This window comes from Teleopsis dalmanni, chromosome 1 (assembly GCF_002237135.1).
Source record: "Teleopsis dalmanni isolate 2A chromosome 1, ASM223713v2, whole genome shotgun sequence".
NCBI lineage: Eukaryota > Metazoa > Arthropoda > Insecta > Diptera > Diopsidae > Teleopsis > Teleopsis dalmanni.
Genome location: NC_051846.1, coordinates 65,614,066 through 65,667,030, shown reverse-complemented (window position 1 = coordinate 65,667,030; position 52,965 = coordinate 65,614,066). Strand labels below are relative to the sequence as shown.

The following is a 52,965-nucleotide window of genomic DNA, read 5'->3' as shown; positions in this document are numbered from 1 at the left end:
TATAAAAAACAAAAATTATAAAAAAACATAAAAAAAAATAAAAAATATACACAAAAAAATCAAAGGAATATATAAAAAAAGATAAAAACTATATTCAACACATTATTTTATAATTACTGAGCTTAGATCATTAATATTACAATTAAATATTTAACACAAATTTATAAATGTAATTTTTATTTAAAAAACATTTTTAATTTTTATGTTTTAAATTAACGACCTAAGCCCAGTAATAATAAAATCGGATAAAAAAATATACAAAAAAACTGTAAAAAAATTATAAAAATATTTATAAAAATGTATAAAAAATATATGTATAAAAAAATATATATAAAAAAATATATACAAAAAAATATATATAAAAAAATATATATAAAAAAATATATATAAAAAAATATATATAAAAAATATATATATAAAAATATATATAAAAAAATATATATAAAAAAATATATATATAAAAATATATATAAAAAAATATATATAAAAAAAATAAATATATGAAAAGAAGATAACAAAAAAAAAATTTTAAATAAAAATACAAAAAAAATATGAAAAGAAAAATTATAAAAACAAGGAAAATATGAAAATAATCAAAAAAATAAGTTATACAAAGTTATACAGTAATAAATGGATATATTATTTCATAAATATATATAAATAGTTAATAATGTTATCGTATAGTTATGGTTTATGATTTCGTTCTAATATAAGGATGCAAGTACACTGAAAATGATTTTAGACTATAGTCGTATTATCGGTACAAATATAAAAAATATTTTTTAAAAATAATTTAAAAATTTGTGAGTAATTATATATAAGAAAAGAATTGAATTTGTTAGTGAACATTAAGAAGCAAATTAAAAAAAACTTTAAGTAAGAACAACCCAAATGAACTTCAGTCTTGGATTTGTTGGATTATAAACGCAGCTCGACATTACAAATATATGACAAATTACAAATATTTTGTTATTTACAAAAAAAAAATTAATTAAAATAAATTAATCTAAGAAATATTTTTAATGAATACTGATAACGGATATATAGGTAATTGAAATAATTAAAAGAACTATATGTTCAAACAAAAATTTAATAAACAAAAAATAAAAACTTTTCATAGTTTATAGTTTCTATAGTCAACTGTACAAAAACTTGCTAGTATATGCTATTTATTCTTATACAAAGGTAAGTGAAAATCATAGATATGCGAAAGTAATAAAGCACTTAAAAAGTAATAATAATAATAAATTATATGAAACTAATAATTCCATTTGGCATGTAAAATAATAACTTCCCAAGTACAATACTTGTACTATAAAATACGATATGTCATAAAATGAGCAAATTAACATAATATAGCACTCGCTAAAGAATGATATGTAAAATAATATTTGTAGAACAAATACCAGGGTTAGGCTACTGGAAACACCATTTAAGAAGGAAAATGGAGAATAATATTTAAAATGGTAATGTAGGTTATATCTTTATAATTAAATATTCTTACGATAGGAAATAACGTAATAGCATAGGTGTAATTCTTCAATTCAAACCAAACGAATTTAAGTCAACAAGTTTCAGAAACCTATTTCCATTTCCACAGTCAACTATCCTTCATGATTAGGTAAAGTCTCGATATTTTTTGGCAAAGCCTATTCTGCATTACTGCTTAGTTCCAATGAAATTATATGCAACATTTTTTTTATAATCTCTCAGCTCATTCACATATCTTTCTCAAGCAGCTCAACATTAATCCGATATATTATCATGGAATAGCGACTTGATTATGGTTACTTTATATAACTGTGGTAGTTAGTCTATTTGACCAACACACTTAGAGGGGAGTATAAAATCAGTTGTTGTTATTGGTTTCGTACTGACTACAAGTTTGATTCATTAACACACATATTATTACATATCACTCATGTAACCAATATCTGTTAAGTAAATATCCCAGGTAAGCGTGCTAACTTTAGCCAGATTGTCTGCTTTACAGTTGCCTGAGATTTCTTTGTAAATAAAAACCCATATGAGTTGGACACCGACAAACATAGCGAGCCAACTCATCAAACGAAGCTAAGCATTCTCAAACTACAACGGAAGCAACTGTAAAGCCTACCAGAGGTTTGGCTGGCTGTCCAAAAAAAATTCATAACAGAAACCATGTGGTTTAAGATCCATTTATTCGCTTACTGTATTGTTATTATCTCCGACTGAAAGACGCTGCAATGAAAGATTATGAGAACTCACTGCCGAATTTTAGGAAAATTTTAGATCATTTTCAAATGTTTTCGTTTTTTTTCGTACATCAATAACTTATTATTTTACAAACATTTATGTTGAAAAAAAAATATAATTTTATCATGCACCGTTTAGAACTAAAGATTAATTTTTTATTAAAAATCGTGAGTTAAATAAATTCATTATTATTTATTAAGTAAATCGAAAATAAAATAAAAAATTCTAAAAACATAATTAAAATATCATCCCGAAAGATCTATAAAGGTCGAAGTATGAAGGGTTCATTGAGAACTCCCGTGTCTGTTGTTTAAATAACATCGCAAAAAAAAATATGAAATTAAGCAAAATAAATAATTCAACTGAGGTTTAGTATAATAACATAATAAATTAAATTATTAAAACATTTTCATTCATCTATAGCACTAAACATAACATACCCAATCGTAGAGTGTGTAAAGACCCATTGGAAGTTGCTATCTGCTTGAATATTAAATAAAATCCACAAACTGCACAATATTGCAAACGTATTCGAAGGCTTCCTTCATTTCGCAGTGCAAAGCACTCATCTCGATCTTATTTATTCGATCTCTTGAGACTTTGTAGCCCGACGTCTCAATTTATATTTCTTTTCTTTAATAATATGAATAAATGATGCTCGAGGGAAGAGCATTATTAAAACATAAAAACACAAAATTTCAATTTTTATAGACGAAGGATGACACTAATTTTATTTTCAGTTAACGATGAAGAATTTTACGATCATACACTCAACAGTCCGGCAGAGGTTCATGGAGAAATTATGAGTTCCCAATCTTGTAAAATTTTATTTATCTTATATTTTGTATTCTGAGGCGTTCCATTTATGTTTTATGTTGCAAGTTTATTGTTGACAAAGTAAAAATTTAATTTCATTAAAATTATTCTGTGGGATCACTTTTTAGTTTATGATTAGTTTTCATTTTCTATTTAATGATGATTGACAATTTATATTAGTGTGAAATGTCACATAATGTTATGGTTATTACTTAAAATATATATAATAATTTCTTTATAAACGAAAGAGTCAAAAAAAAATCAAAAAATTTATTAATTTCTGAATTAAAAAACTAAAATTAATTTTTCTGAATAAAAACTACTCGTATATTATATAGACTAGAAAATTTAATTAATATTATTTAATACAGCTTATGGATTGATTTCTAGACCATGAGGGTCTAGAATTTAATTTTCGGTCCTTTATACACGCACCGGTATATTGCTCCAATGAACGTCCCATTAGAACTCCGAGGAATTCCGCAGGTACCACTTGAAGTTATGTGTTTGGGCATAACTTCTTCCTTCATTGCTAGTGCATCTCGATGTAACAACATATTTTAATAAAGACAACTATTGCGACTAATCTTTTCCAATACGCCATATATCTATACAACTTAGTTGTAGCCATGTGAAAAGTCTACTTATAGTTACTAGTCTTAGTATAATTAATGTATAACAATTTTTAACCTTCAAATGACGAGAAGGAACGTGTACTACCAAATAACTTAATGGGAGTGTTGCTCAAAATAGGTAGATCTACTCAAATTCATGATCTAATTGGCATTCCTGATTTGCAGGATTGCGTCTAATTTATAAAAAGTGACACTAAAACTTTCAGTCGAAGCAATTAAAAAAATTTTAAGTAGATAGAAGTATGGACCTTTACTAGATATTTATAAAACAATAAAAATAAAAGTGTGGAATATAGGTTTCCAAGAGTATATAACCACTGGACTTCATTAAAATGAATATTTGAACAATTATGTTGAAACCTAAATAAGAATATTGAAAATTGAAAGTTAAGTCAAAACCTTTTAGTTGGGATATAGTCTGAGAACTACATATCAAAAACATTGACAGCAAAACACTCTTTTAAACAAAATTTTTTTATCTATTCAAACAACTGTTTATAATATAATAAATCATTGAACTACAACAACAACGACATTTGTATAAATTGAAATTAAACTATAAATAGAAGAATAAAAGACAACTCAACATTATTTACTAAAGTAATTAAAGTACACATTGAAAGTATCCACAGTGGTGGTCTCACTATTTGTGTAAATTCTAATGCTTAAATGAAAGCATTCAGATCAACTACGAAGTAAACACTCTTACATTATTCAAGCATTAACTCATTACTTAGCTGAAATACACTGGTATAAAATAAAAAACAATGAAAATGTTTAGCACTAAAAACGTGGAAAAAAGGTAATAGCAAAATTACCAGCTAACAGCACCAAAAAGTGGGAAAATGATAAAAAAAATAAAAAATAAAAAAATGGCAGTTAACAGTACTAAAAAATGAGAATGTTTTCTAAAAAATTTTTTGCAAACATATGTCAAAAAACAATAGAAGGCACGGCTCAAATATTGAGAAAGCTTCGGGAATGTTAATGTATTTGAAGGAAATACTGGTAAAGTAGTCATATCGTCTCCCTGATACTTGCAGTTTTTTTTTCAAGCTGAAATATGCGTAATTAAAAAAAAGCAAACACGTTAATACAAGTTGGTACGATTCGGATTTCGAATACTAGTGTTTTTGTAGACAATCTAGCAGTAATAAAAGCACTTGAATCCAAAACGGTTAAATCAATGATTATAATAAAATATCGCGTTGAGCAACACAAGATCTCTTTTTAGTATTTTCTTGGACATAAGCATAACAATAGAAATAAACTAGTAGATGAGATGGTCATAACTGCCTCCGAAACGGCCATTATCGAAACTGACACCTAACGACGATGAAAGAATCCCGATGAGGAACATAGATGAATGCACTATATTTCACTAGATCAATAAGTTAGATGTTATAGCGGTAACGAATAAGTTATAAAATAATCTTGTAGGCAGTGTGGTCGGTAAAACCTTATAAATCCCTAGATTAGATAGTGGAAGAAGAAAAAATTCATTGTATCTCACTTTATGAATGAGTTAGTTGTTAAAGCGGTAACAAATAATTTATAGAATAATCTCGTAGTCTGCGAGGTCAGAAGGCCTAGATTAGATGGTGGAAGAAAAAAAAATTCATTATATCTCACTTCATGAATGAGTTAGTTGTCACAGCGGTAATTTATAGACTAATCTCGTAAACCGTTTGTTAACAGCCTATGTAGGTCTATATAGATATGATGATCTTTTGGGTTTATGCAAGTTTGTAGTTCATGGGTTTACGAACTGCTCTTGCACCAAAGATTAAACGTTGATATCAATTCATTCATTAATATAATTACTCGTATTTAAGACTTTTAATTGAAATTTCAAAAATCTAGAAGAAGGAAGAACCCAAAAATCAATTAATTTAATTTTAACACCTCAATACTAAAGTATTATTTTTTCAATATTTATAAGATTTAGGCTATTTTAGCAAGATACATATAATAGTATATAAGACATAATTACTTATTAAGAAGTCTCATATTAAAAATAAAGTACGTTTTTTATTATTCTGTCGTTTCAAAAATCAGCTAAGAGCTCATATCAGCTAAGAGAACGGTATTTAAAAAAAAATGCTAAATAAATATACTGAGAAGAAAGAATCTTCATTCATAGAATTCAAAATCCAAGAAAAAAACATTTATTTTTTTTTTTGACACAATCCATATTGCACTTCGCTGACCTATTTAGAGATGTAAAATATTACGTTCGGATTTAGTTTATTTTTACACATGTCAGTTCACTTTCTTTAATTTGCCGCTCTTTTTTTGTTTTTTTTTATTTTATTCTTCTTTAGAATGTTATATAAATTGTTTATTTCATTGTGTTATTTAATTTAACATATAATATATTTTACTTCTCAGTTTTAGGTTTGTCAATGATAGACATCGACATTTATAAAAGATTATTAAAAAAACAAAACAAGTCACATAAGCAACAACAAACAATAGACACAATCCACATAATTATATTTATTTATAATTTTTAAGATTTAAACGCGCAATTTAATTAAATTAATTTAGATAAAATTAAATAAATAAAAACAAAATTAAGGAAAAACACTGAACAAAACGAAAATCCGTAGTTGCACACGAAGGCGCCAAGTACAACTAAAACGCAAGGCAAACGCTCGAGAGAAGAGCAAACCAAAACACTATTTTTCTCAGTGCATGATAACTAAAAATAAAACAACTGAAGTGGTCTTCGGTCTACGGTCTACGGAATATTAGATTGATTTCGAATAAAAACAGATACAATCGAATTAAACCAATCATGAAATCTTCAAAGTGCTTCAGACCACAATTCAATGCAATTCGATTGCATCCAAAAGCTACAAGTGCATTTCGGATTGTACTCTGAAAGTGTTAGAAGAGGTTATTGCGCTCACAACTTCCAGATAAACGCCTTCTGAAAATCTAAAAATAAAGTCAGCTGGATAGAAAATACGATAGCAAGATGATACTTAACGGAAATGATCGAATATATCACAAATAGAAAACACTCGTGTAAGTCGGATATGTGGAATATTTTTAAAAATATTTTGGAGCAAAAATGTTTGTTTACGGAAAGATACTAGTAGAGAAAAACAAAAAAAAATATTTATTGTTGGTTTAGATACCTCAAGATTTAAAAATTATTTACAAAAAATAGATTGGCTTTTATTATGTTTGGATAGACCTGTTCATTTGTTTTCAATCTCTTCTGTACTATGTTTTCTTCCTTATAAAAATATTTGTAGTAGAGCAATGTTTATTAGGAACTTCGAATAGAACAACATCTGTTTAATGATTATAACTTTTTGTAACCCTTATAATATCTCGTCACCCATATACAAATGTCATTCGGAATATACCGTATTGAAACTCTATGATTACATCTCTTGATATATGTTACAAATTCAATGCTCAAATGTACTTTGGTGAATAAAGCTGTCACAACAAACTATACGAATACAACTAAGAGCTAGCTATCTTAACTATATAACAGATTTTCTAAAGTAATTTAAGACTTATGTAGCATCGGAATTCTAGAAACTAAATACTTTTATGTTAAATAAGCACAAAGTTCGATTATAATAAAACATTAGATGTTATAATACACCGAGATATCTTATAATCTCTTGTGCAATCCCTGGAGATTGGAGATCCCTTAAATAGATACAAAGTTCGAATATATAGACGCCATGCTTTTCTGTAAATGCTAAATCAATATAAACAAATTATTAGATGTTTTATTACAATTATTAGAATTGATAATGATTTTAGATTTATAAGATCTCTTCTGCAATCCCTGCAGATTGCAGATTCCCAAAGATCTCCAAATTTAGGCTGTTGACAAACCTAATAATGTCTCTCAGTATTAGATTCCTACACTTCGTTCAATTCAGTGACAGTCAAACAAAGATATTGGACTTATTTTCGGACAATGACAGAACACACCCAAAGAGGTTAGGTGGAACTTTCAATATGCATTTTACAGATACTGCAGGAGTCAGTGTGTTTTAATCCCATCTTCAAAAGGTGGTAATTAACAGGAACATGTCGATTTAGGAAACCAATGATTAACTTAAGTTCAGATATATTTCCACTGAGAAACTTATCATTTTTGTTATTGACACGAATAAGCAATTTGTACTGACTTAGGCCTTAAGACATGGATCCGGCTTTCTCCAACAGCTTATCTTTTAAACACTGATTCAATCTGACAAGATGACATTCAACAAAACGCTTCGGGTCCTATGAATGGAGTTAGTACACATACCTTTCCAAGCTTGGCAGCTGTTTCGTTACCATCGAAGCCCTTATGACCAGCTACCCAAACGAGGTTACTTTATTTGTAGTAGATAATTTAGAAATAAGATTTTTGCAGCTTCTGAACATTTTGGATTTGAAGAGATTACAAAGCAAATTGGCTGTTCTAATATATAATAATGCTGGCGTTATTGTATCGCCTTTTTAAGCATTTTATAGCACAGATTTTAATGGCATGCAACTCTGCCTGAAAAACTATTGGAGAAATTTTCATTAGAACATCTATGGTAAATCTGAGTCCATCGCTTGCTTGTGTATAGATCAAATTTGATCCATTAATAAACTGAGCATTAGTTTCTTATAGAAAAAACTGTTTTGAAGTCACAGAAGGAAAAGTTACCTTTACATAGGATATTTAAAATATGGAAGGCAGGATTATTTCTAATGGCTTTTAAAATTTGAAGATGTCCTTTGAGTTAATCCTCATGGTGGCACACAACTAAGTACTTATTTGCTTAGTTGTCTGCCACCGTGAAACATCTTTAGAGGCCATTATTATAGGTTTAATATAAGGTTATTATTCGACATATTTTATCGTAACGACATTACCAAGCTTTGCTTTGTTTATCGTTTTCTTTGTGTTAACTTTATCCGAACTTTTTATCGAGATAGTAAAAAGCGCATGAGTCCATCAAAGAACGTTTTAAAAGACCCTAAAGTAAGATACCTTAAAGATATCAAAATTGTATACAACAATTTTAGTAAGATCCAAGTGGATGCCTCATTTGCAACAACGGCCTAAAAACAAATCACTCGATGAAAACGATTGGTTAAATTGATTTAATTACGCTACCAAACACACTTCTCAGATCTGACTCCCAGTGACTATTGGGATTTTGCAGGTATTAAAAAGAGATAGAAGAAGATATAAGAAGAAGAAACAAGAAGAAGAGATAGGAAGCAGAAACAAAAAGAAGAGATAAGAAGGGATAAGAAGAAGTGAATAATATATAATAATAATATATATAATTTATATGTTATAATATATATAATACATATGTTATAATATATATAATATATATGTTATAATATAAATAATATATATGTTATAATATATATAATATATATGTTATAATATATATAATATATATGTTATAATAAATATAATATATATCTTATAATTCATAAGATATTATTCTGCTAATACTAAACGGATATTTTAAATTTAAAAAACAAAGAATTTTAATTATTAATAATTAGTTTATTAAATAGTATAAAATTGTATATTTAAATAATATATAAATTTATATCAGAAAAAGTATAAAATTTGTATATAATTATAAATATTTATAATTCTTTTCGATTATAAAAACTTTACATTTCAAATGTTTGCTTTTTACTATATTACAAATGTTTTTTTTTTGTGTGAAGTTCATTTTTATTCTTCCTAAATAAATTTAAATTTAACTTTAATATTTACATATGTAAATACAAATAACAATTTTATATATAAAATAACAATTTTGTTTATTTATTGATAATATATCAATTAAATAGGATATTGTCAAAATAACAATTTAATACGAGTATTTGTATTTATAATTGTTTTAATAATTTTTTAAAAAAGATTTTGTCAAAAATTTGAGCATTAATTTCAAGTCTAGTTTTTAATTAATAAAATATTAAAAAATATAATATTAGTCTTGTATATTTTATATGTTAAAAATAATATGTATATATAAATGTATTGTCTTTATTTAATAATTAACTTTTCAGTTTTAAATAAATTTGTTTTCTTAATTATTTTTGATATGCTTCAATTAAATTCAATTAAAATCGATGAATTTTTAAACTTTATGTTTAAATTTAATTTTTTTAATATATATATTTTTACTATATATATATTTATTTATTTACAAAAATATATTTTCACTTATAAACATAATTTAAGGCGGTTAGTCTTTTGTTTAACAACGGAAAGCACTGGTTTTAATATTTTTATGAAATTTACCAAAAAAAAGAAAGAAGAAAATAAAAATTATAGTTGCTTTAATTGTTTTTCTTAGTCATATACTGAAGAAAGAATTTATCTAATAGTTTTAATAAATCAAAAAATAAAAAGTAATTTAAGAAGTAGTTTCAAACGAAAAATTTTTGTTTTCAAAATAAATAATTTAGAAATAGATATAATTTAAAATAAAGTTTTTTTGTTAAAAAGTCAATTGAAGAGAAGAACGGTGAATCCACATATTTATAATTCTCATATGGTATAAAACATTGCTGTCGTTTTTTTTCCAAACTATTGGTATTTTAAAATTGAAGTAAATACAAAATAATAGCGGTACTCATCTAAACAGATAAATGCCTTACAAAACTTATAAACGTATAAATTTATCCACTTGGTAAATGAAGTGTCAAATTTTGTATAAAAAATCGTTTAGGGCCATGTTATGCAGTGTCTCGGGCACGGCATAAGTGAAATTGTTGTTGTTTTCAATGCAAATTTTAAATTTGAGAGTGTGAGAAAAAACAATATGGCCGTTCAAATTCTGGTATGAGAGTCGGCGTATTTGTGCCTCGGCACTAAGGTAAAACAGCGTTATTTAATAATAAATTTCAGTTCGTTTTAAAATGGCAATAAGCAACACAGCCTATTTTATAAACTGCTAATATTTTAATTATTACACTTTCCGATTTTAAGTAAAGGCGTATAATTTTGTAAGTACTGTTAACAATTATTATTAGATAATATAATAATAAATTAACAATCAAAACACTCTGCATAACATGCATTTTCGGCATAGCCCGAATAAGCGAATTTTGCCGTGTACGAGACACTCTGCATAACATGGCCTTTACACAGACTTTATAAATTTACGAGAAAATGTTACCGAATAAATTTATATCGTATAAATTTACTTGTTGTCAATAGAGAATTGCATTCCAACACAAACAAGTCATATACAAAAATATCTTTGTAAATACTTTTAAGTTTGGACTTTTCACTCAATTTAAGTGTTTTCTTTTATAATTTATTGACAACGACATAACTGACGAATAAAGTTTACATAAATATTTAAAATTGCAACGACATTGGTTAAAAAATTGCACTGCTGCGTATTGCATTTTGTGCTGTCATAATTATTGTTGATATAAAAAGTGCTATTATACAGCGGATTGATAAATTTACACAAATATTTCACTAAATCTGTTTATACATTTGATAAATTTATATGCTTAGATGAGTACCCCTAACGTTTGTATTACTAAATATAAAAATATTATAATTTAATTTCAAAAGAGAATATCATTTTTGTTGTTAAAAAAACTAAATAAGCTTTTTGGTAATCCCCACATACCCATGTACATCTTCCAAGTACACTAAAATCCAATCCACAACTAATTTGACTGTTCAGTATTATTGCTAGCTGCCTCTTTCTGCCGAAATTTGGTGGAATATTTGTAAAAGTCAGACATTTCAAATGGCTTTGTAACCTCTTTATATGGTTGATAAGTAGCCTGTTGCACTACTATGACCGTAGTGGGGGAGTCTCTACGTATATCTGGAGACAACGGTGCTGCCGCATTTGCACTAACAACAGCAGCAATAGCTGGCGAAGCTGCCAGTGATTTTTCTGCAGGCGGTGGGCGTGGTGGGGGTGTTGGTTGCTGCACACTATTGTTGCTGTGTGCAGACGGTTTCGGTGGTAGATTTCTAAAATTTGGTATATCAATTTGTATTGCATCCACGTGATATGCAGGCGATATGGACGATGTTTCCACGGAATTCAAATAGGAAGTTGACTGACTTAATTTGGTATAATGACCTTCATTATCCAGCAATAATTTTGTGCTATGCGGATTTTTCGTCGTTGACATTGAATAGTGTCTGCCGCTGGACATTGATTGTGATGACAGTTTTGAGCGTTCACGTGGCAACGCCTGTGGTTTTTGTGGTAGCAGACGCCCAAATGTTGCAGTATTACTTTCTATGTGTTGTGTGGGTTCCGCATTTGACTGTGTGCGTATGACAGGTCCATCTAATGATGATTCAAGCCATTGTTTCGATTTAGATTTCTTTTGTGTTTCACTATTAAACGATGATATAGAAATTTCATCGAGTGGCTTTGCTTTAGGCTGTAGTGGTTGTGCATAGAAATTCGTTATACTAGGATTCATATTGCTGTGACTGTGTGGCGTTGGTGGGGATAATTGTGAGAGCATATCACTGGAATGTGATTTTGCATCATTTGGTGTATTCATTGCGTGTGTTTGTATATTTGTTTGAGAACGCCAACGCATATTGCTTGTGGTGTCAGTATCCATGGAAACATATGACGGCGCTAGTGAAATCGCATCTAAATGCCGTTGATGTTGCAATGCGACTGGTTGTAATTGTTGCAATGGCACTGCAATATGTTGCAGCTGTTGCGGTGAATGATGTATATCGTAATTTGTAGCAACATGCAGTTGTTGTTGTGTAGGTGATGCTAATGGTGATATATATTGCTTAATATTTTGACTTGATTTTATAAAACCACCATCATTGTAGCTGTGATGTGTTGGTGATAAGTAGTATTTATCACATTGCACAACAATTGGTTGCTGTTGTGGTGAAATATGTTGATGGCGCAGTGTAGCAACATTTGCTGAATTGACTGAGTACAAGGAAATAGCATCGGTTTGCAGATGTGATAAATACTGTTGTTGCAGTAAGCGCTGCTGTTGATGTTGTTGATGGAAATGTGGATGTTGTAGCAATTTATGCTGTTGCTGCAACTGTAAATGTTGTTGTAACATTTGTTGCTCTGCATGATGCTGCAACATTTGTTGACGTTGCAATTGTATATAATTCAAATTGGCGGTAGGAATGGGTGTTGTGCGATTTTTTGAATTATTTTTCGCATTTTGTTGTTGCTTTGCTTGTAAAATATTTGCATTGCTTGTTTCACCTGCTACTCCTCCTCCTCCACCACCACTTAGACTAATACTACCACTACCAATACCTGGGTAATTATCATACTCCGAAGAGCGATTGGAAAGCTCAGAATGTCTATTTGTGCTGTTATTATTGTTGTTCTCTTTGCTGGACTTCCGTCTCAATATTGCTGATCCTACACTGCCACTGCTGGCTGACTGTTCTTGCTTGTATTGCTGTGCTAAATTTGCAAAAATTTCATTTAAATTTAAATACTCGAAATTACCGTTCAGGATTTGAGTTTCTTGCTTTTGTATTTGCTGCAAAAGCCAACTTTTTTCGCTTAGCAGCTTTTCCAGTTCACGCTTACGTTGTTCCAGTGTTTGTTTCTTAAGCCTAATTTCGGCATCATCCATTGTCGTGGTTTTACTATTATTCGCATCGTCATTGTTATTAGCTTTCCCGCTGACGTTGTTGTTGTTGTTAGCTGACGTACGACTGGTATTGTCGTCATCATTATAGCTGGCCATCGTCTTGACGCTTATTTGATCCTGTTTTAGGTGCTCTCCTGTCGGTTTAACGTGCATTTGTGCTATTTTTCCTTACCATTTGTTAATTTTTGCTCCCAATCTTTCACTTAATTGGAGGTTGTTGATTTGGCGTGGTGTAGTGTGGAGGAGGAGTAAGAACTTATGTTCCACTTTTAAGCAGGTTTGAGTGGAATCCTAAAAAGAACACAAGCAACACATGTGAAACAACGTGATTTGGTGTTAAGTTTTTTTTAGTTTTATTGTAGTTTTTTATGGTAATTGTTATTAGATTAAATGTAACTTAAAGTTAGAACAACATTGTACTTATTATATACAAAATTGGCACCTTAACCAATAAATAATTCTTAAATATACATACTTTCAGATATAAGTTAAATACAAAATATTAATATGTAGTAATATAGCAATCCGGTCTATATTTAGACTTAACATATGTCATATGAATTGATTAAAGTATTTTGTTGGAAAAATCAGTGCCTTTGAAGACTTTGAAGTTTATGAAACAATTTTTAATTCAACCAGCTTTTAACCGAAACATCCGTAACGTCATTGAACTGAACCAAGAACTAAACAAACTGATGCAGAGGTCAGATAAATAACTTTTTTTCTTCAAATAAACCCTATTGATCTGTGTTTCCATTTCATTAAGTTGGTTAAGTTTCTTTACTTTGACCCAAGCTAATTTCAATTAAATCCGACCCACCCACAACAACATTCTAACCCATGTATTCGTTTTATAATCCATGTAAGATACCTGTTCTACAGATCTATCCATCCGTGATAAGTGGCTTGCTGTCACTAGATGATAATAAAGAGGGCTTTTATATCTTTGGTCGACTGATCCTTTCACCAAAGATACGAATGTGCTCTACCCCACCATGTTTTCCATTATCAAGTACCGAACGAATCTAACTTTCTATTCGCACGATAGCAGGGCTAATAAATTTTTATACTCTAAAATATGTCAATGTCACGATATAACTCATAAGGCTCGCCGCTTCATATAATGCAATACTCATTGTCAACGTATAAGGAAACATAGAAGAATTTTTCTCCTAATGCCTATTGATCACAATTAGTCTCTTGCTGATAATATGATTATTATTAGAAGGAACAATGATAAACCTTGATCTAAAAAATCTTTTGTTTCACATTTAGAGAGATTCTACTGATCCTACTCAGACACAAAATAATTTAATGATAAACCTTAAAATAAACCCTTTGTCAGAATATTAATAATAGATTACACAATGGCGATCTATGAAATCTATTGTGTTATGCCTAAAAAAGTCTTCCCATCTAATTCAGACACAAAGCTAATAATAACTATTAGCAAAAACCTAACAACTCGGATACCGATTAAGACTAATGATAAACATTATAGTGGTCAGTCTACATTTTTAGAATAAAAAATGGCACACCGCAGCAAATGAAATATAATGTATTGCGCATAGAAAAGGTTTACCAATTTTACTCAAATACAGATAAATAAATACAGATGCAATACAATACAATACAGATAATAAATGTAACAATATCTTTGGATGATGACTCCATTCTAATTACAATAAACAATGTTAAACTACGGTTTATGGCTAGCAATAAGTCTGTTGTACTACTCTTTTGATAGTGTTAACCGACGTTTGGTCGTCGGGATGAATATATAGCTTTGAAATGTAACCTACTTGCTTCAGGAATCTTTCGATATAGGCTGATTTCAAATGGCACAAAGCCATACTCTCATATTGCCAATATCCCAAACGACCCTTCTTCCTCTCACTCTATCTTCATTCACTCGCATCTTAACCCATATATATATTTAATTCCTTTCATGGTTTCTTGGTCTATATTATTATCAAATAATAGGCTATGAATGCACCCCGACCTGAAAGATCTATTGTGCGTCTAAAACTCCTACTAAAACAATTCTAGATTATTTATAAATCTCGTAATTGCTGTGGGCTAATAATCCCTCGATTTAGGATTCCAAACCTCTTTCGACTAAATGAAACTGTGACTAATTAATTTCTAATGAATGACAAATATTTTAATAATTTGTTAGAAAAATGTAATATTAAATTTTTTTAAAAATTTCCGTTGGTTGTATATATTTAATAATGTTATTTGAGAGACACATTTATGCATATTTATATAATTATTTAAATATTTAATAAAAAATGAACGTTTAGATTTATGCAGAGTAAATGTTATATGTAAATTTGATCACCAATTTAATTATTGGCATTTTATAAGAGAATTTTTTATACAAAAACAATGCAATATGAAATGTTTTTATTTCTAAAATGCATATTTTAAGTTTATTTACTAGTTTTAATAAAAATAGAAAATGATAGAAAAAAAACCCAAACATCGTGACAGATAAACTTCTTTGGAAACAACAAGTCAAGGCAAACCGTAAAGCCGTAAAGGGAAGCTTGCTATTTCCGTTTATGTGCATATATTTTTTTTTTTTTAAATTAGTTAAATTATTCAAAACTGCTCAACCCAGTATGAAAACATCTTAAGTGAGTGGTTGGATGATTCATGTGCAAAAGTAAACAAGCTCAAGTACAATGACAGAACTAATTTCCATTAGTTACTTTTTTATATAACCCACTTTTAGAATATTAATATTCACTTCACTTAATTAATTAGTTACAAATTAAAAATAATAATTTATAATAAATATTCTCACCTCTTTAAAATCGTATTGAGTTCCTTAGTATTCAAAGCTGAACGTTGACAAATGATGCAATGAAGGCAGCACGGAAGCATCAGTAATCGATGAAGGCATAACAAAATTTAATTTTTATGCAAATGAACTCAAAACACTGACATCATTTAAAGGCCAGAACTCCGTCAATTAAAACTAATTTTTTTTTTAAATCTTGTTAATATATTTTCTTTTTGTTCACTAAAATAATAATAAAATTTTAAATAAAAACATATTGTATAACGAAAATTATGAATATTTACCCGTAGTTCGTCAATTAATAGGGCAATAAACTGCGTTGCAACGCAAACAACAACAAAAATTGACAGCGACTCCGCAAGCCAAGAAGTTCGAAGTTCTTTACGATTTTTTTCTCTTCTCGTTTTTTTCTTAAGCAAACACTTTTATGTGCATTTATTTTTACTACGCGTAATCACAACCAAATATTTTTATATTTATTCTTGAAAAGCACTGTTTATAATATATTTTTTTCTATTCAATAACTTATATTTAAAAATAATACTTTTTATCTTTAAGAAAATTTACTTAATTAAACAAGAAAACGCAACTAAAACGCAACACACGAAGAAGCTCTATGAAAAGTGGAACATAAACAACGCTACTAACCGCAATAAGAATGAGAGATTAAAGGGAAAATCCAAAACAGCTGCATATGACAGCGCGGCGCAGTGTTGTAAAATGTAAAAACGAGAAATGAAGCACAACATTGGTCTAAGGTCGTGTGCGAGTTAGGCTAAGTTGATGCTAAACCAAATGGGAGATTTTTTGGGATTTTTTGCACTGCACACATTTTGCCATTTATCAACACGTATCGACACATCAATACATTATCGACACAACTTAGAATTTCCCTCATTTAGAACGCAACTTAGCCTAACTCGCACACGACCTAAAATAAGCAAAACCTGATGATACGTTTAGGCCGTGTGCGAGTAAATTGAGGTAAACTAAATTGAAATGTTCTAGGAATTTCTTGTAAATATTTATTTATTTATTGCATTTATTTATTATTTTTGATTAAAAGTAACCAAATTTATTTATTTATTTAGTTATTAATAATCTTAAAAAATTTTCACAATAAAACACCTAATTCACCTAATAGTTATCTAATTAACTGTATTCGAAATTCTGGTAAATACCAACATCGCTGTCATACCAATGTAATTTACTATTTCCCTCAATTTACCATCAATTTATTCGAACTCGCACACGGCCTTAAAAGTATCAGCGTTTTCGATTGGTAAATCTAAGCTAAATTTTTTAAACGAGATTAACTTTATGGACGTGTGCGAGTTAGGCTAAATTAATGCTAAACCAAATGGGAGATTTTTTGGAATTGTTTGCACTGCACACATTTAGCCATTTATCAACACGTATCGACACATCACCACATTATCGGCACAACTTAGAATTTCCCTCATTTAGAACGCAACTTAGCCTAACTCGCAGACGACCTAAATGCCATATTCTTTTTTGATTGGTAAATTTGTATAACACTTGAGAATAATGTATAACATTCAATATTAATTTATAACCTCTAGAAATTTTGCCAGAGTAGCAAAATTATACTATGCTTGTCCAAATTTCCTTAATTTCGTTAAAATGAAATTAAGTTTATTTTAGAAAGTGTTCATACTGCTCCAATTTAAGAAAATCATATTTTTTTGTTTACAAATCGAATATTAAAAATTACATGCTCGAAACACTATTTGTACCTGTGAAATTTTAAAAGTTGATTGTCATAACTATAAAAGATGGCATTCGGTAGTTTTATTAGTTTTAGTGAATTTTAGGTGTGTAGATTATTATTTTTCACTCCATTTTAAATTAATAACAGTTACAGTTTTTTCTCTTTATTCAAATTTGAAAACTTGCATTACTTTCATATTTTCTCCGTTTTATTAAAGTCAGCTGTTTTTAAACATAAATGTCACTTTTTTGTTATCTCAACCTATCTTTTGCTTAAAAATAATGCCATTTTCCTTAAATTCGTTCTAACCTTAAATTTTGTATGAAGAAAACAACTTAATTTCGCTGAAACGAAAACGATATGAAAATGTTGCGAAAATAAGTTGTGTCTGAACATAGTATAACACTCGACATATTTTACCACAGTAGAAAAATTACACTGAAATTAACAGCTGTTTTATATGACCACAAATAAAGTGTGGTTTAACGTGTGCAAGTTAGGCTAAGTTGAAGCTAAACCCCAAATGGAAGATTTTTTGCGATTTTTTTGCACTGCACACATTTAGCTATTTATCAACAAGTAACGGCACATCACTACATTATCGGCACAACTTAGAAATTCCCTCATTTAGAACGCAACTTAGCCTAACTCGCACACGACCTAAATAGTAAGTCTGAAGACACATCTTAACCAGAATTAAGGCTTATTAAAAATATTATTAATTCTTTTGTGAAAAATTATAAAATGGATAATATATAATTTTAAATTTAAAAAGTGTCTTTTGAGATATTAACTTATTATTTTTCACTTACTGCAATAAATAGAAATAGAAATTGTGACATAAAAAAGCGATGCAAAAAGAAATATACAGTAAGCAATTATTTAAATGCTTTTTGAAATGTGTTCCAAATATATTTTGTCACTGTTCTTTTCATTATTTAAACAAAAGAACAAAATAACCGAAAAAGTAAAACATCTTATATCACGTTTTCACTGGCTTCGTTAGACAAGTAACTTACTTGAGATTCGAGTAATTCAAACAATTTCAAGTAAATTAACTGGTCTAACGAAGCCAATGGAAACATACTATCTAAACCTCTTTATATATTTCATATATTATAAAAACATCGTAATGTTTATTATTTTTTTTTTTTTCATTTTATTATAATAAACTTACAGGAAAATTTAAAGCGTTATAACACGATATTCAGAAATATGTAAATGTACTTGCAAATTTACATACAAATATTTATATTAATATATAATGATAAGATAATAATCATGAAATTGTTTCTAGTATCGCTAATGAATGTCTTTTATATATTATGCATAATAAATGAAATAATAAACAATTTATACCAAATTCTAATGGAAATAAATTTTGTTTACATTTATTTGTTTATTTACCAACACTGTTTATAATGTCTGCTATGAAAATTTCATCAGCCGCATTCGCTGACGAAACTGCAACGTCGACTTTTACTCGTGGTTCTGTTGGTTAATTGTAAAAAAGGTACATTCACTTATTTCATTATTTTTATGTATGAATTAACAATATTTGAAGTTTAAGTAAAGATTATTTATGTCATTTCAGGTGATTAAAGCGCTTTTAAAATTACGCGCTACAACTTTAACGGCTAGAAAATTCAAACAAAATTGGCTACTAGAAGCTTCCAGTTGGAACGGACTTCATTACACTCACATTCCCTATAAATCATTTAGTGGTTCACATAATCCGTTACTAACAAAATCAGCTGTTAAAAAGTCAGATACATCACCTGCACCGCAAAGTGTTTGGGGTTCAAAGAAAACTAAACGTAAAGTGAGGTTACAAACGTTTAATCCAATGAGTAATCCAGAAATAGAAGTGCAATTGGCACCATTGCGTCAAAAGGTGCTCGAACAAGGTAATCTGGTACGCGAACTGAAAGCGAAAGGTGCACCTGAATTAGATGTAAAAAAAGCCGTTGCTGAACTTAAAATACGTAAGAAAACTTTGGAAGATCGTGAATTGGAACTAACACCAAATGTAGTTACTTTTGATCGTTCGAAAATGGAAGATTTACTGAAGCGGCGCTTCTTTTATGATCAAAGTTTTGCAATTTACGGTGGCATAACTGGTCAATATGATTTTGGTCCTATGGGTTGTGCTTTAAAATCCAATATATTAAGTTTATGGAGACAATTTTTCAGTTTAGAAGAGCAAATGCTTGAAGTTGATTGCTCAATTCTCACACCTGAACCTGTTCTAAAAGCATCTGGACATGTTGATCGTTTTGCAGATTTAATGGTGAAGGATACTAAAACCGGAGAATGCTTTCGTCTAGATCATTTAATTAAGAATGCACTGGAGAAGTTATCAAAAGAGAAGAACGCGACTGCGGAACTGAAAGCTGAATGTGAAGATAGCGTCATAAAATTAGATGGCATGAACAAGGAGGAAATGGCTGCAGTGCTACAAAAATACAACATGAAATCACCGCTCACTGGAAATGATTTGACAGAACCAATTGAGTTTAACTTAATGTTTGCCACACAAATTGGTCCTACAGGTTTAGTTAAAGGTTTCTTAAGACCAGAAACGGCGCAAGGTATTTTTGTGAACTTCAAACGACTACTGGAATTCAACCAAGGCAAATTGCCTTTTGCTGTGGCACAAATAGGTAATTCATTCCGTAATGAAATTTCCCCACGTTCCGGTTTAATACGTGTACGTGAATTTACCATGGCTGAAATCGAACATTTCTGTGATCCAACACAAAAGGATCATCCTAAATTTGAGAATGTAAGCTCGACGCTAATGACGCTTTACTCTGCCTGCAATCAAATGGACGGCAAATCTGCGCAGCAGTTAACAATAGGCGAAGCCGTGAAAAGTGGACTTGTGGCTAACGAAACGCTCGGTTACTACATGGCACGTATACATCAATTTGCTGTAGCGATTGGCATTAAGCAAGAGTGCATGCGATTCCGTCAGCATATGAACAATGAAATGGCGCATTACGCTTGTGACTGCTGGGATGCCGAATTTCTTACAAGTTATGGTTGGGTAGAGTGCGTTGGTTGCGCTGATCGTTCCGCTTACGACTTGAGTCAGCACATGGCCGCCACAGGTGTACGTTTGGTAGCAGAAAAACGCTTGCCTGCACCGAAAACTATTGAAGTTTCCGAAATTGTAGCCAACAAACAAGCGCTAGGCAAAACATTCAAAAAGGATGCCAAGCTAATTACTGACGCCTTAGCTAAGTTAACATTAGATGATATTAAAACTGTCGAACAGGATTTGACCACAAAGAACGAATATGTGCTGAACGTAGCATCAGCGAATGAATTCAAACTTACGCCAGACACAATCAGCGTGAAGCATACCACAAAAACTGTGCACGTTGAGGAAATCATACCTAGTGTGGTGGAACCATCTTTTGGTATTGGACGTATTATGTATGCACTCTTGGAACAAAATTTCCAATGCCGTGAGGGTGATGAACAGCGTTGTTACTTTACACTGCCTTCTGTGATTGCGCCACTGAAATGCTCAATTTTGCCTCTATCGAATAATGCAGAATTCAATCCCTTTATACGACAACTCTCAGCCAGTTTAACAAAAGCAGAGCTTTCACACAAAGTTGATGATTCAAGTGGTTCAATAGGACGTCGGTACGCACGTACTGATGAAATTGCGATACCATTTGGTATCACAATTGATTTCGACACGTTGAAGGCTCCACATACTGTTACTCTAAGAGATCGTAACACGATGAAGCAGGTACGCATCAGTATTGATGAAGTTATAGATGTCGTTAAGGATTTGTCCACTGGTAAAGTGCAGTGGAGCGAAATTTTGGAGAAATTCCCAGTATTCGAACAACAAGAAGCGACCAAATAGGCACATTCTCGAAATTTTTAAAAAAATCTCTTGACACAAAAGCAAGATAGAGGCATAAAAGTTCGATTTTATAAAGAAATTGGTAAAAAGCAACGCAAGACATTTCACCACAAACGTTTAGATATGTTTTTGATATTCGTTATTTTAAATTAAAATTTTTACATTACAATCATGTTATTTATATATTATTGCATTTAAGTAAAGAAACCGCTTACCTAAAAAAACCTGCTTTCAATTAATTCTTTTTTAATTGGCCTTAATAAATTCTGATAAGAACTAGAGGTAAGTCATCGAAAAAAAACGCACTTGCTGCAATTAAGCTGACTACTTAAAAGTTAGTTACTTGCACTAAATTACTTATTTCAAAAATATATTATTTTTTTTTTGTTATAAAACAAAGAGTTCATTAAATTTTCACATAAATTCAAAACAACTTTTTAAATTTCCGTTTAACTTTCAATTTTACTACAATCGCGTACCGGCAAAACTGAGGGATGAAGTTAATTTGTGGAATGTATCACGCAGCTGTGGCGAAGAACAGTGTTGCATTTATATGTAAAACATTAAATTTGTGGATACTGTCTTGCCTACACTTTTCGCGTATGAATAAAAATTAATATTTAAATTTTGCTATGGCGTTTGGTGTTTTTTATTTATTAATGAGTTTAGCTGGTCATTATTATCATTATAACTACGATATCCTTAAAATTGTTTCATTCTAAAAATTCGCATTAAATTAATTTTATACACAATTTAAGTCTTTCCATACAAGAATGAAATAAGTCTCTTAAATAATCTCGCTGAATTCGTTTAAAATAAAATTATTGCATTTTAATCGTAATAAATATAGTTTTATGATTTAAAAATATTAAACAAATTCATATACATATACATTATCATAATTTATATTATAATAACTTTCATTTATTAAAATTAGAGCATTCATTATCCTGTAGATACTGTTGTTCATAAAAAACTTTTTGTATAACTTACGGTATGTATTATATCTTCTGCAAAGATCTATATTTATAAATACTTTTTTTGTGTACAGTATATATATTATTAATACATATATAAATATAATATCAATTTAGATATGTTCTTGAAAAAGCTAAAAAATTATAATATCTAAAAAACTTGCGTTAAAGAAGTAATAAAACTGAAAGAGAATACATAATAACGGTTCCTATAAATTTAAGAAATAAAAGCCATATGTTTGTATAAATATATAATTGTATGAATAATATTACTTTCTAAAAAAATATGCTAGTAAAAAATCATTAATATATAAAAAGTCTTTATAAAAAAGCCTTAAATATATCCCAAATTTGAAGAGTATTCATTTAAGACCTAAGTGGTGTATATTATTAGACTCTATTGCTTAGTATATAAAGCACATATTGAACAAAATTTGAATACTTTTTTAATAATAAAATTTAGAATATCTTAGAAAATTTTTTAAATATATATAAATATGGTTTTCTAATTTTTCGTTCCGTTTAATTGAAATTACGATTTTCAGGTTCCTAAAAACTTTTTGATCACAAACCCACTAGCACTTGTTTAGTCTATCATTATTATGATAACTCATATTTACACATCAATAACGAATTTAATGGAGAGATTCGCACGCAACTGGTACTAAGCTCTACCTAACGAGTATTGGACCTCGGAAATGCTCATTTAAACCAGAAGTCACCAGTTATCCAGTGTACACCGTTCTAAAACAACTTACGCATTGCCATTCGGTCTTGCGCACGGTCGTTCAACACGTAAGATTACGGGAATTGTTAAGTTTCTCTGTCTAGATCCACTGCAGTATGTATTAAGTATATATTATATTATGTTCAGACACACTTTTATTTCGCAAAAATATTAATATCGTCTTCGTTTCAACAAAACTAATCAACTTTTAAGATTTCGCAGTTACAAATGGTGTAACATATTAAGCATATTAAGTAATTTTAAGCATTCGATTTCTGAACAAACAAAAATTATGATTTCCTTAATTTAGGGCAATATGAACACGTTCCAAATTAATTTAATTTCATTTTACGTAATTAAGGATATATGAGTTGATTTATTCATAATGTGGTCATTTATGTAAAAGCTCCTTGTATGGTATATTATCGTTTTTTGCTTATTATTAGCAAAACTACATAAATTATTGAAAACATGGTATAATCGTGCTGTAGACTATTTACATGATATATAATAATATACAAAAAATATTATAGGATAAATAAATATTAAATTAATAAAATATAGCAACAATTATATAGCAAATGTAATATATAATCCATAATAAATTAAATTTTCAAAACATATATTGAAAAAAAATTATCTAAAACCATTACAGAATCAAATTTAATAAATAAATGTTATTTATATAAGGTTATTGAAATTTTTCTGATACATTTTTCTGTTCCACTGTGTCGTATATAAACATACATCATGCGCTACCAACGATATGATTTAGGCCAGGTGCGAGTTTTAATAAATTGATGTGAAGATAAATTAAATTTACTAGGGATTTTTTGCACTGCACTTATGTAAATATATATTTAGGACGTGTGCGAGTTATGCTAAGTTGTGTTCCAAATGAGGAAAATTCTAAGTTGTGCCGATAATGTAGTGATGTGTCGATATGTGTTGATAAATGGCTAAATGTGTGCAGTGCAAAAAATACCAAAAAATCTCCCATTTGGTTTAACATCAACTTAGCCTAACTCGCACACGTCCTTAATTATTTATTGCACTTATTTATTATTTTTTGGCTAAAATTTTTCAAATTTATTTATTTAATTAAAGATCTTATATAATTTTCACAATGGTAACATCTGATTTACCTAATTTTTAACTAATTTACCCTGCTCGAAATGTTGGTAAATACCAACATTCGCTGTCATACCGACATAATTTATTATTTCCCTCAATATACCATCAATTTACTTGAACTCGCACACGGCCATAACTTGCTGCCGCACTATATGCTTTATTTGCTCATTGTATAGACGTTGTTGGTACTTTTGTTGTTACCACCAAATGCAACCGTGTATTTGCGGAAAATGAACATGTGTCGAACAATCGTGCCACTTCGTTGGCAATATCAAAACATTGAGACTTGCTGCTGCTTAGAATCATACTTTGTCTCGTTGAGTTTATATCAGGAAACTAAGTTGTCTCCAAGCACGTGCTCGCGAATATAGCAGTTGTGAAACCTTGCATATTGCGACGCAGTTTGTATATATATCACTCGTTGGGATCGTGTAACTACAAATTGAAAGTGCAAAACATATATTATATCCGTTGAAAAATCATTAGCTCAGAGCAGTGATTTAGTTTAGTGACTTGTGCCGTTTTTAGTTACAAACATTTGAAATTGGTCGTGACGCGTGCTGTGTGTGCAAAAACTAACCCATATCAACGCTTCAATCCATAATCTAGAACGCTAAGCGTGGGCGCGCAAATTAACTTACATAAAATTTCTTTTTTTTTTAGAGTTTTAAGTAAAATTTTGCAGGTGAGTTTGTGTTTATTGTTAAAAGAACATAAAGAGAACAAGATATGTTGCATGAAAAAGGCGCGAAATGTTAAATAAACATAGTATTTATCTTCTGCAGCATGAAGTACATCTTGGTAACAGGTGGCGTCATTAGTGGAGTGGGCAAGGGTGTTATTGCTTCCTCCTTCGGAACGCTACTCAAATCGTGTGGTTTGGATGTTACTTCAATTAAAATTGATCCATACATTAATATAGACGCTGGAACGTTTTCACCCTACGAGCACGGTAAGTTTCCCATAATAATTTCTCTACTTCCGTGTATTTTTTTTTATAAGTGCATAAAATTTACAATTCAAAATAAAATAAAAAATGTTAAAATAGCAAAAACAAAATTGTTGGCTGTTGCCGCATCGTCACCAGTTTCTATTCTAAATAGACATTTTGCATGTGGGCATCTTGCCAAAAATGCGAAATTGTTTTGCATTGTACTTGAGTGTTTATATATTATATTGTTTAAGTGTTTATATAAAAAGTTATTTTTTTTTTATAATAAATTTTATTTGGAAACTAAATTATTAGTAATAATCAAATTATATTATTGTACTTAGTAGTTACAATAAGAACCAATAAGTCTCCAATGAGACCAACTGGAATATGTAACAAAATAATTCTACAGTAGTTTTAACACATCGGCTGATAAATCGATAGAATAACCAAAAAAACAACTTTTTGATAAAATTTGTCTTATTCATCAACGCAGTCTTCTTCGATATTAACACAATCCAACGCTTCTCTAACATTTTTTTACTTCTTTGGTAGTATGATTCATCTTTGCCCTTAAAATATGCTTTAGTTTCGACGATAACTTTTTCATTAGAGCCACAAATATCTTTACCTGTATCTTTTTTTGAGGTCTGCAAGATGATAGTAATCGCAGACGGTCAAATCAGGCTAATATGATGAGCATGAAAGCAATTCAAACTTTAAGTTACGTTAGGTTATACCGGCGATTCCTAGGGGATCTACTTAGGTCTATTGGTCCAATGTGCTATCGTATATAGAGGAAAACTGTGAGTTTAATACCACGTAGAACCTTTGGTGAAGAATTGAAACTATAGTTCGTGCAAAAGTACCCAACGACTTGTGGCGCGTTGTCTGATGAGAGAGAAATTTTATTATTGGGACGTTGTTTCACGATTTCTTAGCGATAGCTTTAGAGGGTCTGGAATTTTTGTAGTCAATGAACAAAATTTCACGCGCATCTCAAAAAACCATTACCTTGCTAGGTGCCTGTTGCGTTTTTGGCCACTAAGGGCGAGATTTGTCCGCTGCTGTTCATTCAGTTGACTGTTGATTCGATTTTGGAGTAAAATGGTCCACATTTTATCTCGCTTCAACAGCTCCAGTTTCATAATAATCGATACGGTGCGTTATTCTACGGACTTATCAACCGATGTGTTAATTAATTTTACAGACAGTCGTTTAAGGTTCGATTTTAAAAAGCTAAATCTTATATATGATATCTTTTTAACATGCTGGTTTCATTTTACTATTGTCTAATAAATAAACTGCGTGTTGATTTGGATGGGTTTCTGGTTTAGCAAAGTACGTGCAAGTGAGCCTACTTATCTAATTTTTATAGAACAAATATCCGTGGATTTATTATCACTGATACATCTGATGGTGTTGATACCCAAACATGTGCCAACACTAATCGGATAATGTAAAACTAACACGTATTTAAAAGGTGATATTTCAGGTAACATTTTTTTTTGTCAAGGCAGTGGTGTAATTTGTCGTTGATGGAGATAGATAAAAATATGTGAAATATCTGAAGAAATTATCTTTGTGATCCTATATTACTAAAATATCATAATTTTGCTACTAAGAAATGTGCAAAGAAATTTGTACGGTTTAAGGTGAGGATGCTGTAAACGTTGGATCCAGAAGTTGTATGCTTGATTCCGTTCTAGAAATTACGATGTCAAAGACACACCGCTCTCTAGTCGACGAATCGGTTAAAAATTGTAAAATTATTTATTGTTTTAAAAAGGAAAAAAATAAATAAATTACATTTATATATATTTTAGCTTGTGTGATATAATTACTAATATTTTATAAAATATTATATTATAAAAAAGCCAATCTGCGTCTAAAATATTTGAGCCATAACAAAACACTTGAAGTCATAAAAATATGATATAATTTATAATAAATATTTTTAAATTAATTACTAATAATTATTATTATTTCAAGTCAGAAAAATTTACTATTAAAAATATCAGAAAAGATTTTATTATAGCTTGAAATCCTATCCAAAAATTATTTTTCTTAATAGATAAAGAGTTAGTTGGTACAGAAAGATTTATATATTTTTATTTATTATATATACACGAGTATTTATGTTATTGTATATAATTAATAAAATAACTTAAAAACAATATTTTTAATTACATATCAAAATTCCAAACCAAAACATTTCGTTATCGACTACTTACTTACACCACTTAATTATTTTTCAACCTATATTTCCATCAGATTACTCTGCTCTACTAAATCACTATCTCAACGAACTATTAAGCGGCCACTTGAAATAACAATTTATTCTTTCCTTCCCTTAAAAAAAACAAAATTTTGCATTGTCCAACGTAGATAATCTACATTTAATAATCTGTTTTCTTTCTTTCAATTAATTTATGAAATGAATGAACTGAACTCTATTATATGTATGTATATAATTACAGTAAATAGTAATTTACTTGATGTAGTAATTCTATAAAAATAGCCATTAATTGATTATATATGTGTAATCATTTTAATATTTAAGTATGTGTAAATATAAATCATATCAATAGATTTAAAACCGCATAACGAATTCAGAAAGTGAAGGTGTTACGACAAACAAAAACAAAAAACAGAGAAGAATGGAAGACTGTTGTTAAGGTCAGGCTTAGGTCCTACATGGACTGTATAGTCACGAATGATGATGATGAGATGTTACGGCAAAAAATCCGAGAGGAATTTATTTTATTTGTTGTTTATAGTAATAACGATGAATGAATAATCATTTTCCGAGGGTCACAACGGATTGATAGGATTCAATATTCTGAGCAACTTTTTTCCCTATATAGCTTAGTTCTAGGAATATAAAACTATCGGATTGTATTCTTTTTTACATAAAAAATAACAACTACAAATAGACTTGTATTTTGGTATATTTCTTGTATATTAAGCCTAGTACTCAATCCATTTCGCTGGAAAAATTCATATAAATCTTCAAAAAAAAAGTTTTCAAAATTTCGTGGGCATTTTATATACCTTCTGCTCAAAAAATATCCGGATTTTGTTGATTGTTAACTACTCCTTAAGTAATAGACCATTTTCAAAAATTGTTTTTTGTTATGTTGGTACATTCTTTCTTGACATATGGTACAAATTTAAGCGCCATGTGAGACTACCTCAAGTGCATTTACCGATTTTTACTATGGAAAATTCTTGTTGTACGCGATTTTTTGACCAAACACGGGACCACTGTCATCGCTAAGGCACCATATTTGCCAGATCTCGTGCCGTGCGACTTTTTCCTGTTCCCGAAACTCAAATTGCCCCTTCGTGGTAAGCGTTTTGAGTCGATTGAATCGGTAAAAGAGAATTCGCCGAAGGAACTAAAAGCCATACCTTCACGGGCTTACGAAAAGTGTATAGCATATGTGATTGCCATACACTTATAATCACTTATAAGATTGGATAAGCGTTGGCATATGTGTATCGCTTCAGAAGGACCATATTTTGAAGGAGATAAAATAAATTTGGAATAAAATTTAAATTTGTGTGTTTTATTTACAAAATCCGAGTACTTTTTGAGCAGACGGTATAGTGTTTGATGGTAATTTTCGTACGAAATGGACCTAAGTACTAGAATTTAGAAGTAACACTTTTCAGCATATTTAATAAACAGTCAAAGACAGAACGTAGGTCCTTATTCTATATATACAAACGTGAAAGTGTATACGCGTATGAAAATATATGGGGATACTGCTTAATTATATATCGGATGTTTTTTTAGCTGCAAAAGAACTTAAAATGATAATAGAAGACATAAATATTGTTGGAATGAAATTTTTTTTATTATAATCTGGTAAAGTGACATTTTTTTTTGTGAGTTGATTTCCGACATATGTCCGACGTGTCTTCGGGTTACATGGTTCATTCGATCATCCAATTTTTGACTATTTTTTGCAATAAATATGGCCGTATGGCAAGTTCTGTCGTCTTGCATCTTGTTGAAACCAAATCTCGTCGATGTTTACCCGATTAATTTTTGGAAATTTCGAAAGAAATAAGGACCGAATATTTTTGTTTTTATTGTAAGCACTATGTCATTCTACCATTCTTGGGGTTCTCAGTTGATTCGCTTTTCGGCCTAACTTAGTTCTCGTAGACAAGTGATGCTGAGCCATTTATTCTGTTGGTAGACTTTATTCTGAAAGACTATAACCAACTTAACCACTGAAACATTTAATTGGCTATAAATAATATCGTTAATACGACTGTAATTAATTTACTTATTAAATTACAACATAATTAAATGATTCTCATTTTTCAAGTTTTATGTTGATTGTTAACGTTTGTAAATCATATCCTTAGAAGTTAACACTCTTCTACCATTTTTGATATATAACTTTACCTAATAACAGGAGTGTTATTACAACATCAATTCTTTATTTATATTTTAGTAAAGTTTATATTACTATAATTTTTTGTATATATTAATTATGTTATATTAATTTGACCTACTATCAGCTGGCGTGTTTAACAATTTTTCGGGTAAGCACAATGAGCTCAAAAGACCTTAACATTTATTTCTAAATAATACCCAAACCAATATGTATCTATCCAGTCTAAACAATGTTAAATCGCGTCAATTGACGCGACTTCATATATTTAAACAATTAATACGTTTGTTATTCTCAGATTATGTTTATTGTCTGCATATTAAAAACGACGTTATTCATGTGTTTGTCTATGTTTTTATGACTCTTGATATTAAAAAGATAACTTTGACTCTTTTTTTTGTATTTATTGCAATATTATTAGTCTTCAATGAGTACAGTTCAGGAATTTACAACTATAACGAGCCCATAAAATAAATTAAGTCGCACTTTTTCTTATAGATAAATATACCATATATTATAATTAATATATACGATATATAATCATCTTTAAACAATCATCATCAATAATAAACATTTAATGCCTTAAGTGGGGCGTACCATAGGTTGAGAAATAGAGATCTAGATGCATTGAAGTATTAATAGATACAAAGTTAAAAAAACCTTTTGAAAGAAAATGGCGTTAAAGTGATTACTGGTTAATCTTAATTTATTACAGTTTTTTACTGTTCTTGATCAGTTTATTTCATAGGATCCAGATGAACTGACTTGTTAGTTGCCACGTATACTATTTAACTATATTAGTTGTGACGCGACTACGAGAGTGATGGTGTCTTCATTCAGCTGAGGTATTGTAATTATACTCCCCGTGTTATCTAGTCTAAATAATACTAATCTAAATAATAGAGATGATTGCCATATTCGATTGAGTTTTTCCTTTTTTGCTTGATGAAACACGAGTTAGTATCTAAAGCAATGTTACTCCATGGTTTAAAATTTTACTCCATAGTCCAAAATTTTACTCTAGATGATTCACTGTAATAAGAGTTCCATTGAATTTTGATAATAAGTTATTAAGCTAATTTAATAAGTTCAGATTTTATGGAAGTATATTTTGATTTCCAACCCAAAAAAAGAAGAAGAGAAGAAAAGAGAAAAACAGAGGAGAGTGAAAAAAATAAAAAATCAAAAGAGAGAAAAGAAAAAATAGAAAGAGAGAAAAAGAAAAAAAAGAGAGAAAAAGAAAAAAAAAGAGAGAAAAAGAAAAAAAAGAGAGAAAAAGAAAAAAAAAAGAGAAAAAGAAAAAATAGCAAGAGAGTTTTTTCAAGAGAAAAGATAGAAAAATGAAAAAAAGAGAAACAAATAAAAAAATAGAAAAAAGGAGATAGACAGAAAGTGGGAGAGAAAAAAAAAAGAAAGGGAAATAGAGAAACACAAAGCGAAAGGAAACAGAATCGTGAAAAAAACTGATAACTGATAATAGAGAAAATGGAGAGAAAATAGAGACAAATAAGAGATAAAGAAAAATGGAGAGAAAGAGAAGTTAAAAATGGAGGAGAAAAAATTTAGAGAAATAAAAAATCGAGAGAGAGAGATAGATACAAAAACAAGAAGGTTTTTTATTAAACGAGTTATATTTAATTATTCTGACCTTGCACTTACGGAATTTTTTCCATCTTTCTGTAGTTTTTTATTACTGAAGGGCCTTTTTGATATTTATGTAACTTACATATTATAATATATACTATATATTTGTTTCATGAGTATATTGTTTTAAATGCAATTCTCTAATTGTAGAAATATTATAGAGTCTATTATAGGATTATGGTAATAACTTGTAAATAATAAACAACAATTTTATATAAACATTTAAACAAGCACGTCACTAAAATAAATATATCGTAGTTGATATATTAGTATAAAGATCTAATTTAATAAATTCAAAAATTTATTCAAAAAATTTTCCCTTTAAATCATTGCATTTTTAATTAAATTTATTGGTCACGTTTTCTGTAATGAATAAATAAATAAATATTTATAATTTTAATTTACGTAGGGTATTCATACAGTTTTAAAGACTGCACGCCAATATATGCAATCGTAGAAAAACGTATGACTGATACTTCAAACCTGATCGTACCCGCTTATTCAATGAAAACTGTTCTAGAGGGCCTAAAACTATTTCCACTGACAAAAACATCTAAAAAGTATATTAAATGGTAATATTTTAATTCGAAACAAAGTTGGAAAACTTACAGATATTCGGAACATTTAGCTTGAGTGCTTTGTTGATCCAATTCGCAAGATCCTTTTAGAACAATGTAACAAAAATAAAGTTGATTTTTTATGCGGATTCATAACAGAGTCACGTTTATGTAATGTGACTTCACTACCTCACTACCTCACTCCGGAAATCAAAAAATCTCATTAAAACAGTAGAGAAGCTCCAAAGAAAAAGAAGAGTGTTATCAGTTGGGGGATGATCAAGGCATAAGGTTAATAACCCGTCATTAGAAATATAGTTATATTATAGTTGGAGCGTACCAGATAGCATTACTGTATTAAATGATCGTCCGATAGTCGAAATTTTCCGATTAGGTTTCGAAATGATGAACTCGTCTTTTTATTCTCCTGATTTGTCCCCAGTGTCTATTTCTGATTTTTGTATTTGAAAAATTTCAATAAAATAAAAAAGTGATACCATCCATATAGGTCTTAAGTGGGATTAAAGAAGTTGAAGCATTAGAGTTGAAGTTGGATGCAAAACTTTTCGAATAATTCATTTCTATTAATTATTTATATTAAACAAAAATATATGTATATATATGTATATAATATATGATTTATTCATTTATACAGGTTTTAATAGTTTCTGCATTTCCGTAAAAATTAATTCGATTCTAATAAAATTATTTAAAGTTTTGGATTTTTGCAATTACTTCAAATAGAAATATTTGTTAATACTCCAAATGCATCTAAAATTAGTATAATTATTTATATAAGTTAAATTTTGTAATTATTTTTAAATCACTATTTTGCACAAGTCTAAATATTATGACATCAAATTAAATCTCTTCATAGAAAGCAACTTATCATCTTAATACAGTTCGGGACCAAAATTGAGAAATACTCGATTGCCTGGTGAAATTGATGTCGGTTGCTTGAAGTGCTCGTACCCGACAATATATTTTGTATTTCACAACCATCGTGCATCATGCCTGAAAGGGGGGTTAAGATAATTGTCAGTGTCAGTGGTTTGAGTACCGGATGTATGTATGTATGCATAATTCTCCATATACTGAAAGGTCGTTAACAAAAAAACGTAAAAGTAACCGTATATGATGTAATTGTGATAGATTTTTTTATTATTTAAATCTTCCGTTATTTATAGGAATTGTGCAATTACAATTGACCGAATATAATGATTACTAAATATTTATAGTCACTATTTTTGGATTTGGTGAAATTTATGTGAATTGGTATTTATATACATACATAATTCATATAAATATATATACTTGATTAATATTATGTAAAGTAGATTGTGTGTAACATTCGCAGAAGAAAGCTACTTATTTCACTCAGACAGAGGTTAAATATATCGAGGAACTAAAAGCGTCGTTTCCAGGCGACATTAGAAAAGTTTTAAAACAAAAAAAATTTACCGAGAAAACAGTCGAAACATTTTCAAAAAAATTAATTTAATAATTTTCAAACCATTTATAGCATGAAAATATATAATATATTAAATCGACTTAAAAATATTAGATCGACTTAAAAATTAATATACATCTAAAGCTATTTGAATAAACTATTTTTGAGATATTGAAAGTCGTTTTCGATGTATCCTGATTTCTGTATTACGCCCATATTTATTTCGGTTAAGATTGAAAATGGTGACTCTTTAATACATTTTGTAAAAACAACTACCTTGTATCTAAAGTGCATTCTATATTTACGTTTTAAAAATATTCAGCAGGCCATGATTAATGATTTTTACATTTATAACGCAAAAATAATAGTTATTTGTGCGTTTTAAAATAAAAAGCAGAATTTTAAGAGTTATTTCTACGCGAAAAAATAAAAGGCACATAAAATAATTATTTTTGATGACTATAATATAAAGCAAATTTACTTATTATTATTTTTTGAGTTTTATTTTAAAATGCGAATGATAATAGTTATAAGGTGATTTTTATTTTTTTTATGATAACTGTTACGGTTCCTGATATCGTGTTATATCGAAACCGTGCTATATTAAACTTTAATATAACATAAAAAAATGCATTTTGAATTGTGTTTAATTGAAATCAAGCTCTGAGGTATATAATTTTTTGATATCTTTAATTTTAAGTTTAGTGATATTGAAATGTATAAAAAATATTCAAAAATCAAATTCGTTATTATAGTGAAATACAAAAACAAAAAAATTTATCAAAATAAAATTCTATAAAAAATAAATTTAATAAAATAAAAATAATAATAATTAATTAAATGTTTTAATTTTTAAAAAATAATAATTGTAATATAAAAGAAAGATTTAAAAAAAAAAATAAATAATTTTACCAAGAAAATATATAAATTCACAAAAAAAGAAATTAATAAAAAAAAATAAATTAATAAAAAAAAAATAAATTTAAAAAGAACAAATTAATAAAAAAAAAATAAATAAATTTAAAAAGAACAAATTAATAAAAAAAAAATAAATAAATTTAAAAAGAACAAATTAATAAAAAACAATATTAAATTCACAAAAAACAATATTAAATTCACAAAAAAAAAAAAAAATTCACACAAAAAAAATAAATTCACCAAAAAATGAATAAATAAATTAAAAAAAAAATAAATTCACTAAAAAGAAATAAAAATTCACCAAAAAAAATTAAAAATAAAAAATAAATTCACTAAAAAGAAATAAAAATTCACTAATAAAAAAAATTAAACAAAAAAAAAAATTCACTAAAGAGAAAAAAATAATAAATTCACTAAAAAGAAAAAAATAATAAATTCACAAAAAAAGTAATAAATAAATTCACCAAAAAAAAAAAAATTCTCAAAAAAAAATATAAATTTTTTAAAAAAAAATATAAATTCTTAAAAAAATAACATAAATTTTAAAAAAAAAATAAATTCTTGAAAAAAATGTAATTAACAAAAAAATATAAATAAATAAATTCACCAAAAAATAAAAATAAATAAGTTGAAAAAAAAAATAATAAAATTTACCAAAAAAATAAAAATAAATAGACAAAAAAAAATAAATAAATTCACCAAAAAATAAAAATAAATAAATTGACAAAAAAAATTCCATCATTGGAAATTGTAACTATCTAATTATCCAACTTGATATAAAATTCTAACCTTTCTACCGTATAATATCGTATCCGTGTAATTATAGCCAAACAATTTTGTATTTTGTAACATCAAAACCATGTTGTGCAAGTACCGTGTTAAACGAGAGACACCTGTAATTACAATTTTTTCAAATATCGATCAAAATTTCGGTTTATCTCCAAGGGATTAACATGATTTCCAAAACTTTTCTAAAAATATTCATATCGAGAGTCGTCTTTATTGCAAAACACAGGCCGCCATCCTATGTTTAATATGTAATCCCTTTCATTGCATTCACAAAAGCATAATAAAAATAAAAGAAGCAAAGGAAACTCTAGAAAACTTTTGCAACGCTCATAGCAATTATTTAGGTTAAAAAATTGAGTGTAGGTGTGATGAAGTTTTTAACTATTTTCCAAAAATAGTTCTGCAGTTATTTTCTGCAGTGGTTTTTCATCAAATAAGAGCACTGAAGTTACGCATATTTCGCCCTACACACTATTTTCCCCCCCTTTTTTCAAAGTTACGATGCAATATTGCTGATGCTAATGGCTGTCAAACTAATTGCATGCTTTTCTGCCGCCTGTTTGCTTACACTATTTTAGTGCACATTTGTTGTTGTCAACTTATTCTTCATTGCATTGCTGCTCAGCTCTGCTAACGTAGCTGCCTGCGTCGACGCTTACTACAAAGCTTTGCTTTGCTTTGTGTAATTAAATGAACGCTTGCTCTGTGTTTTGTTTTTAGCAATTGTTTTGGTTTACATTTATTTTGATTTATTTTACGTTATTCATCATTTTCTCTTCTATTGATTTCATTAACATTGTCATTTTGGTTGGTTTTCCTTATACTTATGCACATTGATTTTATTGCTTTTTTTGATATTATTTTTTTTTTTCCTTGTTGGTTTTTGTTTCACGCAAATCAAAAACAATAACAAAAAATGTGCGCGTTTTACTTTGCCGGCAACGCGCTTTCGGTGCACGTTTTAATGCAAATTAAATTTGTGCAAGTTGTCTGTCTGTGTGTATATGTGTATGTCACTCAGTGAGTCAAGCAGGCAGATTGAAGTCAATTCGTCAGTTTGAACGTTGAAATTTCTGTTTACATATTTTTATTTTTTTTTATTCGCCTCCATGTGTAGTTGTTATTGGTTTCGTTGTTTTTGTTGTATTTGAAGTGAAGCATGTTTTCATTGTATTTTTTCTTCGGCTTTGGTTTCTGTGTTGTACGCTTGCCTTCCTTTTAGACTAAATTCTCTTTACTGCTTCCTTTACGCTTTGCGCTGTATACTTTAGCATTGTTTTTAGCAACTTTGTGTAGTGTTGTTGCTGCTGCTTCCTACTTTTTATTTCACTCATTTTCATTTTATTAGCTGCGCTTTAGTGGGTCCTTCTTGCTTGGTGTGTTGCTAAGCGTTTGCCTTACTTGTCCGGGCTAGAATTTACCAATTTAGCAACAAATACTGTTGATATTGTTATTGCGCTGCGCTGCTCCGCTGTGCTCTGCTCTACTCTGCTGTGTTCATTCTGTACACATTGTTTTGATTTGCTTTTTGTATTGCATTTGTTAGCGAATTTTTGTTGTAATGCTTTTTCTGTTGGTGGGTTACTTCCTTTTTTTTCTGTTATTTTGGTTATATACGCAGTTTGCTTGCTTTGCCTGGTTGCCTACTTGAAAGCGTCACCGCATCATCATCAGCATCCTTATCATGCCACCACACAGACTATTACGACCGAAGCGTTTTGAATTTCAATGTATGTACTTTTTTGTTGCTCCCCTTGTGCCATATTGCTTTACGTTATGTTGTTGTTGCTTTTGTTGTTACTGCTATTGCCGCCGCCGCTACTGTTGTCGGTTGCCAGTTGCCAGTGAGTGCATGACTGCCTATTTTAATTTTTCGTACGAGAATTCAATTCTGCGCCAAAGCTGTGTGTTGTTTTTACATACTGTCATATACATATACTCGCCGCACATTCACATACACACACACACACACACACACGTACACAACGTACGTAAGCATGTTTATTTGTAGGTAGGCTTGCAGAAAATGTATGTACGTACGTACGTATAATTCGACATCATTCGCATTCGTATTCCTGTTGCTATTTTACTGCTTTACTGCTGTTGTGCTTGTGCCTGCCTATGCCTGCTGCTGCTCGTTGCCGTAGCCGTAGCCGTTGGTTGCTATTGCCATTGCCATTGCTATTACGTTTCATTCGCTTTGGCTCCATTTACTGCTTCCATTTCATTCGCTTTTCAAATTGTTTGTCGAATTTCGGGTGGCATTTATGCCTGCTTTTGCCCTCATCCTCATCGTCGTCTTCAAACTCAACATCATCATCGTCATCACGTCACCAACAACAAAATGGTTTTTAGCTTTGTCGGTTGGCTTGCAAATACATCACAGCTGCGGCGACAGCGGCCTCTGCTTTTGTCTTCTCCATCTTCTTCCATTTATACTACATCCATGCACATTCGCCTGCCCGTCCAGGCCATGCTATGCCATGCCAGACCAAGTCAAGCCAAGCCAAGCCAGCAATTTATGCTTCTGCTTCTGCTCCTGCTCATTGTCGTCATCGTCATCATCATCGCGTTTTCGTTTTGTCGTTGCTTTTACTGCTGATATATTTGCTGCTGCTGCTGTTGTTGTTGTTATTCTTACTGCTGGTTCTGGCGTTGTTTTTACTCTTCATTCACCGCTTCAAACCAAAACCTAAACGAAATGCGAAAAAGCAGTAAAAAAAAAATTACAAAAACCAAACAAAAAAAACCCAAAAATTGTATAAAATGCAAAGCCCCCAATTGTATGCCCACAAGCATTAGCACGGCACAGTCATAGTCACAGGCAGACAAGCACAAAAGTTGAAGCATAGCGAGGAGCGTTTGGTTTTTGCATTGCGCTGCGGTGCGGTGCCCGTGCCTGTGCCCTATGCCGCCATGCTGTGCTGTGCTGGGCTGTGTTGAGCTTCACAACTATGCTTTGCTGAATTTTCAATTCGGTTAGTTGTAAGCTGACTGCAATCAGCAGTGGAAGTGTGTAAATTCTTTCCAACACGTGATAACCGTTCGTCCACATATACGCCGTGTCGCCGAGTCCAAGCGTTGCTATTAGTTTATGTGTGTTTTTATTGATTTTATAAAGTTTTTTTTTTCTCACTTTTTTTTTTGCATAATGTGTTGCTTGTTGTTTTTGTTTTTTTGTTTCTTCTGCAGCATTAACTAATTGTAATTTTCTTGCAATTGCCGTTGTTATTGTTATTGTTGTTGTTACAGTTTTTATTCAATTATATTCTTTGGTGACTGCAGTTAAATATTATATTAAAATTTGTTTTTTTGTTTTGCGGGATGAACTTCAATTGCATTTTTTATATAGAAAAAAAATTTTTTTTAACGATGAATGTATGTACATAATTGATGGATCACCTCGGTTTCGCGCAGTGTAGGTGGTAGTAAGTAATTTTGCATAATTTATGGGTTAAAGCAACAAGCTACTGTGGTATAGGTAGGACTTGTGTTTGCTTTGTAGTGAGCCTTTGCTTGAGGTGGTAAGTTTTCGTGTACTAAACGTAGTACTAAAAAAGGGTGCTAAATTTTGTTTAGTCATTTATTTTAAACACTAAATATTTATAGTGTAGTTTAAACTAAAATATATTTTCCTAGTATAATACTATACTTTTTCATTCTTAGCGTTTGTGAGCAATAATGCTTCTAAATTACATAACGCTTACTTTTTCTTTGGAGTAATAGATTTAAGAGAGACTTTTTCACAGTAGGTTGAAAGCATCGAAAACCACAGTATGTTAGACTTGAATCCACTAAAATCACATCTTAGGAATAATTGAAGCAATGTGGAAACTTCCTTCCAGTAATCAGGAGAGAGAGATGAGAACAAATAGGCTTAATATCTAGCGGGCTAGGTTTATCTACGCTAGAAAGAATGAATGTAATTAGGGAGATAGGGTTAGAGGGTAAGGAGTAGGGTTATAACGTGAGCGCAGAAGTAAGACCAGGGGTAAAATCTGTGACTAGGATCGGATCTAAGAGGGCTTACGTTCTAAGATTCAAACATATACAGTCATCTCCTCTGTAAGAGTACCGCGTTATAGGGGGGATTACTGTACTTAAGTGTAAATATACCATAGAAGTTGTTAAGAAAGTGTTTGTAACGTTTTTTAAGCGTTAAACAAATGTTATATAGTAATTTTGCTAAATTTTATGATACATGATATATATTCGTTTTTCAGGAATCTATGAATATTGCAATCATAAGGAGGATTCAAGTGAAATGAAAATTTTGATGTGACACAAATTGCTCTTACTGATGATAATGTTCAAGGGTCTATAAATCACTTAGGCATAAGAAATTTATATATCTGGGAGTAATGTTTTCTGATTAGGGTTCTAGTTTTTTGCATTGTTTGAAAACAAACTAATCTAGTTTTGACGACTTATATATCATCATCATTATCCGTGACTATACAGTCCATATAGGACCTTTGCCTGTTTAACAACAGTCTTCCATTCTTCTCTGTTTTTTTTTTTTGCTTTTGTTTTCCAATGTCTTATGTTCTACTGCTTCTGAGTCCTGCTGCACACTGTCTTTCCATCGTTTTCTTGGTCGCCCTCTACTTTTGCTCGTTTCTACTTCGTTCTCATAAATCTTAAGCGGTACTCTCATATCCGGTATTCTTCTTATCACATATCCAATCATCTGATTCGTTCCTTTTTCATAAATTCGTTGATTTTATCACCTTAAGCTAGCCGTTCTAACTCGTGTTTGTATTTTATACGATACATCCCGTTTTCTTTCACGGGGTCGGAAATTTTTTTTAGTATTTTCCTTTCAAACTCTGCTATTTTGCTTGCTTCAGTTTCTGTTATTCTCCATGTCTCGCAGCCATTAGTTACTATTGGATAAGTAAAATATATTCTACTATATACTCTTTCACTTCAGGTCTTATAAGCTTTCGATATTTATAAATTTTATTTGATGTCTAACTACTTTTAAAATGTGTTTTTTTTTTCTCCTTTTAGTAGCTATTTTATTTTGTTTAAATGTTGTATTTTTACAACATTTTTATTTTTGCCATTTGGTATTCTTCACAGAATTCTTACTTTTATCACCGCTTCACTGATTATTTAATTGGATCTGGCTGACTCCGTCTGCCATTTTCGTGAGCAATTTCGTCGTTCTGAGTTTTATGCTTCATTTTAGCAAAAACTTAGCACAAACGCTGCTGTTTCGCTGCTAAAATTGACTTCGGTTTTATAACTTCAGTTTCATGTTTCCTTTTGTGCTTATAATATATCCCTGAATTTGCGTACAATCTTACGAACACATACACACACACGAACACACATACATGCCATTTGCATTTACTTACGTACGCGAATTTCGTAAATCGTAAATGCTACAACAATTTCGGCAGAGCGCGCGGCTATTTTGAAAACAAAAAAATCTGCTAAGCATTTCCTGTCGCGCTAGTGGTGCTGTGTTTATTGTCTTTTGTTGTTAATATAAATTCGTTGTTATTTTAGGGGTTCGTATCCAATTAATAAAGAGTAAGCCATTTTTGTTTTGTTTATTTTTATGATCATTTTTCTAATATTTATTTCAATGGCCTATAGATTTTTAAAGTCTAAAGTTTTATATTTCATTTAGGTAAAGAGGTTTTTCGAACAGTAGTGAACTACAACAACAACATTTTTATATTATTTTTAATTAATTGAATTTTTGCCTGACCATACAGCTGTTTTGAGTATTGCCAAATACCCATCATCCATCAGTGATCTTGGAATTATTTCTTATATTTGGGCCTTATACGAGTACGAATAAATTGATTTTATTCTGGTATTTACCAGAATTTCGATTAGGGTAAATTAAATAAAAATTGAGTAAATTATGTGTTACCATTGTGAAAATTGTAGAAGATGTTTTAAAAATGAATACATAAATTTGAAAACTTTTAACCAAAAATAATAAATAAGTGCAACAAATAAATAAATAAATATTTACATAAGTGCAGTGCAAAAAATTCCTAACAAATTTCAATTTACTTTACCCTAATTTACTCGAACTCGCACACGGCCTTAATTATTCGTAAATAATTTTTTGAGACTGCAAGTACCAAGAATTGAACTCATGCCCTGCCAAGTTTGAAGCTCAGAGTCAGCGCACTGACTCTGCGCTGATGCAAAGCCGTAGTTGAGTTCTATGTTTGCACATTTTTCAGGAATTTTATTAATTTGCTGTAAAAGTTGTATTAACAAATTCACTTGTTGTATTTATATTAGAAGGAAATCATTGAGTTAAAGAATAATTGAATTAATTAATTAAATTTTTATTTTTAATTGTTAAATTTTAATATTATTCTGTTAATAGAATATTGTATTTCATTAAAAAAAATTAATTTTGTATTAATCAGGAAATTCCAAATTCCAACGGAAATTCTTTTCTGTTAAAGTTTTATCCTGCTGCAAACCAATATTCTGCGAAAGCGCTTTGTGCGGTTAAATAACGTCATTAGCAACCTAAACTGCTTTAATGAAGGCAGTGAGAACATACTATAAACTTTATTTTTAAACTCTAAAGTTTAATAATTCATTTAAAAAATTGAAAAATAAATTGATTTTGTATGAATCAAGAAATTCCAACTGTGATTCTTCTGCCCTATGATTCTGAACGTATTATCCTGCTGCAAACCAATATTCTGCGAAAGCGCTTTTCGCAGTTAATCATTAGCAACATCATTAGCAACCTAAATCAAATAAACTGCTTTAATGAAGGCAATGAGAACATACTATAAACTTTAACGCTCATTTTCACTATCGCCGCTATATGTCATAGTCATAGTCAGATCATTCTGCTAAAACAATTACCCAGATTTTCTTTTTATGTATTTTCTTTCCATTTCATTCGTCAGCGTTGCTTGTAACATGTGCGTGCGACGGCTCATACAAAAATTGCACTTATTTTACACACACACACAAAATACTTTTCTTTACTTATTTTTCCTTGGAACTAAAAACGCAACGAAATATTTACCAAAGCTAAAGTAAAACCCAAAGCAAAAACAAAATGAGACATTACTCAAAGCCCCAAAAAAAAGTAAAAAGAGGTGCGTTCAGTGTGCAAAATTAAAAAAAAAAAAAAATTGGTAATAACAGCTGCACTTTGATATTCTTGAGCATGCCTTATTCTTATTGTTGTTGTCGGCTAAGCGAGGCGATGCTGATGAAGGTAATAAGAAGCAGATAAAATAATGCTGATGATGATGATTATGATTATGGCTACGACGATGAGTCAATCATTATCATTTTGCTGCACTGTGTTTCATTTTACTTTTTGCGCTAGCGGCTTTCAATATTTCGCTGATTGTGATAAACACTTTCAACCAGACATGCTAGCGCAAAAATATTTGTTAGTACCTTTATACCGGCCGCTTTATATCCACGTTTTCCAGCTTTTTTTTTACACACACACACACATATATATATACCACTTGTTAGTTTTGTTGTTGTTGTAGTTGTACTTGCTTTTGTTTTTACTTTTATTGCGACTGACAGACAGTCTATCTTTTAGTTTGAGTGTCTGTCTTGTTTGTTTTTGTCTCTGTCATTCAAGCTAGCATGCATTATTTTGTGCTGCCTACATGTGTGTGATTGTGATTGTCAAATAGCCGTCATCATCATTGCCTGGACAAACAATACTGAAGCGTTCGCCTTCGCTTAACTGATTTTGTTTTATTACACTCTTTTGCTGCTGCTGTTATTGTTGGTATTCTTATTGTTGTTGTTGACTGCACTGTGCTGATTGCTGCTTCGCGTTGCTTTAACATTTGCACTGCTTCTGTTGTTACAAGCAAGCGAGCTTAAGATGATGTTATTGCTGCAATGTGTATATTGTGTAGTAGAGAGGACCAGGCCAGGGCACGGCATAGCGGCAGCGTTGATAGAATATGTACGTATACGACGAACGTGTCAAATTATCCATCTGCGCTGCTGACGTTTTTACTTATTTGTTGATTTTTTGTTTTGGGCTGTTACTGCTTGTTGTTGTTGTTGTAGTTTTTGTTAGTAATGCTACTCTCAATTCTTTGTTCTGGCTGTAAAATTCATTTGCCAGTTGTTGTTGCTGTCGTTGTTATTGTTGTTGTATATTTTGCGTGCCATAGCGACTACAGCTTGTCGTAGAGTCCAACAGAGCAGAAGCGGCTTTTTTTCTGCTTTTAAAATTTCTTTTTTACTTTTTTTTTTTTAATTTATTTGTTTTTTTTTTTTTAACATAAGTTGGTTGGTCTGTTTTACTTTGCTTGCTTCCTTCCTTGCTTTGTTCAATAGCTGCGTTGCAGTTAGTAGCGTTTTTGAAATTCATTTTCAAAATCAGCGCCGCCTGTACTTGCACACTTTCGTGTGCTCAGTCTCAGTCGTCGTCAGTAGTCACTCACCAGTTAACATTTCAATTTATAGCTGTTAGCGTGCAGTGCAGTTCTTCAAAAAAAAAAAAAAAAAATACAAATAAAAGTAAACATTATTAAATTAAAAAACTGTAATTAAAATAAAATAAAAAGAGAAACCAAAAAAAAAACATTTTTAATCATAAGAGCAAAAATGGCTCCCAAGAAATCCACAATCGTTCTTAATGTGGAACAGTTTATAAAAGATGTGGAAGTGCGTCCAGCAATCTGGAATCGTAATTTCCATTGCAATAAAGCTTTTCTAGAACAGATGTGGGATGAACTTTCTACAGAACATAGTCTACCAAGTAAGTTACAATGGATTTTTTTTTAAATTTTGTTAATTAAAATAAATAACTTTTTCTTCCAGAAGTGGTTCTCAAGGCCAAGTGGAAGGGTTTGCGTGATAATTTTCGTGTGGAATATAAACGTATACCACGTTCAGATAGCGGTGAATTTTTAATAGAACCGGCTGTATTTGAATCCAAGTGGATACATTATTATGCGCTACTATTTTTGAGTAAGATATATAATAGTCCATGTTCCATTACTCCACGTATGAATATGTGCCTCAGAAGTAGCAAAATAGATTTTTGGATATATTACAACAGAGTAAATAGGTTTATAAACTGCCATTAATACTTAATACCACGTTGTGTTTAAAACACGTGTCAGTATAAACGCTCCGATTAGAATTAACAGAAATTCTGCCGGTACCAATTGAAGCTATACGTTTAGTTGTAGTTTCCTCCTTGGATAGTAAGCGAGACTTTTCTAATACTTCTGCTAGTTCCAAGAACGGCCGGGTCTACGTCCCGGAAAAACTCGACGAGAAAGATCCGTATAACATTTCCCAAAGGAACTTCACAAGCAGGTCCTTGCGGGTTACTACAACAACAACACATCTGCTATTCTTTGAGGCATAGCACCCAGTTGTGAAATGGAATTTCACATCGAATTAAAGTAATGATTACAAACATTCTACCTACGTACCTTTAGATTTTCACCACAATCACCATGATACTCTCATTAAAGAAGCCAACGTGCATTAGTCAGGACAACAGATTTACATCTCTGGTCGAATATTACAAGTGAAACTCACTCACTATCAATTATACTTCAAACAGTATCGGGTGGGTGCCTACAGGATTTTGTTTGTCCTTACGATAAGCATACCTTATCGTAAGAGTATTCTTGCGGAAATAATCTAAACAGTATTTGGTCGTAATGCGCAAGATTTCCAATATTTTTCCTTATATCCTTATAAAAAATTATCAAATATTATGATGAAAATTAAGATTATTGAGAAATCTTACAAATAAGGTTATTTCCCCAACTTCCCCAACGTTTTTCTGTTATTTTACGACTTTAGCGATTTTAGACATACGTAAATTAACTTTATCAGAAACCATATAAAGTTTTATCGGTAAAGCAAGAGTAATCGATTGATTATATCTGTCTGTCATATGTGAACTTCTCTTAGGTTTTGAGCCGAGGGAAGATTATATTACACGGAAATTTTTTTCCTGAATTCGAGAAGATGAAATTAACAAATATGTTAAGCATAAAACTACACCTGTCTGTAATGTGGAAGCCTATCTCTCGGATTTTGATCCAAGGGAATAACATATTGAGCAGGCAGATTAATTTTTTTAATACAGGGAGATAAATTTAACAAATATGTTAAAACATAAAATTTCATATGATATATCATTGATAAGTGTTGATAAGTTAGATTGTCTTTACAAACAAAGAAAGTAGATGCCTTTCTTGGCAAAACAGATGTTGGCAGATTATCTGATGAATCACCATGTTACCATGTGTTACGTTCTCAATAATATGAGTTTCCCTATGAAGACTTAATGTTGTCTCTGAATATAACACTTCTACTAATATTTTATTATGATCTTATGGATAAATAACTAGAATAGGAGGATAATGCTATACAAGCAGATTGTACCCTTTGTGACAACAAAATTTTAGCGCAACCCATGTTGATTTCTATAAGAAGAACTGAGTATCTTGGTGTTAGGAATGATTATCTTTTTCCAAGTAACGTCTCTGTTGGGAATAATTGAGTTTTATATCTAGACGAGTGACATTGGAACTTATACCTGTAATACCTGTATTAGGAGTAAGTCCAGTTTTGGGACAAATTATTAATATAAGTTCAGATTTCTTTACACTAAGAACTGATAATTTTTTAATATTCACATGTAACTTTGCGAATAGTTTTTATTCGATACTTCAAAGTACTGATGCACTCTGATAATTTTTTTATTTTAACATTTTGTAATTTCTTTATTATTTTGAAATATGAACATAACTCTGAGATCCACTTATCTATTGCTAGTTCTGTTACCATATATCGGTTAAATGTAAAATTTATGTATTAAATCATCCCATATATTTTTTAGCTGAACATATGAGACATCGTATGCCAAAGAACGAACAAGATCAATCTTATTTCTTTACACAGCAAAGTCAAGATTGTGAGAAGACAGTTGTTGAACCTGATCTAACAAATGGTTTGATACGTCGCATGCATGATAGTGACGAAGAGTTCGATGAAGATGATGTTGAAGATGAGGATGATGATATACCAGAAACTCCACCAGCGGCACACTCACAATCAATAGTCACAAATCCAATTAAAACGGAAGAAACACGTTCACTTCTCAAGACAACAACAAAAAATATGCTTAAAACGCATGTCGATGATATCGAAAAAGAAGCAGAAGATCTATCAAAGAAATCTACAGATAAAACTAAAAGTATAACAACATCTAACTTATCCTTACCGGCCGTCAATGCATCGTCAACACCTTTAACAGTAAATACCTCATTGCCTACACAACAGCATAAAATACGTTCAGTCTCACCACCGCCTTTATATAACAAAGCGCATCATCCACAATCTGCAGTAACACTAACAACCACTGTTCTAAATAAGGAACGTGATGATTTTACACTTAACTCCAATACTTGTCTGCATGGTAGTCATGAGCATCTTAATTTCACTAAACATTCTTATTCCAACGGTTTAATACCTTCATTGAAATTAAAACGACCACGTCTATCCGAGGACAGTAATTTCAATGGCTCATCTACTATGGATAACTCACCTCCATTAGTACCCGAAGATGACGATTATCACTATTTACTTAGTTTATATCCTTATATGAAACAGCTCTCTGCCGCACAAAAGTTGCGGACACGCACTAAAATACAGAAACTCATCTTCAAGGAGTTATACAAAGAGGACTTGGAGGAATCGAAGTGAGGGATTAAAAGTGAATTGATGAGTTCATAAATATTTGTAAAATATTTTTATGAAAATTATATATATATAATATTAATATTATTTTTAGAATAGTTTTAATAGACTGTGAATACTTGTATTGATATTTTTTTATTTTAAGAATCTTGTTGCATTAAATCGAAAAAGAAAATATAAAATGATTTTTTTTTAAGTATAACTTAAAAATTTTTTATACTTACGTGTAAAATCAAAATGTTTATAGTTTATAAAAGTAAAAAATAAATTATATATATATATAAATATGTATATGCTGAAAAAAAATATATGTTCCGTTTTTATTAAAAACTATTGTGTTATGGGTTTAAATTTTAAATTAGAAAAATAATTCTGTTCATAAATGATATGTCAGTAAATAATGAAATATGTAATAATACTGTGATGCTTATGGCAAATCTGAGTCCTTGATACCATTAGCACGCGGTATCACTATATTGTCAAAACAACATCATCGAAAAAAGGACGTTTAGTTAGGATATACACTCGGCAAATCGATAAGCGATATAACATATACAGTACTGAAATAAAATCTACTAAAACCATGAACGACACAGAAAAACGATTATTCGGAAGTATAATTAATAGAGAAACGAGAAAAAGAAAAAATTCGACTGCCTTGTGGGTTTCACTTTAGGGCTTGCTTCGCGATGCAGGAATTCGGCTTGCGTAACGTATGTCCGAACCATTGCCATTTTCGTTTCTTGATTTCACTCTCGACATTTTGTATGTTTTACGTTCTGGCCACCATATTTTAAAGATGCGTCTTTAGACATTTGTTTATGAAAACTTGTATTCGCGAATTGATGGATCTAGTAAACTTTCATGTTTCACACCCAGACAGATGTACTTAACATATTCTTAAGCGAACATTCATCATTACCTAAATTTAGTCCAAAATTTAGAGTCCAAAAAATTCAAAAGTCCAAATAATCCAAGAGTCCAAAAAGCTTAAGTTGTTCCAAATTATGACCAAAAATTTCATTTTAGTAAAACTGCTCACTCAAGGATGATGTTCGTTAAGATTGTTTTTTATTATGTTTCCTATATATTAATATTATTAATGCACAGACCAAATAATCACGAAAAATGTACAGTATTATCTATTATGTTCTCAGCTATTTATCAAAACTCAAGAACCAGGAATATTAATCAAAAATAAAAAAAAAACTTATTTTTTTATAATGATGAATTCTATAGTAGAGATGGATCAAAATTATTATGAAATATGGACAATTGAAGGTTATGTTCTTAGATATTCATCAAAACTCAAGATCCAAGAGTATTAACCTAAAATGATAAAAAAAGCAAAAGTTATTCATTTATGTTAATGAATTCCGTAGATTAGATGAATCAAAATTAGTGTGGAATATAGACAATTGAAGATTATATATTCAGCTATTTATCAAAACTCAAGATCCAAGCAAATAAACCTAGAGTTATAAAAAAAGCAAAAGCAAAAACATGTATCAAAATTAGTGCGAAATATGGACTATTCAATAGTTTCTGGTTTAATAAATACTATAAATACAGCTAAAATACAAGATCCAAGCATATAAACCTACTATCCAAAATTTTTTGGTTTAATAAATACTAAGTTGCTATTTATTGGATTACAAAATACTATCTAAAGATTTTTTTCAAACTTGGTGATTATGTATCGAAAAATTGAAGAAAAGGGAACATAGCTTAAAAAATCAATGAAAATGCACAATAAAAAGTGTGATTACTACGGAATTTGAGATGTAACTTTTTTTACTTTAATATAAAACTTAAATATTATTAATTAAATTTTATTTTAATTTAAATAATATTTTAGGTGAAGTATACGTTTTGGATGATGGAGGTGAAGTAGATTTGGACTTAGGAAATTATGAACGTTTTCTTGATATAACCTTGCACAGAGACAATAATATAACAACTGGTAAAATCTATAAGTTAGTTATTGAAAAGGAGCGAACGGGTGAATATTTGGGAAAAACAGTACAAGGTTTGTATTTGCAATAACGTAAATTCAATATATTCCGGTTGTAATCCACTAATTACTATCTTTTCATAGTTGTGCCACACATAACTGATGCCATACAAGAATGGGTAGAACGTGTGGCTGAGAATCCAGTGCATGGAACATCAAAACCCGATGTGTGTGTAGTAGAATTGGGTGGCACGATCGGTGATATAGAAGGCATGCCTTTTGTAGAAGCTTTTCGACAATTTCAGTTTCGTGTTAAGAGAGAAAATTTTTGTGTTGCTCATGTATCATTGGTGCCATCACCACGTTCTACTGGTGAACCGAAAACTAAACCTACACAAAGTTCTGTAAGAGAATTACGTGGTTTTGGATTGAGTCCAGATTTAATTGTATGTCGTTCGGAGAAACCAATTGGTTTGGAAGTCAAAGAGAAAATTAGTAATTTTTGTCATGTAGCACCTGGACAAGTCATATGCATACATGATTTAAGTTCAATTTACCATGTACCGCTGTTAATGGAACAAAATGGTGTAATTGAGTTCTTGAATGAACGTTTACAGTTAAATATACAACCCAGAAAACGAGAGAAGTAATTAATATTTTTTTTCGATTTAAATACAATAATTTAATATGATTTTCATTTTAAATTAGATGTTTACAACAATGGAAGGATCTAGCACATCGTTCAGAAACTTTGAGAAAAGAAGTTGTTATAGCTGTTGTAGGGAAATACACAAAATTGGAAGATTCATATGCCTCTGTAGTCAAATCTCTACAACATGCTTCACTTGCTGCTGGTTACAAATTAAATTTAAAATTCATTGAAGCCTGTCATCTTGAGCAAGCCACACGTGATAATGCACCCTCAAAGTATCATGAAGCTTGGCATTTGCTGGTCAATTGTGATGGTGTATTGGTACCAGGTGGTTTTGGTTCACGTGGAATGGAGGGAAAAATTATTGCTTGTCATTTCTGTCGCAAAAAGAAAATTCCCTTCCTTGGCATCTGCTTAGGTCTACAAGCAGCTGTAATAGAGTATGCACGAAATGTTTTGAATCTTAAAGATGCAAACACTACAGAGAATGACACATCTACAGCTAATCCTGTTGTTATTGATATGCCTGAACATCATACCGGTATTATGGGTGGTACAATGAGGTTAGGCAAACGCACAACATATTTCTCCGATGAGTACAGTACTATTAAGCAGTTATATGGAAATCCAAAAACAATTGATGAACGCCATCGACATCGGTATGAGGTTAATCCAGATTATGTGCCTCAATTGGAGAAACATGGCATGAAATTTGTTGGTTATGATGAAAGTAAGAGGCGTATGGAAATAATTGAACTTAAAGACCATCCATATTACGTTGCCACACAATACCATCCAGAATATTTGTCACGTCCATTAAAACCGTCACCACCTTTCTTGGGATTCATTTTAGCATCTGTTAAACGTTTAAATAATTATATCGCACGTGGTTGCCGTCTATCACCTAGACAATTATCAGATGCTTCCTCAGATGAAGAGGAAGTGAACGTTGGTAATATTTTCAAAAATTTGAAAATAAATGGCAAATTGTCTCCAGTAACTATACCCAATAATTTACAATTAAATGGACACATTTCTAGCGGTGCCAGCACGAGTGCATCAGATTCCGATTGCAATACTACTACAGTACATCTAAATGGCCATATTGAAAATGGATATGTTGAAATTGGTGCTTTAAATAAGGATATCACTAGCGTATCAATGTTAAGTTAAGCAAGTAAATTTAAGTTATTGAAAAGTTAGGAATGAATATAAAAATTATTAGTTAGGCGTAACGTCGAGGAAAGTTTTTAGGTTAACTTTGTGCTAATAATTGGTAAAATTAAATTGAATTTACATATTATATTATTAATTATTCAAATGTTTGATGTTTTATTTATGTATAGGGAACATATTCTCTACGTTTTCTTCTTTTTTGTTGCATTATATATGTTAGATGAGACCAAGTGGAGCATCGGTCAAATATATGTTTAGATTTAGTATTACTTACATGGCAATATTAATCGAATTCACTATCTATAAATGATAACTGATATGTTAAACTTTTATTCGACATTTTTGATGTGCTTGATTTTCCTTTCTTAACATCTTTTAATGCAAAAAAAAATTTAAATTTATATTCTACGAATACACTTGAATTAAAAAAAATTTTATCTTAACAATATCTGCACTGTGAATGCTGGTTCTTATTATATTCTACGAATAAAAATAAAATATGAAAGTTTTCATTCTGAAAATTTGCCACTTACTATATATTGATCTTAATTATTTGTCATTTGTATATTAATTGCAATTATAAATGCTAAACAATTAGTGCATTAATAATTAATAGTATACCACTATATTCCATTTAAAATAACCTACATAATCTCTTCAAGCTTTCTTGTGATAAGCTTTAGCTACCACCGATTTTTAAATATTGGAACAATATGTAATCTATGCTACATGCAGTTAAATGTATTCCTCCCTGAGATATCGCATTGCAGGCTCAAATATTATTTGGGGTTTTCACGATCATCTAGATTGTGTAGAGTGGCTGTAGAGTGCCTTGCACTACTGCTTTCTTACTTGGTTATCTAATTCGTTACTCGATACTGTGAATACCCTTAAAATAATTCTAAAATATCAGGCAAACATAAAACCTACATTCTAACCACACTTATATGAGGTAAAACAATTCAATTAATTAATACCACAAAAGCACATTAGTTAATAATAAATTATATGTATAATCTTTATTATTGTAATTTATTTTACTTAATATTTATTAATTATTATATAAAAATGTAAACATAAAATTGAATAACTTACTTTACACTTCCATTTCATTCATTTAAATAATTTTCAATTAAAGAATATTTTTTCTAATGCATATATATTTCTTCATTCTTCACTATTATATTTATATAAATACTCATTCATAATGTATAATATATTTATTATTATTTTAAAAGTAATTTACAAAATAATCTACCCATTTGTTTCAAATTGTATAAATTATTAAATAAAATTTGTTTATATTCAAATAATAGTTAAGATTTGTCAAACAACGAAACTCACTTACACCCAATTTTTGTTTTTATTATATTATTTTTAATATAATAATATATCATTACATATTAATTATTTGAATTATTGCTATTGAATTATTGCTATTGAAATATAAATTTGATCATTTCTGTCTTCGAAACTAGTTTAACTATAATTATAATTATTATTTAAAAAAAAAATATATTTTTATATAAATTATATACATATAAATTATTAAAATTTGTATTCTATATAATAATAATGCAGCTTAGTTATAACGTATATGAAATAAATCTGATTTAAATAATTATGTAAAATTATTTTCAAATATTTTATTTTATTTTTATTTAATTTTTTTTTAATTAGGAAGTTACAGAGATTGGTAAAAATAAAAAAAAATAGTTAAGAAAAATTTTTACGCATTTATTATTTTTTATATAAATATATCATCTTAAATATGAATAATTTTTAAAATTTTATTAAAATAATTTAAAGTATTCTGCAAATCCGATTATAAAATATGTATATATATGGTATCATATATATGTATATGTATATATATATGGGTGTAAATATATGATATATATAGATATGTATATATATAAATTTTATTAAAATAAATTAAGATATCCTGGAAATGAAATTATAAAATATATATATACATATATGTATACATAAAATACCTAGATTAATAAATAGGTGATTAAAGAGAACTACACAGATGATTGGGAATAATATAGTATTTCATGAAATTGTTAGTCGTCTTTGTCTCTTTAATTGCGCTTTAAGAAAGTCTTTGATACAAAAATTTAAAATAAGAGCAGGAACTTCAGGCACATTTTTTTAGCTTCAATAACGTTTGGAAGCAACATTTT

At 29.8% G+C, this 52,965-nt stretch overlaps 4 protein-coding genes across 8 annotated transcripts; 3 read left to right on the top strand and 1 right to left on the bottom strand.

Moving 5' to 3' along the window:
• Window positions 1-9,914: 9,914 nt before the first annotated feature.
• Window positions 9,915-16,743, bottom strand: LOC119670081 (bromodomain-containing protein DDB_G0280777). 2 transcript variants are annotated; one of them, XM_038080196.1, is made up of 4 exons: window positions 16,410-16,743; window positions 16,129-16,347; window positions 11,324-13,607; window positions 9,915-9,947 (listed from the first exon to the last, which is right to left on the bottom strand). In XM_038080196.1, exon 3 carries the CDS (start codon window positions 13,467-13,469, stop codon window positions 11,364-11,366), a length of 2,106 nt encoding a protein of 701 aa, XP_037936124.1. In that variant the 5' UTR covers window positions 13,470-13,607; window positions 16,129-16,347; window positions 16,410-16,743; the 3' UTR covers window positions 9,915-9,947; window positions 11,324-11,363. The 2 variants fall into 2 exon arrangements, with proteins under 2 accessions (XP_037936124.1, XP_037936123.1); XM_038080195.1 differs by lacking the exon at window positions 9,915-9,947 and having other exon boundaries at window positions 10,721-13,607.
• Window positions 16,744-19,279: 2,536 nt separating this feature from the next.
• Window positions 19,280-21,830, top strand: LOC119668448 (glycine--tRNA ligase). Of its 2 annotated transcripts, none has more exons than XR_005251497.1 (2): window positions 19,280-19,370; window positions 19,452-19,497. XR_005251497.1 is itself a non-coding variant. In XM_038077946.1 (2 exons), the coding sequence occupies exon 2, from the start codon at window positions 19,440-19,442 to the stop codon at window positions 21,741-21,743; it is 2,304 nt and encodes a 767-aa protein (XP_037933874.1). In that variant the 5' UTR covers window positions 19,295-19,370; window positions 19,433-19,439; the 3' UTR covers window positions 21,744-21,830. The 2 variants fall into 2 exon arrangements, 1 of the variants encoding a protein (XP_037933874.1); XM_038077946.1 differs by having other exon boundaries at window positions 19,295-19,370; window positions 19,433-21,830.
• Window positions 21,831-24,841: 3,011 nt separating this feature from the next.
• On the top strand, window positions 24,842-51,783 carry LOC119673267 (CTP synthase). 3 transcript variants are annotated; one of them, XM_038084527.1, is made up of 5 exons: window positions 24,842-25,266; window positions 25,367-25,533; window positions 48,853-49,023; window positions 49,093-49,594; window positions 49,657-51,783. In XM_038084527.1, the coding sequence occupies exons 2-5, from the start codon at window positions 25,368-25,370 to the stop codon at window positions 50,771-50,773; spliced, it is 1,956 nt and encodes a 651-aa protein (XP_037940455.1). In that variant the 5' UTR covers window positions 24,842-25,266; window position 25,367; the 3' UTR covers window positions 50,774-51,783. The 3 variants fall into 3 exon arrangements, with proteins under 3 accessions (XP_037940455.1, XP_037940456.1, XP_037940457.1); XM_038084528.1 differs by having other exon boundaries at window positions 25,351-25,533; XM_038084529.1 differs by lacking the exons at window positions 24,842-25,266; window positions 25,367-25,533 and adding an exon at window positions 43,835-44,025.
• On the top strand, window positions 46,045-47,286 carry LOC119673269. The gene has a single exon (XM_038084530.1). The coding sequence runs from the start codon at window positions 46,143-46,145 to the stop codon at window positions 46,998-47,000; it is 858 nt and encodes a 285-aa protein (XP_037940458.1). The 5' UTR covers window positions 46,045-46,142; the 3' UTR covers window positions 47,001-47,286.
• Window positions 51,784-52,965: the final 1,182 nt, after the last annotated feature.

What these genes read in the sequence shown, in the direction of transcription:
- LOC119668448 (XM_038077946.1), top strand. Translation starts at nt 19,440, where the DNA reads ATGTCATTTCAGGTGATTAAAGCGCTTTTAAAATTACGCGCTACAACT.
- LOC119670081 (XM_038080196.1), bottom strand. Translation starts at nt 13,469, where the DNA reads ATGCACGTTAAACCGACAGGAGAGCACCTAAAACAGGATCAAATAAGC.
- LOC119673269 (XM_038084530.1), top strand. Translation starts at nt 46,143, where the DNA reads ATGAGACATCGTATGCCAAAGAACGAACAAGATCAATCTTATTTCTTT.
- LOC119673267 (XM_038084527.1), top strand. Translation starts at nt 25,368, where the DNA reads ATGAAGTACATCTTGGTAACAGGTGGCGTCATTAGTGGAGTGGGCAAG. An exon ending in GTTTTCACCCTACGAGCACG is followed by an intron (nt 25,534 to 48,852) that starts GTAAGTTTCCCA and finishes ATAATATTTTAG; the next exon opens with GTGAAGTATACGTTTTGGAT. An exon ending in CAACCCAGAAAACGAGAGAA is followed by an intron (nt 49,595 to 49,656) that starts GTAATTAATATT and finishes ATTTTAAATTAG; the next exon opens with ATGTTTACAACAATGGAAGG.